Source organism: Physella acuta, unplaced genomic scaffold (assembly GCF_028476545.2).
Source record: "Physella acuta isolate Inbredline_101_S28 unplaced genomic scaffold, ASM2847654v3 ptg000453l, whole genome shotgun sequence".
NCBI lineage: Eukaryota > Metazoa > Mollusca > Gastropoda > Physidae > Physella > Physella acuta.
This window is the reverse complement of record NW_026731972.1, coordinates 338131-410219: the sequence shown is the minus strand read 5'-3', so window position 1 is coordinate 410219 and position 72089 is coordinate 338131. Positions and strand designations below refer to the sequence as shown.

General features: G+C 36.2%; 3 protein-coding genes across 7 annotated transcripts in view; 1 reads left to right on the top strand and 2 right to left on the bottom strand.

Annotated features, from left to right (window-relative positions):
- Nucleotides 1-4447, bottom strand: part of LOC131943318 (polypeptide N-acetylgalactosaminyltransferase 5) — a 15614-nt gene extending 11167 nt beyond the window's left edge. Inside the window, exons 1-2 of the mRNA XM_059303357.1 lie at nucleotides 4353-4447; nucleotides 2234-2447 (exon numbers count right to left, since the gene is read on the bottom strand). Coding sequence (XP_059159340.1) covers nucleotides 2234-2447; nucleotides 4353-4387 — 249 coding nt within the window. The 5' untranslated portion in view covers nucleotides 4388-4447. The remainder of the gene's footprint in view (nucleotides 1-2233; nucleotides 2448-4352) is intronic.
- Nucleotides 4448-14570: 10123 nt separating this feature from the next.
- LOC131943358 (organic cation transporter protein) lies at nucleotides 14571-21400 on the bottom strand. 2 transcript variants are annotated; one of them, XM_059303440.1, is made up of 10 exons: nucleotides 21348-21400; nucleotides 20059-20415; nucleotides 19444-19675; nucleotides 19165-19354; nucleotides 18898-19030; nucleotides 18691-18791; nucleotides 18100-18317; nucleotides 17742-17874; nucleotides 17572-17644; nucleotides 14571-17227 (listed from the first exon to the last, which is right to left on the bottom strand). In XM_059303440.1, the coding sequence occupies exons 2-10, from the start codon at nucleotides 20347-20349 to the stop codon at nucleotides 16919-16921; spliced, it is 1680 nt and encodes a 559-aa protein (XP_059159423.1). In that variant the 5' UTR covers nucleotides 20350-20415; nucleotides 21348-21400; the 3' UTR covers nucleotides 14571-16918. The 2 variants fall into 2 exon arrangements, with proteins under 2 accessions (XP_059159423.1, XP_059159424.1); XM_059303441.1 differs by having other exon boundaries at nucleotides 21279-21393.
- Nucleotides 21401-27602: 6202 nt separating this feature from the next.
- LOC131943347 (inositol polyphosphate-5-phosphatase A) lies at nucleotides 27603-49313 on the top strand. Of its 4 annotated transcripts, none has more exons than XM_059303421.1 (18): nucleotides 27603-28074; nucleotides 29750-29791; nucleotides 29957-30057; nucleotides 33737-33824; nucleotides 35244-35307; nucleotides 42760-42791; nucleotides 42950-43021; nucleotides 43206-43258; nucleotides 43399-43462; nucleotides 43718-43773; nucleotides 44283-44367; nucleotides 44536-44625; nucleotides 44764-44841; nucleotides 44940-45013; nucleotides 45364-45475; nucleotides 45563-45625; nucleotides 46334-46370; nucleotides 48215-49313. In XM_059303421.1, the coding sequence occupies exons 1-18, from the start codon at nucleotides 27724-27726 to the stop codon at nucleotides 48370-48372; spliced, it is 1620 nt and encodes a 539-aa protein (XP_059159404.1). In that variant the 5' UTR covers nucleotides 27603-27723; the 3' UTR covers nucleotides 48373-49313. The 4 variants fall into 4 exon arrangements, with proteins under 4 accessions (XP_059159404.1, XP_059159402.1, XP_059159403.1 ...); XM_059303419.1 differs by having other exon boundaries at nucleotides 46334-47199; nucleotides 48215-48331; XM_059303420.1 differs by lacking the exon at nucleotides 48215-49313 and adding an exon at nucleotides 47584-47910 and having other exon boundaries at nucleotides 46334-47199.
- Nucleotides 49314-72089: the final 22776 nt, after the last annotated feature.

Below are 72089 nucleotides of genomic sequence, written 5' to 3'. Positions count from 1 at the left end.
TTAACACTTCGATACTTTATACCTAAGAAACCATATCAGCAACAGCCTTCCGCCGTTACTCCAAAATCTAAACGATTCATCAAAACTTACCAAACAAGTACAATACTTTGAACACCCCGCCATTACAAAACTCTATACAACAGGACAGATTTCTAATTCAAAGACAGAGAAAACGAGACTTACAAGCCCTATTAAAATAAGATAACCGTTTGAAATGTTCGAAATTTAAATTACGAACTTATTTAATCGTTTTCTACATCAATTATGTTACACCAAATCAAAAAGACAAAGTGACTGGTAAAAGCGCCCCGACAGACAGACAGACAGACAGACAGACAGACAGACAGACAGACAGACAGACAGACAGACAGACAGACAGACAGACAGACAGACAGACAGACAGACAGACAGACAGACAGACAGACAGACAGACAGACAGACAGACAGACAGACAGACAGACAGACAGACAGACAGACAGACAGACAGACAGACAGACAGACAGACAGACAGACAGACAGACAGACAGACAGACAGACAGACAGACAGACAGACAGACAGACAGACAGACAGACAGACAGACAGACAGACAGACAGACAGACAGACAGACAGACAGACAGACAGACTGACAGACACACAAACACAGACACACAAACACAGACACTGACACACACAGGCGCACACATACACACTCACACAGTTATATTTCTTACTATAAAAGTTCCGCTCAATCCCCCACCCCACCCCACTCCACACAACATCACCCCACGATACTATTAGTTAATTACAAATAGCCCAGGGACCAAAGACAACGTCGGGGATGAATGGCTTCAGTGGGAAACATTACACCTGACTTGGTTGGTGATACTATTTATAGATTGTGAGGGTGTGACCCGGGCAGTTTTAGGAGATAGAATCTGCTGTCGAAAGCTATTTATAGCCTTGGGATTAGCTCATGTGACTCGATCCCAAGAATAGTATCGTTGGGCAGGGGAGGATGGGATTATTGGGGTCATTGTGCTCGTGTGACCCATAGACTCCTCGGCCAACTCTTGATATTTACTGCTAGTGAGCGTCGTCCAGAATTGGCGTCACTCACGTGGTGGAGGGGGGGGGGTGATTTTTTTTACAATAAGTTACTATGGAGAAGATGTAAAATCTGCCAATTATCGATAAAATTATGCTTGTCTTAGGTTGTTTTTAGCGCAATTTCCATTCTGGAGAATTGCGTTTATTAACCCGTCATTTCTGGATGTATGAATGTATGAATGAATGGATGGATCGATGGATGTATGTGTGTCCGCAGCTTTAAGTCGTATCTCCTCTTCAACGAAGCAATATCGATGACTAGTTCCAAAAGCAATTATGTTAAGCAAGTTACGAGGATGAACATAGGCCATACAAATTCCGGGTTTCTTTCATGGATTTCCCGGAAAAGCCAAAAAACCTATTTAAAAAAGCAGTTTTTGGCCCATATCTCGGCAACCAGACCACTTAGCGATTTGAAATATGTACCAATCGATTCCTGCCATAATTTAGAACAATATTGCCGAAGAAAGTTTTCAAAAATATCCTTTCGTTCGGTCACAACAAAAATTTTGAATTAATTAAAATTTGGACCGAATTAGTAGGCATTTTATGCAACCACACCACACGCGTCATCACGTTCAATAGCTGCGCCATCACGTTCAATGGCTGCGACGTCACGTTCGGTAGCTGGGCGCGCAATGGTTTTTAGTCATGTTACTCTATTGTAAATAAAACATGTAAAATACTGAAAAAAAATTAATAAAAAACGTTTTAATAACTAACCAATGGTTTTACTAACCCTGCTCTTGATTTACGCTACGACAGAGCTATTTTTAGATAACACAAGGAAATTGCGCTAAAATTGTCACTAGACTTTTTTTAATTACTTGTTTTTACGATGCTAAACGATAAGCTGGTGGCGGAGGGGGGGGGGGTGGGTAAAAATAGATTAAAATTGCTTGTCCTCTAAATTGTATTTTAAAGACACTTCAAGAATATTCTAATTCAAAAATTTCTTTAAAATTATAAATATGTTGTTTTAGATTTATTTTTTAAATTAGAGAAGTATAAACATGTTGTTTTAACTTTTGCACGATTGGCTAAAAAATAAGGGAAGTCAATCCTTTGTCTTGTGTAGGCTATGACCCTCATCAATTTGAGCCCGAATGTTTATTTACAGTGCAGATGGACACCTTTATTCTTACCTTCATTAAGTTTCTGTCTGCTGCCAGTTGGGACATCAGGTGCGCCCCAGACATGTTGACCCTGTCATTGAACTCCCGAGCCCTCACATCTCCCGTGACCTCTGACCCGAATGACGTCAGGTTGCCCGCGTACAGTGACAACACAATAGCGAAACTCCAAAGGGCAGTCACTACCATCAACATCCGGAACACCTTGCTATGGGGCCGCATCTCTCTAAAATAACAATTTAAAACAACATTTTGATTAGGTTAAATTGATAAATGCCCAAAAGATTCGGCCAAGATTCTAAAATTAATTTTAGTTTTGGCGCGTATGTGTGAATATGCTTTTAATCATTTACAAGCCACACACGTTTATTTAAAAAAAAAAAACACACCAAAATATGAGGTTTTCTCGAGAATTAGGGAGGTCGTCCATAAATGACGTCACACTCGTAGGGGGAGGGGGGGGGGGGGTCCGTAATTTTGTGACGGTGTGTGATGAGGGGGAGGGGGGGGGGTCAGATAGTGTGACGTCACTTTTTTGCATTATAAAAAAAGCAATGTTAGAAAACGAGTTTTAGCTCTTATTTCGCGTTTTAGAAAACGGTTTTAATAAATTGTAATAGGAATTAATCAAAAGACTCTTTGTTGAAATAGTTCTGACAAGATTTCGGAAAAAATATCGATGTTTTAAGAAAAATTCAACAGCAGTTTTGAGGGGGGTTGTAGGCTGAGGTGTGACGTCATTTTGGGGTGGGGGGTCTGGCTTTTTGTGACGACGTGTGACGGAGGGGAGGTAAAAATCGTCCAAAAAAAGCGTGACGTCATTTATGGATGACCCCTTAGCCAAAGTAGCCTATGTTACTGCCAAAGTAAGAATAATTTTTCAAGCTTAAAGAATCGAATTGTTTGTAATGTTATTAGAGTTCTGGTTTTACATTGCCTACACTCGTTAACTTGTGGAAAGAATCTCTTGAAAAGAGATGGAGGTAACACTGGTTTCATTATTTACACAGACCTGCTACAAGTTTATGTAGCCTAAAACTGGTTTCATTATTTACACAGACCTGCTACAAGTTTATGTAGCCTAAAACTGGTTTCATTATTTACACAGACCTGCTACAAGTTTATGTAGCCTAAAACTGGTTTCATTATTTACACAGACCTGCTACAAGTTTATGTAGCCTAAAACTGGTTTCATTATTTACACAGACCTGCTACAAGTTTATGTAGCCTAAAACTGGTTTCATTATTTACACAGACCTGCTAGAAGTTTATGCAGCCGAGCACTGGCTTCATTATTTACACAGACCTGCTATTTTTTTTTAGATAACGGATTTAACAAGTCATACACGCTTGAGATTAATTAGAAATGTTTGTTTAATTTCGTTGTAAGAAAGAAATCTTTGCTTTGTTCATTATAAACGTAAGTTCTTTGATTTGGCAAATAAAATATAATTAGATAAAAGTATCATGTGCTGTAGGGTATCTGGTCGAACTGTCACGCATACGTTTAGATTTGCTTGCGTGCAAACACACACGCGAAGTATGAACAGTCAGCTGTATAGAATTCGCAGGTTTTTTTAATCAACTTTTAAACCATTTTCGGTAATCGGAAAAGGAACTTTACTCTATTTCCGGGTGAATACGATAACCGGAGTACTGTTTCAGTTAGGTAGAAAACAAATTTCATATATAAGTATGCGATCTTCTACTTGGATTATTTTCAATTTTTAAAATTACTTCCGATTTACGGTAGTAATAGTTTACTCTATTTTCGGTCTCTAATATACCGATAACTTGAGCACCGCTTCGTACATGGATATAATATATAATATATTGTGAGTGATTTCAGGTGACCGGAAGTGGTATTGTAAGCAAATTTCCGACTTCTAAAGACCCTATACGAATTTGATAATTTTTTTTCGTACTTTTCAAAGCAGCATTTTGTAATAAATTTTCGCCTCTATATGTAGCGATTTGTTTCATCACAAACGTGTATGTTCCTATAGACAAATGGCATCCCAGCTTTTGTGTCTTATGTTTATAAAAGAGTTTACGAGAACGTTCAGGGGAGATCACTCCCGCTTTATTTTAATTAAAATTTTTAAAAAGATTAGAAAAATATTTCTTTTACCTTAGCCACTCACGGTGTAGAGCGACAGGGCACATCCTAGACCAACTGTGTTCCAACGATGTTACAATTGTATTCCACAGGTACAGAACGTAAAACCCAATTTGTGAGCTCAATATAAAAAAATATGGGACAGCCCCGCGGCTTTATATAGCATTAAACCAGGTCTAGTAAACCTACGAGGTTTTTTACGTTTACAGAGTCACGTGCCACTTTGGATTGATGTTATATGTGTCAATAGGCCAGTTTGTTTAAGGCCAAAAAATAATTCGAACAATTTTTATAAAAATAAATTAAACGAAAACGAATGTTCTAAGTATAAATTGTGTGTAGCCAGTTCAAGCGTTGAGAGAGTAGTTGGGAGAGGCGATGTATTGGCGACATCTTGTGGGAGGCGATGAATTGGCGACATCTTGTGGGAGGCAGTGGCGTAGGCTGGGGGGTTAGGGGGGTGGGTTATAACCCCCCCCCCCCATAGACCCCTCTGTATATATATACAAAGTTTGAGGGGGGGTGGGTATAAAACGAAAGTATGAGGGGGGTGCACATCGAAAGTTTGAGGGGGGGGGGGTGGTGATTATCGAAAGTTTGAGAGGGGGGTGCAAATCGAAAGTTTGAGGGGCGGGGGTGCAAATCGAAAGTTTGTCCCCGGGTTATATACTGCTGGAAAAAATTTGAATCCCCCCCCCCCCCATGAGACGATCCTGGCTACGCTACTGGTGAGAGGCGATGTATTGGCGACGTGAAGGCCGTCTGGACGGCTGGGTGTGTACAGAGGGATGAGTGCTAAGCCGACCTTAGCGGGAGTTGGGCCAACACTGGATTTTAGAGTATGGGGCCAACACTGGATTTTAGAGAATGGGGCCAAGATGATATTTCAGAGAATGGGGGCCAACATTGAATTTCATATATGGTTGTAACTACAATTAGTGGTTTGAAACCCCTAATGACTGACCCCTCTGTGATGACGCTATTTCAGGGTAGATGGTAGAAACAGACTATTGCTTAGTTAGTTTAACAGACCAATGGATATGCTGGAGCTGACCGGTCACATGGGACGGTCAGCTGACCACTGAAGCGTTGGTCAGTTGTTAGATCAGCAGTTGGTGATAGGTAACAGTAAGGAACGGCCAGAGAAATATAGAGTTAGGCAGAGTGTTAGAGGTAGATAGGATTAGTTATGGGAGTGCGTAGTTAATAGTATTAGTAGACAGCATATAGTATAGACTAGTTAGGTAGAAGTAGATAATTGATTTGTGTAAATAAAGAATCATAGAACATGTTAAATCGGACTTGTGTGTTTTGGCTCTTCTCTTCACCCCCACCCTCACATTTGGTGGCGCTGCTTTTCCCCACCCTCACACCCTCTCATAGCATGAGCCCTAAATGCTGGACCTCTGAAGACTGGACCCCTACGATGGCCTAACCACTCTAATGGCCAAAGCTTCGTGATAACGCGAGCTCTGTGATGGCCCCACCTCTGTGATGGCCCCACCTCTGTGATGGCCCGACCTCTATGATGGCCCGACCTCTATGATGGCCCGACCTCTGTGATGGCCCGACCTCTGTCATACACGAGATTAAAATAATTTCAACCAACCAACCTCAGTCGATGCCTCACTACCCATAAATTTGTAGCACAGGCCGCACTTTCAGGCGAGCAGTGGAGCAATATAAAGAGGGAGATAGAGGCCAGATCAATTGGTGTTATATCATCAACAGCTGACATTCTATATCATTAGCTGACAGATTATATCAACAGCTGACAGATTATACCAACAGCTGACAGATTATACCAACAGCTGACAGATTATATCAACAGGAAACCGATTATATCAACAGCTGACAGATTATATCAATAGCTGACAGATTATATCAGAAGCTGACAGATTGCACTTATATATTGACCCCCACATCAGGGTCATCAGAAATCGACCCCCACAAAGGGTCATTAGATATTGACCCCCACTACTGTGTCACCAGATATTGACCCCCCCCCCCCCACCCAACAAGGTTGCCATATAAAACTTTCTCATATCCTTCAACCAATTGTTGAATTGCCAAGTTGCTGTTACTCCTTTATCCAAATGTGTTGAAATTCTGAAATTTTCATTGTTCAAGCTTCCCTCCCCCATCTGAGTAATATACATCAAGTTTTACGGTAATATCATACATCAAATTTTGCAAAAATATCATGCATCAATTTTAGCTGACAAATGCTAATAATCGTGTGTGTGTTTGAGCTTATGTGTGTATGTGTGTGTATGAGAAATGGGGGTCGCTTTATTGTGTTTCAGCACATTATGACGGTAAATAAATCATCGCCTTGGAGGGGGGGGGGGGGGGGGGAAATGAGGGCATGGGGAGTGGGGCGGGGAGACGAGACATGGGGAGTGGGGCAGAGGTGGAGTAAGGTAAACGATGACTGTCGCCCATTATCTTTTAATCAAGTTCGGGAAAAACTAATAAATTTTAAGTTGAAATCATTGCATTGAACACGTTTCAGTTTTAACCAATATATTGTGTTCAAACTGGCAAGATCGCAGCCTATGTGATGATCATCCACCTATCTTTTTGTATTCTTTTTTTTTTGTTCTGCTTTGTTCAAGTAAAAATTAATTTAGTAATTTAAAGCTATGTTTTGTCAAAATTCTAAAGAAGCTCTTTTTTTTAGCTAGGCAGATCTGTGCGCTTTCAGTTTAAAAAAAAATTAAAATAAATTTTCTATTGCAACGAAATAACATTTTAAAGCATTTTCGACTTTATTTAAAACTGACTACTGTTACATTTTTTATTAAGATAAATAATATTTTAAACTAGTTTATCGTGTGGTAGATCTTTCGATCCAAAAGGAAAGTCTCAAGTTCAGATCCCGGGTTCCAACTTGTATAACTTCCCTGAGTCCACCCAGCTTTGATGAGTACCTGACTCTTTAAAAAAAACTGATGCGGTAGGCATAGTGCAGACAAAATGACCCCCCTGAGGCCGAGTTCATTGAAACAGATAAACTACTTCATCTGCCCAAAATGTCTTGTGCACGAACAAGAAAAAAAATTAATGATTCTGATATTATTCCTATTGTTCCTTACCGTAACGTCCTTAGTGTTCGATTATAATCCAAATGTCCCACTATTAAACGCGGCTTGTATTTATTCTCCCCAACTATCTCCAAAATCTTAGGTCCGAGCCAACGTTTCAAAACTGACAGGCTGAGGTGCAGTGATGTGGCTCAAGGCTCTTCGCGGAGCCGCTAATTGTTTGATAAAACAATGACGTCAGTGACGTGACGTCGCAACAGTCACTTCCGCCTCTACAGGATTTCTGAAACAATATTTACCGTCACACCAGGTGGGCAAAAAATTTCGTGGGCCTGTCGCTTCCAACTAACGTCACGTGATTTTGGTTAGAGATAAACGTTCGTTCCCGTTCTCTCTACGCGTCATTAGAACAGAATGGATGTATTAGCAATCTTTGAGACACAAGAACGATAACTCTACACGTCCATAAGAACCGAATGGATGTATTAGCAATCTTTGAGACACAAGAACGATAACTCTACACGTCCATAAGAACGAATGGATGTATTAGCAATCTTTGAGACACAAGAACGATAACTCTACACGTCCATAAGAACGAATGGATGTATTAGTAATCTTTGATACACAAGAACGATAACTCTACACTTCCATAAGAACGAATGGATGTATTAGCAATCTTTGAGACACAAGAACGATAACTCTACACGTCCATAAGAACGAATGGATGTATTAGCAATCTTTGAGACACAAGAACGATAACTCTACACGAATAATGAGTTGTAAATGAATCAAAACACAATTTATATCTTCCTGGTCTTGATGTGTATGTAGCATTTTATTTTATTTATTAAAAAAACAAACAAAGGTCGTTAAATATTTATCTTCTATGGTGATTTTGTTTAATGTTATCTTTACAAAACATAAGGGGACAGAATATTTCATGAGCCGAGATTCGATGTTAACCGGTCTATGAAAATATAGTGTATTTAGCGCGGCGGTGTTAGAACATCAAAGATTAATCGATGCTGTGAGGCTCATTAATTATACGGCTGTGTTAAGTCTAACGGTAAGAATAATAAAGATAGATTTAAGATACAAGACAAATGAGGTAGGGGGAACATGTTCATATATATATATATATATATATATATATATATATATATATATATATATATATATATATATATATATATATGTGTGTGTGTGTGTGTGTGTGTGTGCGTGCGTGCAAGGAATATTAGCTTAAGCTTATAAATAATCTCAAGCGTTATGTTCAAGTGCTATAGAGCCGCACTTTAAATGAACATTTTTTGTATTAGTGACATTTTTTACAGTACATTTCAAAAAGTATTTAGCCATTAGTCCCCTTTATCTGCGGTTTTCGTTTGATTCGAAACTTCGGCTGTCAATCCTAAGCTAAATCTTGCAAGTTAATCAGCTGAAACTCCATAGCCAAGGGAGACAACAAGTGTTCCATTTAACGCTCTACTGCTACATATTAACATTTCATGTGAACGTTAGGTTAAAATTAAGCCATAGTTTATGATCTACGTTTAAGGCAGTAACAGGGTTGTGTGTATGTCTAATTATATGTAGCAGGGTAAAACGTCAATATTAAAGCATTACAAAATGGTGACTAGATCAGTCCTTTTGTGGATAAAAAAAATAAGGATGGCTGCATTTGACGGAAGTAAGGATGGAAGAGATATCGACCTTAAGATATCATCAAAATCATCATCATCAACAGTATCATCATCATCATCATCATCGTCATCATCATCATCATCATAATCATCATCATCATCATCATCATCATAATCATTATCATTATCATTATCATCATCATCATCATCATCATCATCATCATCATCATCATCATCATCATCGTCGTCGTCGTCATCATCATCATCATCGTCGTCTTCACGACTGCCCGTCACCCTAACCAAAGATCTCCAGAGTCCTCTGTCCTGTTCTGTTTTCTCAACCAGATTCCAGATAAAGCCTTTCTCCTTCCATGTCAGAATTTTCTAAATGTTCATTTTGGCTTTTCTGTAACGTGCTTTGTTTGAGAGGTCCGGTTGTTGATCCAGAGACTAACCTTATGGACATCACCCAGAGGCGTAGCAACCCTACCCGACGCCCGGGGAAAAACTTTTCGATTTGCAACCCCCCTCAAACTTTTGATTTGCACCTCCCCCTCAAAATTTCGATTTGCACCTCACCCTCAAGATTTCGATTTGCACACCCCCCCCCCTCAAACTTTTCGATTTGCACCCGCACCTTCCAAGATTTCGATGTGCACCCCCCCCCCCCGCTCAAACTTTCGATTTGCACCAACCTCAACCTTTCAATTTATTTTTCCAACCCATTTTGGCGCCCCCTAAGGTCGGCGCCCGGGGACATATGTCCCCCCGCCCCCGTCCCCCCTCGCTACGCTACTGACATCACCTAAGTTGTCTCAGGACAGCAGCTGATTTTAGTCTACCTCGGGTATTTGATTTCCCCGGTACCTTCCATATAGTGGGCATTTCACTATCCGCCACCCGAGGAGACGCCCAATGGCAGATCGGCTCCTACACACAAGTAACTGCTATAGTCTGACATTATCTCTAGCCCCCCCCCCCTCCTAATCCGACGACCATGTAAATAATTGACATCTTGCAATTTCAAAAAGAGGTTTAAAATATAGGATGGTGATGTAGCTAGATACAAGTTATCCATGTGAACGTGACCGCTCTCTTAATGTGGTTGGGGGTCATCCATTTATGACGTCCACGCGCAGGGGAGGGGGTGGGGTCCGAAAAAAACGACTTTTGTAGACGCATGTAGACTGGGAAGGGGGGGGGGGGGTCGGTTCGAAGTACTAACGTTTTAATACAAACATAAAACTCGTATCATGCATGTAAAAAGTGAAATCAAGACGACAAAATGGACGTCATAAATAGAAGACCCAATGTACTTGTCTGTCCAGAAATTGACACCAAGTTGTGGATTTTTTTTTGGGGGGGGGGGGGGGGGGTAATGAACGACAATGTGACGTAGAATTGGCTTGTATTATCTCATTTATGTGTTTTAGTTCTCGCAAATTGATAGTATAATACTGTCAAGTACAGCATGACATCTTCCTATCTAGTGTCACTGACATCTACCCATTGGCAGTAGGACATTCACCCATCTAGTGTCACTGACATCTACCCATTGGCAGTAGGACATTCACCCATCTAGTGTCACTGACATCTACACATTGGCAGTAGGACATTCACCCATCTAGTGTCACTGACATCTACACATAGGCAGTAGGACATTCACCCATCTAGTGTCATCTAGCACATTTTAAGTCTAGAGAAGGTCAGGTGTTACATTTTTAAACCATTTAGTCGTAGTGACTTCCCTTAGATTGACATCAGGAAATGTCACTCTCTTCACTTGACGAGTTACTTCCCCCAACAATATAGGCGTTGATTGTAACACTAACTGTAGAAGTAACCGGGCATTTGACCTGTGGCTTAAAAGGGATTTTAGATTATAATCGAGACAGGTAGTACAGGTGTGATGAATCTCTCAACTGTGTATGATTGAGCGAACTGGTTGTGGTTATTAGGAGGCTGAGATTCAAACACTGGGAGGTGCGACAAGAAAAATTATGTATACAATACTGAGTTAAGTTATTTTTTTCCTGCAATAAAACTTCGTGTGACTGCAGTTAACTTGACTTAATTATCTTATTTTCCTTGTATATTTAAACTGATTAATTAGTTTAAATACACTAAGAGTGTATTGGTAAAATGAAAAGATGGTATTGGTAAAAAAAACAAAAACACAAAACATAGCCTGTCTATGAGAAGTTTAATATGAACTTTTCCAAAGCTAAAATAAAGTTTGATTCTATCGTCTTACTGCACAGATATCTAAAACCCAGGCGCCTTTACTGTTGTTCGTGTGCAGAGGCGTAGCGACCCCTCCCGGCGCCCGGGGACAAACTTTCAATTTGGCGCCCCCCCCCTATATTTTTTTTATATTTGTAATTCAAAGTTAGCAGATACAAATTAGCTTATTTTGGCGCCACTAGGGTCGGCGCCCGGGGACATATGTACCCCCCTGCCCCCCGGTCGCTACGCCACTGTTCGTGTGTGATTCTAAAGGCTGTTGGATAAGTGTTGTCTACGGTATTTCTTCTGATATATATTATGGAGGAGACTCCCCCAGTGTTTTTTCCAGACTTTTTTCTCCGGGGGGGGGGGGGGGGGGGGGGGGCTTGAACTTTTCGGGGGGGGGGGGGGGGTAGAATTTTTTCGGGGGGAAAACAAAGCGATGCCTGGAAGAAACTCTGACTCCCCCCCCCCCCCAACCACCACTTGGCGCTCATCCAGCCCACCCACAAGAGCAAATATTTAAAGACAAAATATATTTTTTAACCATTGTTCGTTCGCACACCTACCACCAAGGTTTAAAGCCCCCCCCCCCCCCGGTAAACCCAGGATCAACAAACTGACAATTTTTTCATAAAATGGCAACATTTACATTTAGTTTTTTTTTTTTTTTTTTTTTTTTTTTTTTTTTGATTTTTTTTTTTACAAATATCAAAACTAAAATATAACTTTCATTGTGTCTCTTTTTATATTGTTAGCGGAAATTATTACTATTTTATCTAAGGTAAGCATAAATGTTGCATAAATGTTGCAAACCTCTATTGCACTCTTGGCGCAACGACAGGCTGACCACATTTTGGTTGCCAGTCACGGCAGTAAAAAATTGACTTCACTTCAAAGATTTACCCCGACTGTCACCGTAAAACAAATAAACAGCGTAAAACACGTAAAAAAAAAATCCACAGTGATTTATATATTTTGGGAGTAGATCTTATTTAAAAAAAACTTTTAAAATGTAAATTACATGGAATAATATAATGTAAGCCTAATATTCCTAATTTTGACACAGAAACGTAAATTTTAGGTAGGCTAAAGGTTAAATAGTAAGTAAAAAAGTATTTTGTACCAGCATTGTAGACTATGAGCAAAAATATAATTTATTACTTAGTTTAAATTTGAAAATACACACATTTTAACCAAGTTGAAGGTTAAAAGTAAAGGCATACAATTTATAGCTATAATAAATATAAAGAAGTTTAATTTATAAGTAAGGTTAAAAACAAATAAATATAAGTTATAACTAAAGCTCTTACCACTTATTGTTGTAGCCTGTATTACGTAATGTGTGGCCAAAAGCAAGCTCTAATTTATATGGTGATCTGTATCGACCGGTTTCATAAGATTTACATAAGTTTTAGATTAGAAAAAGGCGGAGAAACTAATCAAAGACATTAAACGATATTAGGCAGTCTCTTTAGGATTAGTAATCTCTGTAAACTCTCCGAATTTTTTGTGGGATTACAACCTGACTCGCCCACTTTTTAGTGGGATTATCGTCTGCATTAATTCACGTCTGATAGCTTGGTGATTTTATCAGCAGGGCTAAGAGTTCACACATTTCCCAATGTCACAAGCATTGTACAAGTGTAGGAACAGACCGGGGGGGGGTATTACGTGGAGTGTCTAGCAGATATAGTTATCACTCAGGGAGACATCTAGGGTTTCTTTCATTATTTTTTTTCCGGAGAAAGTGGGTATTTGAAACTTACGTAATTATCGGGTGGGGGTGGACACTTAAGTATATATTTTCAATATAAATAATTTTTTTTTCTATTTTGTCGGAGGGAGGTGGGAGATAAAGACTGATAATTATGAATTTAAAAAAAGGTTGTGTTGATATCTCTGCAACAGTTCGGCATGTTCATCATGTGATGTGGCCTAACACAACTATCTGATCAAACTGTTGTGAGAGTTGTACATTGAAACACTAAAATCTTAATACAAAAGCTAGAGTTGAAGAGAATGGTTTATTTTCGGTGATAAAAATTGTGTCTCTGATCAAACCTATACGTCTAAAATATAATGTAACTTTCCTTTTGCTTTACCCCCGGTTATTTTTACCAATTAGCCATGAACTTTAGTTTGCTAATTTGTCCCCCCCCCCTCCCTTCCCCGCTGTAGCAGGCCCACATAATTATGTCAATAGTTAATCTATCTCTTATGTAAATAGCTGAAGCAGAGTTAAAAGTCAATAAATCTGTTAGCGAATCCTGACGCAATAACCTGACTATCTGTGGGCTGATCTTATACTTTAACTAAATGTATTTTTCTTTGAGACTACGTGACAGATGGACGCGATCACGTCTGAAGATATATTCACTGCTGCACTGTTAAGATTTGATTAACCCTTTTATTCCTGGTTTAGAACTATGTACTGCTACGCATACTTGCTGACACGGCGAGAGTTCGTGCTTAAATGATGTCACAGTCAGGGTGTGTGTGAGGAGGGAGGGGGTAGCTCTCGCTTTAGCGACGATTTGAGGTATGGGGGAGGGGAACTGTTTTTACGACTCGATAACGCATAAAACGCCAAAACGTTTATATATTTGTATTTATAATTTTTGCCTGATTAAAATAAGTCCTCTATACTCCGGATGTGATGAAGGACTGAGGAGCAAAACGGTGAAAACTGTCAAAATTTCATGTTATTTTTGTGCACGATTACAATACTTTTTCTATACTTCGTATATACGAGAAAGTAAAAAATTGAAATTCTTGCGTTGTCGTCGAAGAACAATGTATCTATCTGGAAAATTTGAACGAAATCGCTGCATTAGAAGCGGTACAGAAATGACTTACATCATTTGCCACAACCGCTCCAGTGTGAACTAAAAAGCTTATAAAAATAGTGAGAGCCTTGTTAAAATTTTACTAGAATACTTATTTTAGGTGGGGTGGAAATTAGTGACGTAACTGAAGTGGAAGATTTTTTTGTGACACCTGCTGTTTGGGTGGGGTAAAATTGTGGCATTATTAATGGACAGCTACTACGAATGGTGGTATTTAGTTTTGGAAGGGGGTAACGTAAAGAGAGAGAAGCATGTGATTGTGAAGAATGGTGGAGTTACGAAAAGGGAAGCAACTAGCTTCTCAATGTGGCATGTAGCATGATTAACATGAGACCTAACGTATATGGTCGCCTCCCCTAGTTTCCAAAATTGGCATTTTAAAATTCTGTAGTATCATTTCTAACAACTTTCTTTTAGAAGTTGACTGATAATGGATTTTAAATATAAAATACATAACAAATCACATAACAAAAAGATTTTTTTATTGTAAACCAATCATGTCCTGAAAAATTGTTAGATGATGCAGTGTATAACATAGGTAAAACAGAAAGTCAAAGCTCTGAACTAGGTCATATAAAAACTGTTGATTTCAACAACTTTGGCAGCAGGCCTGAAGAAATCTTACGATTTACAAGCAACTTTTGATTTAAAATTATAACTTATTGTTAAAATAAATAAAACTGTGGAAGATAAATGTAGATTTTTAATCATCATATTAATCAAAAATAAGTTTAGACAGGTTGATGAAGCACATGCTAAAAGAAACAAATCTTCCTGTTTAAAATTGAAGTTCATGCAGTGATCAAATCTGAAATCTAAAACTACAAACAGCACACAGTTGGCTAGGGATAAAACTTTAGCTAGACAAAACATGCAGTATGTGATGTACTTTGTTTATCAGGTAAAATCATTATGTATAGGTGAGTTAATTAGTTCACATAAATTAATATTTTGACATGTGTATTGATTCACTTAAAATTATAATATATTAATGTTGTTAGTTGAATCAGGTAAAATTATAATTTACTACTTTGTTGCTGACATCTGGTAAAATTTATATTGTATTGTTATATAAAGAAGTTTAAAACTTGAAACCTTCAGATACTATGAGGTTATTGATTAAGTGAATCATTTTTTTTCATATTCAATAACAATGTGTAACTGGGATTTTACACAAGTAAAAAAATGCTTGGATGAAATAATAAACATTAAATAAAGACCAATCAAATATTTCCATCAACCTTGACCCAAAAAAGCACCAAAAAGTAACTTTCACAATTATTTCATACAGTTAATATAGATGTTTACAAAATACCAATCAAACAGTAAAAAAAATATCCTGGAAATAAATTTAAGGAATGTAATCAGATCATGGGCGCCTTATCTCAAAAAACCTTAACAATGGACTGGCCTTTGAAACTTTATAATTGACCTTTGAAATATACTTAGAGTATTATAATTGACCTTTCGGTCTTTTCATTTCTTACAAATTCAATTTTGTAGAAATTAAACATGAATCTTTAAAAAAAGGATAGATACAATTCATTTTTGTCACTATAATTTGTCATGTTACTGTTCTCTATCTAAGCAAAAGATGATGTTAAAACATAGTGGAGTAAAAAGGAAAAGAGTAAAACAAGAATTATAAAATTCTCACAAGCAAAGAAAAATTACAGGAATAAAAGATTTAAAAGTGTCTGTGTTACACAGTAATAAAATCTGTCATGTGACAATGTTTAAAAAATATACTTAAAATTTATTGAGACACATTTACTCTTTATTTATTCATTATCTGGGAAGAAAATCAGGCAAAAATAATAATTTAAATTTCACAATTCCACAAACCACTTTACTAAATGTTGAAACAAATTGTTTATAGATCATGATGAAAAACATTTCTTTAAAATATAAGAAGAATAAATAAAAAAATAAAAAGTTTGCATTAGTTTTTAAATAACAGCAACATTTTGTTTTTTATGGGTTCATAACAGTAATTGTAAAATTTTTTAAACATTAATGCCAATAAATGTATAAGTTGAGTTAGAAATGAAAATTCTATACATAAATATATAAAAATAACTTTTATAAAAATAATTCTTTTACAATGTAAAATGTCCACAATCAATTGAAAATCCAATTTAATGACTTAACAGTTTTAAACTTTGATATGCAGCTTGTATGTTAATCAAGAAACCGACCAACTGAATACACATGAATATATAGAATATTTTTCTTGTTTACATATTTCTTTAGTTTTAACAATAATTTCAAAATTTATTTAGGTATTTATACAAATATTTTCAAAATAAGGACATGATAAAAAAAGTTTGTTGGCTCAAACATTTCCAAAATCTGATTGTAATGCTTTCAAAATGTTCAATGTATTTGATTATATTGATGTAAAAGCATTAAATGACATAACACAAGATACAATGCTAGTGGCAACATGATACCAGATGAAAAATTCCTGAGATTAAAATTTGAAAAAGGAAATACGTCATCTGTTATTTTATCATTTTAAAATAAATATCAACTTGTCAATGAATTACTATGTCATGTCTTTGGTATATAATTTGTATATATCTAATGTAGACATAAATTAAAAGTATGTATATTGTACTCAAATAATTCTTTTTATTGTGAGATTATAATTTTGCTTCTATTTTTTTAAAGATTAAAATTTGAAAATAAATTAGATCTGATTTATCTATAAATTCTAAAAAAGAAGCTTTTTTAAATGTAAATTAGTTTAAAAGTTTAATAAATACTCAAGTTTAGAATTCTTGTAAAAACAAGTTGAAAAAGTAAGATCTTTACAACAAAGGGTTAACACCACCATTCTCCAAGCTGTTTTGATGGCTCTCAGCTTCTGCTGGGGTTATGTCCCTTTGAGTCTGACTATCCTTATAGTTTGACATGTCTCCATTCCCAGAGAGATTACTCTCCATGTTATCTTTTACCAGCAACTCAACTTGCACAGAGCTGGATGCTATCTCTGACTGTCTGTGTAGCCTGTCAGGTAACGGCGCTCCCATTGTTTCCTTCAGTAGCAGCATCAGAAAGCTACAAGCTACAGACAGGATACCAAATATGGTGAATGGAATTTGCATTGAGGACTGGCCCTGGTAGAAAAAAAAATGAAAAATTTCAACCACAACAATTATAAATATAATCAGTAATATAATCATATTTCTGCTTTGTAGTTTTTGTTAATTGCATATACTTGTAATAAGTGAACATTCAGAAGGACTTCTAATAAGTACTATGTCTTCCATATTGATAAATTTACTGTTAAATTGAATTGTTTAAAATACTTCTAAGTAACTTTAGTAACTTTGTAAATAAAGTTCACTGTAAATTAATTTCTATTGAATTATAAGTTAAAATTACCAATTCACCAAAGCAAGGACTTTAGAAATGTACCCCAACAAAGTTATCTAAGAATTTTAATAATGTAAAAACTAACCAAAAACCCGAACTGTGGTGCCACTATGCCTCCAATTCTTGCTGCCATCGAACACGCACCAATGCCAATATTTCTGTTTAAACGACACATTTAAAGTTTTAAAATTATAAAATCAAGTAAAAAAAAATCATTCAATTTTTTACATTAAAATAAATAAAGAAAACACTTACCTAATAACAGTGGGAAAAGTTTCAGCAGAAAAAATCTGAACAGCTGCCCAACCTCCAGATATGCAAGACTTTCCAATCATAGCCATGGTTATGGTCAGTGCTTTCCTCTTTTCTAAGTCATCCTCTGATGACACTGAAAGTTATTTAGAATAAATGATAAATTAGAATTAGAACTTAAATTCGGAAAGAATAGATAAACAACTTAAGTACTTTTAGTATGCATATTGCAGGGATTATTTTAAACAATGAATAAAAGAAATGGATATAATTTATACGCTTCTACTACTTTCAAACAAAAGAACACATTCTTACAAGAGAGTAAATTTATCATGTATAACAGGTAATACAAATAACTTACCAAATGCATCAATGAGCAGGATGGAAAAGCATGCCAATCCAGAAATAAACATTAGATAAAACACTGTTTTACGTCGTCCAAAATAGTTGTTGCTAACTAATACAAATATCAAAGCTGGGATCTCCACCAATCCAGAAATAAATACATTTAAATAGCGGTTCCCAACTAAGTTTTTACTGTTGAAATTGTGTCCATAGTATACTGAGCTTGATACAAACCTGCAAATAAAGATAAAATCTTCACAGAGTGGTTAAGACAACAACGCAGCAAAAAGATCGGCATGTGTCCCAAAATTAATACTACTTAAAAAAGTGTATATTTAAAGTTAATGCAGATTTTCTCAAGATGTATTTAATAAGACAAAAACTAAATTTTGATGATTTTTTAATGTTTTTTAAATGAGTTATTCTTAACTAAAAACTGAATTTAATCCTTAGAGCTGTATGAAATATTTTTTAATTACCCCAAGGATGTCAGGCTCCACAAAAGCTGTGGTGAACTGATAATAAACCTACACCTACACACATTGCCTCCATTTACAAGTTCTTAATTGCATTTTAGAATAGAAAAAAAGGGAATTTGAACCATTACCATCCAAACATGCAAATGAGACTCCCTTTTGTTAAATGAAATGAGCTACATAGGTGCCAGTAAGAATAAGTTCTCTCCTCATTTTTTCTGATTTGCTCTCTCTGAAGAAGAAAAATTTGAAAGACTTTTTGTATTGTCTTTAATAAATAAACCAAAATTATTTTATATTAACATGACTGTAAGAATAATGAAACGTAATATACAAACCTTTACAAAATTTTGCAAGCAACTTAAATCAGGTACAGGCCTTTTGTTAAAGTTTGCAGCTTTGACAATGATTTCTTCGGCTTCTTTCAAATAGCCTCTACTCAATAACCATCTGGGACTTTCATCAATAAACCTTACATAAATTTACAAATATATTGTTATAATAAGTTATGACTGCTATGAAAGCATTTTAAAACAAATATTTACTTTGAAAAAAAACTGCAATTAAAATTTTCTTTATTTTGAATTATTTTTTTTTTTACTTACCACCACAGTAGAAGCAAAATGACACTACTGCACGACATAGCAATGTCTAAAGTCCTCCAGTCCCTCAATAAATAAGCCCAGGGTGCCAGGGTCATAAGTCCCACAGCCCAAAAACCAATACAACCACAAAAAGTTCTCCAGGCTGGTGTAACAAATTCTAATGGCAACACAAAATTAACAACAAGGCACCCTGGAAAAATATAAACATCATTATATCTCACCTCAAAAGTAACGATTACAAGTAGGTCTGTAAAAAAAAACAAAAAAAACAGGATTTACCTCCTATAAGTCCACCAACAAGAAATCTTAATGTTGCATAGATTTCCCATCTTGGAGCAAATCCGGTACAAAACCATAATACAATAAGCAGGCCATATTCAATAAACAAAATTTTTTTTCTACCAAAAATATCAGCCAGCTGTCCAGTAATGAGAGCTCCAAATAACACACCAGTCATTTGTAATGAAGTTATGAGATCACTGATGTACTCCTTATCACATACAAGACCCCACTGTGAACAAAGGTTTGATAATCATTAGGTGTCTAAATAACTATATAAAATAGCTTCATATTGAACTAAAAAAACATTCCAAAAGAATTACATGTTTTTTGCACTATGATTAAAGTGAATTTGACGATTAAAAATGATAATAAATGAGTCAAATTAATCAATACATATTTAAATTTTTAGGTGAAGTAACTAAGTAAGAATTAATAATACATTAATTTTCGTGCAATTAAAAAAGACAGAAAAGCTATTACTTAAACTAAGAAATACATTTTTAATAGACAATGATAAAGTAATGATTAATTAATTAATTAATTATTTATCAACTTTTATGGCTTGAAAATTTACTCATTTAAAAAAAAACTTGCACAATAATGTTTGCATACCTCTGAGACAATAGAAGTATAATCAGGAAGAAAAGAAATATTAGGTACAGTCTGACAATAAACATTTTTTCCACAGCCTAATTGTTTAGATTGATTTTTGTTTAATCCCCAGAAAGTCGTATTTAACTCTTGTGATGTGTCACAGAAAACCCCTGGATTTGAAGCAGTAAATATTGGTGCCAGCATGGCCCAGGCCAGAGGCGTCTCAAACAGTGATACCAACACAAATGTTCTAATTTGGTATGGCCCAAAAGGACGAATCTGTTCAAGCACATTCTCATACTCAGACATGGTAGCTACTGTTTATGTTCTGGTTCAAAATTGGAAGATCAGAAATATGTCCTAACAAAACATGACCTGTGAAAAAAAAAGTTTTGCATTTTAAATTCAGCTACAGAAATATAATAGCTCAAACAACAAATTATTTTTTAAAATGGCTGAATACGTGAATATGATAAAAAAAATTAAAAATTACAAAACAATCATATGGGCCTAGAGTTGGTTTGGTAGAATTAATTTATGAGCTCCAGTATATCAGCATGCCATCACAGAACTTATTAATACTTTTTTTGCTGGTATTATTATTTAATATTAACTATTAACACAAGTCACAAGGCAATATTAATACAGTAAATGGGCATGCTAGATAGAAAAAGACAAAGTAAGGAGATATAGGCCTATTTACTAGGCCTATTTAAATTTATTATTATTTTTAGGCCTTAGTAGGGCCTTAGGCTAAGGAAGATCTAATGGATTTTTTTTTTTTAAAAGTCTGTCTAGTCTAAATCTAATAGTAAATTTAGCAGGCCTAGTTTCAACTAATTTGTAAATTTGTATTATTTGACTATAATACTAGTACTAGGTCTACCTCTGAAAAAGTGAAAATAGAAAAGTGTAAGAACTGGTTTAACTTACTAGATCTAGATTCTAGTAGATCTAGATCTAGTACTTAACACTAACACTAGGCCCTACACAATATATTAATAAATTATATGACATAACACATGATAACAGCCTAAGGCCTAACAGGGATAACAAACATGTGATACAGTAGACAAGTAAAAGACAGTAAAATTGAGTAAAAGTAAAAAAAAAACTTTGAAAAAAGAGTAGACTAACAATAACACTACTATTTTTTAGTAACTAACAGTAACACTAACAGTACAGTGTTAGCTACTTCAACTTGAAACTAGATACCGATAAAAACGTTATATGCGTACTATAAATAAGACTACTTAAATAAGCTGCGCTATTTGTTAGGATAGCTTCGCGAGTACAAAGATCATTACTAGCATATCCTTCAGATTCACAGACACCCACACTCCACGATGTCTGGTAACCAAATGTAAACAGCACTGAAAAGTAAAAGAGAGTTATAACCCTTTAAACGGAAATTCATCTTTTTGGTAGGTCACTATTTATAGAAAATTGTTCGGTGCTTCTCAAATATTTATCCCCTCCTTACAACTTTAAGACTAAACTGCTATTTAATCAGAAACCGATGTTAACGATTTAAAACAATTAAATTATTTATACTAATTTCAATATCTTTTTATATATTTTAATATCTTGTTTTAAATGCTTTTGCACTTTCATGCATAATTGTTTTCGTTTAAATAGTACAATAATTTTAACGATTAACAGTAATACCAGAAGGCTTATAATCGTTTAACAGAAAGAATTACGAACGGCAATAAACTAAAATGAGACATCGGTTTAATATTAACATTGTAAAATTCCCAGTACTATTGGCTTAAAAAAATAATGACAGATAATATATCAATATATTTGTTGTGGAAATAGGACAAAGGCGAGTAGTATTTCCCGTATAACGGAAAAAGTACTAGAAAGCAAAGCATATTTTAATCCCTGTTGGGCCTATATTTTGAAGCTTTAGGCTTTAATATGCTAATAAAATTATTAGCCACACAAAATACTCAAGTTGGGCGATAAATAGTGAGTTTGTTAATGTTCAAGTTAGGGGTCATCCATAAATGACGTCATGCTTTTTGGGACGATTTTTACCTCCCCCTCCCCTCCGTCACACGTCGTCGCAAAAAAGCCAGACACCCCCTAAAATGACGTCACACCTCAGTCTACAACCCCCCCCCCCTCAAAATTGCTGTTGCATTTTTCTTAAAACAACGGTATTTTTTCCAAAATCTTACAATTTATTAAAACCGTGTTCTAAAACGCGAAATAACGTCTAAAACTCGTTTTCTAGCATCGCTTTTTTATAATGCAAAAAACTGTCGTCACACCATTTTACCCCCCCCCCCCCATCACACACCGTCACAAAATTACGGATCCCCCCCCCCTCCCCCTACGAGTGTGACGTCATTTATGGACGACCACCTAGTAAAATTAATTGAAAATACAAGTATTCAATCAAAAATACATTTACGATATCGCTCAAAGAATATTCCTTGCTTTTGACGTGTAAAATCAAGTAAGCGGAAATCCTTCGCCTTCACGAATCAAACTATTTTATACTAATATCCAATAATAATTTTTTGGGTCTCCCATAAATAATTACATTTTATGAAAACATAAAGCTAAATAACGGAAAAAAATTAGTGTCAAATTACTTTTTCAAATTGTAAAACTGTAACGTTGCTCATCTGTCTGACCCACTCCCACACAGAAAAGTCACTTCGTTTTATTTATAAAGTATAGACGTTCTGTTTTATAGTTTGAGAAGCCTCGTTTGCCACACAGTAAATAGGCCTACGAAATTTTCTAAAAATAGATTTTTTCTAACGGTAAGAGTAAATATCGACATGTGTTAATAATTATGTTATTTCAGAACTACTAAGAAAAGTACGCAAAATGTTTATGCTGTATATATAGATCTACTTGTGTTTTATAGTTACATTTACAATGCTCCCTCCCCTCACCCATCATTGTCAATCGTCCTAAAAAAAGTCAGACCTGTTTGGTCAAGATTAAGTGCCGTATTTATTTCATATTTAATCGTATTTATTTCAATATACAAAAATAAAAGTCTTAAAACATTGTTAAAACTCTACCGGGGCTTTCTAGACTACCGCGCTCCACCTAGTTAGAAATCTATATACCCCCCCCCCCCCCATCAGGAATATGACGCATTGTATGGACTACAATAATTAGTATCCAACATAAAGCTGAATAAATTCTTCAGTATTTTACCTCGCAGTGCAGTTCTGCTTGATGACAGCAACAGTTGAAAAACTCCATTTTTGTAGTGGAAGTTTTGTATTAAATGTAGAACTGTGTTGTGTCGTTGATAATAGGGTAGGATCGGCTGATTATGTTGTCAGGTTATCCGGAGATCTGCTGCATCTGTTACTGACATAGGCGCACGCAATATTGGCTAGGTCAAGTGGACGCATAGAAACATTACCCCACCCCCACCATATCTAAAAAATGTGTATTACGAAGTGTTAGTCTTGATAAAAATACAAAAGTACATATAAACATGAGGCTAACAAACAATTAAGACTAAGCACCCATTGTATGTGTCATGGTGAGTTACAAATGGAAGTGAGGGCGTAGTGTTTGGAGGGGGGGGGGGGTCAAAAGTGTAATTATAAATTTATTAAATTGTGATTTAAAAACAAACATTTAGATACTACGAGACAAAAGACATTCTTTGAATGATGAACAATATTGAGAGTAAAATTTCTTTTGGGGATGGGGACGGAGACGGGGGGGGGGGGGGGGATGAGGTACACAAGCTTGTATCTACAATGACGTCAAATTTATCGATTTTTAAATTCCCTGTCGGCCATACGTTGTGTGACTCCCTGTTGGGTCATACGCTGTGAGACGAAGTTACTTAGACGAGCTCAATTTGTTGTCACAAGTTATAAGCCTTAATGAGTGCATTGCTGTGCCGGCTGCTGCACATACATTATCCTACTGTAGTCATGTAATGCACTTAACAATTCAATGTGACAAAAAAATAGCTGTTGGGGTAGTAAACAAATATAATTTTAAAGTCCAGCAAAAAGAATGTGAAAGTAGACTAGACGTTACAGAGGCGTATCGACCCTTACGGCGCCCGGGGATAAACAAGCTTTCAATTTGGCGCCCCCTCTGGAGCAAATTTTCAATTTGAACCCTCACCTCCCTCAAACTTACGATTTGCACCCCCCCCCCCCTCAAACTATAAATGTAGCTAAAAAACATTTTAATTTGTTTTTACTACCCATTTTGGCGCCCCCTAAGGTCGGCGCCCGGGGACATATGTACTCCCCTGCCCCCCCCCCATCGCTACGCCCCTGAGACGTTAGTCTAATAGATTTGACATGACAACTTTGACGTCAGTAGAAGCAGCCTGGCTGGTGGGCTGTGGTGGTAAATAAGTTAAATCCATTAAGTTGACGACTCATTGTAATTTGAGCTCATGTATTGTTTGTGATCTTCTACTTGTATAATGTATATAATGCTCACAATTAAATTACGTCAAAGTTATGTCCATATTCGGACACCATCGCATATATTCAAACTCCAGATCTCATTAACTGTGTTGCTTTTATAGCTACTATCGACCCGCATTATTACTATCGCATTGGTAAAAATTTACTTAGGCATTTACTGTGCTGCTGGCTAAAATCACGATCGAGAACAACCAAACTGATGGTAAAAACTTAGGGTTACCATGGATTTATCATGAACGATGTTTAATAATTATTGATACAAACTAGTGTTCCATCGAAAAATCAATCGTTTGTCAAGCTAACATTCCTTCAAAATAATAATTCTTTCAACATAAAAACGATATTTTCTCCCACATCTTGGGCCAACAGCCTGACTACAGTTATTTCCCTTTCTTCCTATCAACCACAAACATGATCTACCAAATAATTTACATTAAAAAAAAATAATAAACAAAAAAAAACCAATGATTTTTCTTGTCACAATAGAGACTTGAACTTAAGTTAAACTATTTGCTATCAGTAAATTATGATGGTTTAAAAAACTTGTAACTTTGACTAATATGATGGGGTATATATACAAATTATCATATGTAAATTATTTTTTATAATTCAACGCTAATGTAGGCCTCAACTCATCTGAATTAGACAACCAGTGTCAACATGTTGGATGAGGTGTCGGGAGAACTCAGTCTCACAGTACAGTTATGATCGATCTCTATACCATTAGGATAATAGGGTAATTTACTCGGTGATTTGGCAAACAACATTACATCAAGATTAAGTCATTTGTAAAAAAAAACATTTATGATGTAAATGTTTTATCTTGAACTGTCTTCAAACTACTTCTTTTCCCAGTCCTGGCTAAAATTTAGGTCGGATCCCACGACCTTCCACCCTAGGCAAACTAAAAAATAAGCGTGATCTCTGATTGAATATTTAAAAAAAAAATACATTTAAAAAAAATATTACATTACAATTATTTCATTTGTTATAGTGAGAAAACATGCAGTCAGAGTTTCTTTCAGATTTTTTCTCCGGGGGGGGGGGGGGCGGCAGTGTTTCTTCCAGGTATCTCTTAAAGGGGGGGGGGCTCAGTCTACCGCTCAACCCCCCTCCCCCCGAACGAAATGGAATTTATATAGAAAATATATTACTTTTAACAGTGTACACCCCCCCCCCCGAAACTTTACCCCCCCCCCCCGAAAATTTCAATTGCCCCCCTCCCCCCCCCGAGAAAAAAGTCTGGAAGAAATACTGGGGGGGGGGGTAACATACAACTTTCGGGCAAGGCGGGGGCCGACAAAAATTTTCAGGGTTGGGGGGGGGGGGGGTGGCAATGGTAGCTTTATCCATCTTCTAAATAAATTCAGTACTTAAAGTTTGTATTAATGTTCACTTGTTTTTACAGGGAGGTAACTGAGTATGACGAGACTAAAATTATTACTCTAAATTACTCTAAATTACTTCCCCTGTGTTTGATTCCTGTGTCTTCTCTGTCAAAACAAACGTTACGTACTAGATCAAGAGTCTAGACACAAATGACATAACAAAATCATGTGACGTAAAGAAAAGTGTCAGTTGCTAACATAAACTATTCAATGAGCATGTTACAATTATTAACATTCCTCATATCACATCAAAAGCTTAAAAACAAATTAAAAATAAAATATAATTCTAAATTTTGAATTTTTAGATCACACTATAAGTGTAATAAAAATTTAGGTTATATAAAAGTTAGCCTGCCTAACCATTAAGTCATAGCCCGCAGAAAACAGCTACCTAGGTAATTTGATCTGAAGTTAATTTCTTCAACTGTTCTAAATGGTAACCCATCTTCCAAGTCAAGTATCCAGGTCTTTCTTAATCCACTTTATAATGTGAAAGCTGGTTGAGGCTACTACAAACATAACTAATTACTTTATAAAACATTGCTGATACAGTAAACAATTAAGTGGCTGTTGCCAAGCTGAGTTGGCTATGGGGTCGTCCATAAATGACGTTACACTCGTAAGGGGAGAGGGGTCCGTAATTTTGTGACGGTGTGTGATAAGGGGGAGGGGGGGGGGGTTCAGATGGTGCGACGTCACACTTTTGCATTATAAAAAAGCAAAGTTAGAAAACGAATTTTTGACGTTATTTCGCGTTTTAGAAAACTGTTTTAATAAATTGTAATAGGAATTAATTAAAACACTCTATTTTGACAGAGTTCAGAGAAGAATTTAGAAAAATATCGATGTTTAAAAACAAATTCAACCGCAATTTTGAGGGGGGGGGGTTGTAAGCTGAGGTGTGACGTCATTTTGAGGGGGGGGGGGGTCTGGCTTTTTGTGACGACGTGTGACGGAGGGGAGGGGGGGGGAGGTAAAAAATGTCGAAAAAAGCGTGACGTCATTTATGGATGACCCCTTTACATTAAAAAAGATTATAGATCTTGGGAAATTTTCTATAAATGTGGAGTGTTCAACGACAAAAAATGTTGGAGAGTACAAACAATACAAAGAAACCCAATAACTGTCATTAAATAAATGGAGATATAAACTTAAAGTGTAGTGAATAATAACTTTACATTATCATTATATTAATTGTAATTTTTAAATGGAAGGAGCATGTTGATAAAATCCACTCTAAAGGTATCAATGAAAATCTAACCTCAGCTAATTTTCTTCTAAGTTTCTTTCAGACATCTTTTTTGAGGGAGGGGTAGCAGAATGTCCACTGTGTCATGGACGGAATAGAAAAAAAATTAATAACTTTTTAAAAGATTAAAAATTTTTCTAGATATAGACCTACTTTAAAACAGTGTGCCCACTCCACCACCCTCCACACCACCGAAAATTTAAGTAGGCCTACCACCCTTGAGAAAAAAGTCTAAAAGAAACACAGGCAAATTTGTTCAGTTTTTTCCCACTAAAAATGTAACGGTCTACTTTAAATTGCCATCATTTAATTGTAAAATATTTCACACTTTAACAAGACCCGTTGAATTCGATGCGACCAACAGAGAAAACATCAAGGGAGTTAACAATTATTAACCCACAGGATTAGTCCAATAATAGTAAGTTCCCTTGAATGAGTGGCGCTGATTTTCATGACGTCATAATCTTCATTAAAGGGAGCTAACTCAGTGCTAAAGCAGCAGAAAACATTTATGTAGATTTTAAAACCTGCAGGTTAAAACGATAACATAACAAAATCATCTTATTCTTATGTGTAGTGTTTGTGTTGCATATTCATTTTGCATTGGATGAACAAGTGCATTCGATATGGATTTAAACTTGGATGCTCGTATAAATTGCAAAGTAACCTATTTATGTACAGGTTAAATACAAAATTGACGCATTCTTCCTTCTCTTCAAAAAATTATTTGTACAGTTGTAACAGTAGATTTACTTCGTCGCCGTCAAATTCGAAGCATAGCTTCATTTCTGTGTCATATTCTTTTAAAAGTAGATCCAGATCTAGATCTAGATCTAGTTGCAGTTTCACTTGGGCTAAACGCAGTTTATCAACAATAACAGACACACATTTTAACATGGAAGGGGATTGTACGAAAGTGATGCTTGTTACAGCGAATGTTGGCTCGATTTTTGAGGAGGTATGATTTTTTTTAAGTTTAAAAATAAATTAGATTTTAGATTCCATATCTAAGATTCTACCTATTCTAGAGGTTTATAGATCTAACGTAAAATTATTTCGGGGAATTTTATACCAGTGTCCAATAATAGAATCTTCTTAATCTTTAAAAAAAAAGGGTGAAGTGTAAGGCACTGTTCTGTAAGCAGATCTAGATTCTAGTTAACTAAATTAGTAAATACACACATTGCTGGCTAATGTCAATGCTAACTCTGTCCCTAACCCCAACCCTAGTCCTACCATACTCCTAACCCTAATTTCTAACCATAAAATTATTCGAGATTACAATAGTACTAACAACCCAACACACCTATTTTTTTTTTATGGAAGAGTCTATTATCGGACATTGGTATCTAAAATCATCTGGTAGCCTAAAATTCTACATTCCATAAAGCCTATTTTTCTACATTCTATAAAGCCTATTTTATATGCTGTAATTGATAAACAGGCAATAATTTGTTGTTTTGAAATGACAAGCAAAAAAATTCCTAGTCTGGTATGAATTGCTTAAAAAAATAATTCTTTGAAATGTAGCAAAACATCCTTTCAATCTACGCCAAAACAAACATTTACAGAAATTGGTCTAGCGGTAGAAAGCTGGATTGCTAACCTGTAAGTCTCTAGTTCGCATTCGGGTTCAGGTTAGTAGACCGTCCCTGAGTTCACCCAACTCTGATGGGTACCTAACTCATGTTAGGGAAAGTAAAGGCGGCTGGGCATAGTACTATCTCTTCATATGCCGAGGTAACAGAAACAAGTGAACTCTACTTCCCGTGCCCTATAGACCTTTAGATTTGAAAAGGAAACTTTACCTTTACTTTTTTTTAAACCATTTAACAATTGTATTTCTAAATTGCAGATGGCCATTTATTAAAATATCAAACTGTCATATTCATTAAAATATTTAATAAAAAGTTTTGAATATTGGCACATTTTATTATTTTGATTACTTATATGGCAGATTTTCAATATTTATTTTTTCAATGTATTAAAACTTTTAAAAAGTTTTCTTAAGTTAAAAATTTAAAACTGCTATTTCTACAATTTTACAACTTAAAACACGTACATGTCTAAGAATACATTTTTTGTTTTTTCTGTTGCCTTTTTTGTTCGGTATTATTTTTTCTAATCATGTCCTGACCCCCTGTTTATTTTAGTTACATATTTAGTATCATTTAGTATGTTGTCTTTTGTTGCTATAGTGAAGTGTAATAAACAAAGATACAAAATTTGAAATCAGCATCACATATTACCAATAACATCTTGTCCAAATAACCCATATCTTCACCCCCATCTAAATAATAAACTTTTCTAAAGCTTAATGTAGTCTTATTTTAATTTTATTTTACATGAAGATTCTTCAAAAATGGTAAATGTGGTCTGTAAATTCTTAAACTTTGCCTTATTTGTATTAAATACCCTTCTAAACTGGTTAACTCTGGAACAAAGCAGAACATACTTGAAATGTAAAGTTATCAAATAGAATTATTTCTTAACTCCTTGTTCTTATATCTATTCAACCAACACTTTTAGAATCTTTATCTTTAATGCCAGTATACAGTGACATTTTTACCTGTAAATTAAACTACCCTGAAGGAATGCTATTAACAAGGACATTCATTGTTTTTCTCTTACAGCCTGACACTATGTTTCCATCATGGCTGAAAGCCTTTTTTCAGGTAACTTATATTATTTTATGCTTACTGTATTTTTCATTAAAAAAAAAAGAGTGAATTTGTAACACATATTTTTTTCCAATAGATTACAAATTTGAGAATTTATAAGTATGTTTTTTTATTGTTTTAATTTTAATATAATCACACAAATAATTTAATTGTTTTCAGTGTTTACAAACACACAAACCAGGGCTTATTGCCTTACATTGTCAGGAAGTTGGTGGGAAAAATTATGAGGCTTCCATGCAACATGTTAACCATTTTATAAAGTAAGTACACCATTACGTTGTGTTATAATTCTTTTATGTAATTAATACATCCCAAGTATATATGTTCACTGACATGTTTTATGACAGTTGATTATGATTTAATTCATGTTTGTCAGCAATGTTTTCAAGAAGATTTCAGTTTGAATGTTCTTAATGTATCAGACAAAAGTCTGGCTAACATCACTGGTTTTTAAATCAGTGATTTGCGACCTTTTCTCACCCACCCATAGCACAAATACACACAGCTTTCAAATATTAATTAAGATATTTGTAGAATTCATGGCTCCCTTTCCATAATACTCAGTAGTACACTTTTTAGAATTCTTATCTTTCTCCTTTTTGTGCTCAAGACACACAGGGCAGACTTAAGTAGAGTTCATCTGTTTCAGTGACTTCTGATGATGAAGCTGCATTGTGGTCAGCACTATGCCCAGCTGCCTTTATTTTCTCTAACATGAGTTAGATACCCATCAGAGACCTATAGCATTTACAACTTATCTGCCCTTAAAACCCTGCATACTTTTAATGCTACTATTAGTAAACTGTATTATAATTAGTGTAGTATGGTGTGTGTTGTTCTGGTAATGATGCAGTGAAATTGCAATCAATTACCTCTGCTAACCTTTTCCAGTGTGTTGTGCAGGCTCACACCACAACAAGCAAATGTCTGTTCAGTCTAAACTTATGTTTTCATAAATGAAACCAAACCTTAGTACTTCCTATAATTTCTGTAGCTAGAACAATAGTAGACTTTTTCCAGCTTTATCCTAAAAATGTTTTTATATGCTTCTTTGTTCAGTAAATTAAAGTGTTGTTAAACAATTGCAAATATACATTTCTTTAATACTTGACACTAATGTTAATAGATAAACTCCTTTTCATTGTTTATCATTTGGCTAATCTAGTTTTAATGTAATTAGGTGAAAAAATTAAAAATTACAAAAAGAAACTCACTCTATTTGTTGTTGTTGTTTTTCTTTAGAACATCTGAGAGCCTCATTTAATAATTAAATTATGTAATCATGAAATCGTCTAATCATGAAATAAACCCGTTTTTAACCAACAAACCTGTAAATAAAATCTGAAAGCTGCTCAAAATAGTTTTGAACCCTATTTTTTCTTCTTTGGGGCGGTTCATTAATGACGTCACACTTCTAGTGGGAGGGGGTTGGAATTTTGTTATGATGGGATGAGTTAGGAGTCCGAAAATGTGACTCTTTCTAATACTTTTTAAAAAGAAATATGAAAAGAAGAATTTTAGCCATTATTTCGCATTTTTTGAAAGATGTTATTGTAAACTGTATTAGAAATAGATTAATATATGCCTACTCTATGTTGGCCGAGCTCAGTCAATATTTTAGAAAAAAATCGATGTATTAAAAATATTAAACTGCCATTTCGGGGGGGGGGGGGGGGGAGGGGTTGTATGCTGAGATGTGACGTCACTTCTGGCTTTTTGTCACGGTGGGGAAGGGGAGAGGTAAAAAAAAAGCGTGACGTCATTTATGGATGACCCCTTTGTTCTGTTGAGTTGCTAGTAAGAAATAATTAAAAGACATTAAAAAACTTGAGGCAGAGTTAAGACTAAACAGCACTCGTGTAACAACCATATCGCAACTCTGTGCTGATAATTATGTACATTTTTAAGTAGTTTTTTCTTTCATCATTTTTACTGCAAAAATTACCAAGTGAACATAAAATTGTTATAATCAAAGATATGCCTTAATTACTTCCTTTGAGTAAAAAAGATGAAAGTTTCTTTGTGTTAACCCTTTTACCCTCCTAAATAGGCCTTTTAGAAAAAACGTCTGGTTCATTCAGCTGTTTATTAGAATAGAAGCTTCCTCAGTCAGTTTTTTTCTAGTATGTCTAGTTTGGTTGTTTTACCGTCTCTCAGTGTAAGCAGTTTAGACCTGGGTAGCAGCCAAAGACAATCATTGTTTAATTTAAGTCACATGGGTTACTCTGTTAAGTGGCGCTAACCTAACCGCAAGGAATGCTACCCAAAACATGTGTACACTGTGCTAAAAAAAAACAATTGGATTGACCCAGGGGCTCATTTGCCTTTCTAATCGTTGGCATCGATGTGATCATTTTATACCCTTCTATAAATAGCTATCTGGTAAACAAAGACCGGTGTTGGTATTTACAGTAGACATAACAGTGGTAGTGATATCGATATTCCAATTACATGCGTGTGTTTACTGGATCAATTCAAGATTACAAACATCCATTTTCTGCAGTAAATCCGTGACCCTGTTTTCATTTCCGTCTCATCAATTATTGTAATCGTAGATACAATCTTAGATTGCCGCGAGTCTATTCGACCCGTCCAATAAAAATAAAGGGATTTCGTCGAGATAAAGCAGAGGACGCTTTAGATAAACTTAGAAAATTGAATCGGTTATTTTTTTTATTCAGTGGATTTAAAGCAAGTTCAAAATATTAGACGTTTAGAAAATTTCCCCTTTATTTCTACGTCTGAAAATAAAAATTGACACGTGCTATTAACTAAGTAAGCAAGCCGTAAAAAAGCCTGATAAAGTTAACAAGTCATTGGTGTATTATAGAATAGGAAACATTTGGCGGCACCATCCGGCTTATAGATCTATGCTATCCGAGGACGAAGGTTAGGGTTGGAAAACTCGATTATATCTCTCGGATACGAAAATTTTTCCTAACTCGACTAAGCACAATTCATTTGCGTTTTCTGTTATCAAACAACGGTTCTACTAGATCTAGCTTTAGAAAATGCATATCACCGCATAAAAAAATCTAAAACCTGGCGACGACGTAAGGGCAGAGGCGTAGCGAGGGTGGGGGGGGGGGAGGGGCGGGGGGTGCGGACCGCACCGGGTGACACCATTTAGGGGGGTGACACCAAGGCAAAAAATAGTAAAATATATAGAGAAAAACTTGGGGGGGGGGGGGGGTGCAAATCGAAAGTTTGAGGAGGGGGGTGCAAATCGAAAATTTGAAAGTTTGTCCCGGGAAGGGTCGCTACGCCTCTAGGGGTGGGGTGACACCCGACCTCGCTACGCCACTGCGTAAGGGGGCATTCCATTCGAGATGATTGGTAGCGAAGGGAAGTACTAATTAACCTCCACATCTAATCTGTTAAACCATCAACAAAAAACCCCGTGGATCTCTCTAGTTCTTGGTATGACAAACGATCTATCAAGTATGATGTTTCTCTTTAAGTTGTTTATAATATCCTAAGTTCTGGCACCATACTGCTTCCTTACTTTTATTACATTAACATGGCGATATGCTATATGTCGGAGTGGAATGGAGGGAGGGGGGGGGTGTGTTCAAGAAGTGTAACGTAACATTTTATTTCTAATTTCAAAAGTATAAAAATGATCAAAAACTTCCAAATCGTTAGTTTTTGTGTGTGTTCATGGAGTGTTAGACGACCCTTACTGGCTAAAAACCGTATGTATGGTCGTGATGAAAGTAATTGTACTGCCATGTTTTCTCCCGTCTCTTTGCTCTATTTTACGCTTGTCCATACATCGACTTTCATTGTTAACAGTTACCGTAAACTTTACACTACTGCTACCTTACGAGTTGCACCTTGAGTTTGTGTAAAATGGTTTTATGCGCGTATACAGAAGCATCAGAGCACCAGAGATATGCTGAGTAAAGCCACTGTCACCTTATTTTCTTGCTCCCCTAGGACGTTGTTAGCTTGTGAAGAGCTCCACAAGTACGACAAAGCACGAATATTTTTGGATGAAGATTACACAGCTTCAGACAAGTTTACTGCAAGTATTCTTTCAATACCATAACATAAGAAACCAAACTGAGACTGTGGGCTAGGTATTACAGTACAAGAACGTTAGAGGGGTGGCTCGATATTGGACCAACCTCGTTAAAAAATAGTAATGAGTGTTTATTAATGCGTATGTCCCCTATACGTACTGTCACGCAGCTGTTTCATGTTAACTGTGTTATAGTGAGTACATTGTAAAACAAGAAAACAATGGTTCAGTGTTGAGATGGAATTTTTGTCAACAATGTAGCCTACATGATCAATATACGACTGACGCAATGAGATTAGTGGGTGTGGTCTAGTTGGGGCCAGCTTATGGAAATAACAAACCTCTGCCATGTCAGGGTATCCTACAGGTACAGCCACGTGATACTACGGGAGTGTAGGTACAGGTACACACAACGTGTCATGTTACACCCGTAGGTAATTTGACACACTGCTACTTGTACACATAGCGTTTTATAGGTACTGGTGCACAAAACTTAATATAACGTATAATCTTTACAGCTTTTGTCCAATCAATAACACGTTTACTTATATGCTTGGCTTAGTAATTGTTCATATTAAACTTTGCGCTAACAGCTTTTAGTTCAATAATTTACAGCAGTTTAATCGATTGGACTTTATTAAAGCCGACCGATGTTATTACCTATTTTTTTAATGCCATACAACAGGCATTAGCGAAACCAAGTTTTACTACATACTAAAATACTAGGTTACATGCAGAATAAACCATTGAAGAATATTTTGAAGTTTTCTAAATAGCTAACAACGAAACTGTGAAGTTGAATGGCGTTTGGTTAGAATATCTTGAAAGAAGTCCAATACAGGGGGCCTACAGTAGGCCTGTATGTGCCGCCTAAATAATATCAAGTCCAATTATTTAAGTTTGAGGTTTGTTGTGTCGCAATAAAGTACGTTAACATTGAATATCCCTGAACTATATTTTATTGAATTGTCTATATAAAAAAATAGTTGTACTTTAAATTGGATTAAATTTGACTTAGATCATCTACCGAGGACCCATCTGTATTTTGAACTTTAAGAAATTGCTCAAATGACAAATATAATGTTTGCCCTGCCGGTTTCCCCAACATCAAACTATGGAAAGACATCTAACTTTTGTAAATGACTAGGGCATGTATGCTAGGTGTCTCTGCCAGGCATATTAGTGTTTTACTAGCGGTGTTAGGGTAAATAAAAGTATTTCGTTTAACATCATTTCATTAGAGCAACCTATCTGGATCCTATGTGTATCAAATCAAGTTGCTACCACTACAAAGTAAGGGTGCGGGTGTGATCGCCTAATTTATAAACATGTCCTAAAAATTCCGTCTTTTCTTGATATTGCTATTGACATCAGTCCCCAAGCATGATATGCTATAGTTAACCATGAACATAATCTTTTCAGGCTTTAGGAAACATGTATTTTATTCACGAAGAAGTGTCCGACGTTTTGATATGGGACTTCGTCGGTGAGTATTTGTGTTGTATTTGTAGTACTGTCCAACTGATTGTGTTGTAAACAGTACCACAGTTTTGTCGTGAGATGGAACAGATGAAACGTTTGTTTGACTGTGTCGTGCTATGATTGCAAGGTGCACTCTGGTTATCTTACCTCTGTCATGTCCTACTGGGTAAAGTGGATGCTTTAAAAGCCTCTAGTTCTTTGAGCATCCTAATATATTTCAACATGTACTGAGACGTAAACTATGTTTCATCATGTAATTAGAAGTAAAACCTACTACAGATTAGTGTATTTGTTAGCTGATTTTTTTTTGCCTCTAAGAATTCAAATTTTAGTCTTGCCTTTCTCATTTGCAATTACTCTGTAAGCTTGAGTTTAAACTGTTTAGCGGCTACTGAAATAAACAGTCTGATGTATTGATTATATTTGACACGCTCACACCTGGTTTACTCAAGTCTTTTAAACACATTAAAAAGGGGAGGCATGCGCTCTGGTTTTACCTGTGTTAAACAGGTAACCAGTGAGGTGCAAAAAAAAGTTGTTCTGGTAAACTCATTGTCTCATCTGGCTTGAGTTATCGTGACCATTCATCGTACTTTCTACAAGTCATTTACGCTGTACTGACAATGTTTTCATCTCCCTAATCTTCAAACGCTATAAAGTAAAACATCTTCGTTGAAAACTATTTTATTTTAAAAGATAATTCAGGAATAGCTCACTGAGCTATCTATAGGCTGACTATTTAATATAAATCTTCCACGTTATGTTGACAAACATGTTCCCTTAAATAACAGGCGACCTAAGCAATAGCAAACGTGTGGATGGAACAATCGAAAGAACTCCAGGTCCTAGCCAGCCAGACCATGTTTACAGTACAGCATCCAATCTCTTCCTGTCTATCGCTCTCTGCTTTATCACACGAGCATCTGTAAATCGTCTGTCTAATGAATAGTCTGGCCATAAAACTGCTTGCTCATACCTGTACTCATTCATTGGAGAATAACGTGCATATCTTGGGCGCATGCGGTGGTTATGTTGTGTATAAGCGGATAATTAGATATGCGCACCCTTTGATTTGTTCGAGTTTTACTAGAAAAACTCTTTATGGTTTTTGTTTACCCTCTCTCTGTGCTATGGTTACATTATTTTTTGGTTGGTTTTAAAGGGAAAACAGTTTTAGCTTAACGTTTAGGAAAACGAAATCCCACCCGCAGCAAAAAAAAAAAGATTAAAATTTAAGCTTACTTTAAACTGTTTTATTTTGTTCTTTAAAAAAAAACACATCTTTAGCCACGCTCGACGCATTTTACATTCACTGTGAGTGGGGGAAAGTATTCGCTATCCTCCCATGCAGGTGAAAGTCGGCACTATCATCCAGTTAAGCACTTGTCGACGCCACCAGAGTATAACTTAGCATTGTACCCAGCAAACCCATTTCCCCCTTGTTCTATTTTAAGTGTGGGCTTCTTAAAAACTATTTCGTCTTAATCATTTAGAAGTATAAGCAATAAATGCCATAATTTTCATTTTGTGCTTTTTTCTATCAGCCTTTTTAATTACCTACAAGTCACAGCAGTATATAAAACGTGTTATCTTAAACTGGAATTTTTGTTTAACGTTGTGGTAGTGGCCAACATTTGGTTGTTGTTGTGGCCGGTAATGTATGGTTTGTTGTGGTGATGAGTGAGTCCACACTACCATATGACATCTTCGGCTCCTGTGTTTTGTAAATGCTCTGTTTCTGTTTTTGTTTTTACTGTACTTCCATTAGAAGAAAAATGTACTAAAACATTTTTTACAAAAATACATTTATCTTTGTCGCTTATCGGTAACCGCAATGTAGCAGCTTAAAACAAAATGAAGTATAATTTTATTAACATGCGGTATCTGGTGGAAAGTATTTTCACCATTTTGGTGAATTTCCCCTAGCACGATAATATCTTGTAGTAACTATAGAGTGGAAACATATTCGACTTCGTGTGCTGATGTATTCACCAAGCTACTTAAAACAACTTATCTTTGATAATGAATAAAAGAAAAACAGTCGTTGTCTTTGATGCCATGTCAACTCTAGGTTTTGAAATGTTCAGCTGATTACATGACAAGAATTATTAAGTAGATTAAATATGCTGCGATGACAAGGTGTCACGTCATTTGCAGTATTTTGTCTGGTGCGTGCGTGACGCAAAGAAATGACGTCACGATGACTATTGATTTTGCTCCTGACGGCTGCTGAAATGTTGTCAGTGCGATGGATTAGCCTTCATTCCTTCACTAACGAGACACTTGTGCCACTGTTTACTAACAGGTGCTAAACAACTTAGGAGTCTTTCTTTCTTTTCTTGTTTAAAGGATATATATATATATATATATATATATATATATATATATATATATATATATATATACTCCTGGTTTGAGGGTATTTACTGACCTTGTGATGGTACAGTTGTTGTGTGACAGGATTTTTCTCTCTCATTATTTATCTTTATTGCTTGACCTCATCCACTTCTCGTCAAGTGTCTCGAGCTTTAGCAAAAGCTAACCCCAACACGTTTCCCCAACGTTGCCATTGTTTTGTCTTAATACTTATCCTCAAACTGGCAATAATCAACCCTTACCCCCCATCTGTGCCATTAGACACAAACTTGTCCCCAACTTATCGACAAACTACCGTTCTAACCATACATTTAGCACGTAGCCTACATTTAGGCTGTCGGGCAGACACTTCCATAGGAATACAATCATGTAATAAAATACTTAAAAAAAACTTTTTAAAAAACCACGTTTTTCTTGTAGACTAAAAAGTAGAAAATAAATTTTTCTTTTGTGCTTCCTCGAGCTGTGCAGATTCTTGTGATGACTGACAAAAAACGTGGGTACGTTCACCATCAAATTTCCCGACCCATCTGCCGACCCACGTTTTTTGTCAGTCATCACAAGAATCTGCACAGCTCGAGGAAGCACAAAAGAAAAATTTATATTCTACTTTTTAGTCTACAAGAAAAACGTGGTTTTTTAAAAAGTTTTTTTTAAGTATTTTATTTTCTCCTTTTTAGTCCGTTGCTACACATGAAAAACGTGGTTTTTAAAAAAGTTTTTTATATAGTTTATTTTCTACTTTATCTAATGACTTGATTAAGTATGACTTGACTAAGTGTTTATAAATACACGGACTAAAAATCTTGAGCGACCAGGATTCGAACCTGGGTTGTCGCGGCCACAGCGCGAAGTACTAACCACTATACGATCACGGCCAGCGCGCTCACATCGATTGGGGCCGAAGTAACTGTGTCAATAGGCCTCCAGTCTTGTCGGTATCTTTAGAAATCATGTCCTCAATTTTATGGTCCTTGGGGCGTAATTAAATTAAGCTAATTACGGTCTCTAATTGCTAGTTTTTATGATTGCATCTGAAATTGTTAGGCGAAAGTAGCCTGTATGCCAAATTTCAGATCTCTAGAGCAATCAGAAGTGGGCTAATTTTCGATGTCAATTTTAACAACAAACAAATCCATCCACAAACGCGAAGCTGAGTTAAGAAAAACGTTTTAAAATAAACGCGAAGCTGAGTTAAGAAAAACGTGTTAAAAAAAACATTGCCTTTGGTCGAAGTCGCATCAAGTATAGAATGTCTGAACTTTGGCAACACTAAGCGAAATAACTTGCTTATAACATTAGCAGCTTTACCTGTTGAAGATTAATTGTATTGTTGTAATACTATCGTAATACACATATTCAGCAATACGTATCTACACTTTTTATTGCTTTTGTATATATAAGGTCACCATCGTTTTTCTCTACATAAATGTATACGGTTGATTCTATCCACGGAACGGACACATTGCTAAATCACGACGTACGGCGAGGGTTAAGAGTGACATAAAACTTGATTAACTTTTTAAAGGAAAGAAAAATTCTGCAGCGCCAGTTCGCTTAATTTACTTTACGTTGGCGTTAAAAGTATTCAATCCTAGAGATCGATAACTCCACATTTTCAAAAAAAAAAATTCTTCCTATTAAGACCTTTTTATTTTCTATTTTAAAGAATTCTTAGCATCCGATCAATAATGTAAAAATAGTTTGGCTAAGATTTGACTAGCAAGAACAGCCGTTGTTATAGCATATTCCAGCATCTGGATCACTGGTCGCATGTAGTTAGGGCTAGAAGGCCGCTAGATGATTAATTATCTTCGTTTGGCATCAATAAATCTTTCTCACGCTGGGCACAGCTTTGTTGTGTGCCTTGTGTCGGGATCAATAAATCAAACGGCAAGCACGGGGAAAGTCTTCTGCTGCCTGTGCTAGTCAGTAGATGCAGATTTATGTCGTTTACGTGCCGTTTAGCCTACCTATATTTCACCCACTGTTTGTAATGGCGCATGTTTCCTTGAATAAATAAAAAAAAAACATACTTTATCAGCGGCGTAGGCAGGGGTGTTTTCATTTACCCCGTATATGTATATGCCACTTATTGTGATAACGTAAAATAGTGGTAATAGCTATTCACTATTTTGATATCGACATGAGCGTGACATCACCAATAGCGTGAGAAAGTTGGCAGTTTAGGGGTTTTTCGGGGTTTCTTACCCAGTAATTACCCCTGTCTATGCAACTGTACAGGTTTCATTTTGAAAACCCAGCGAGAAAACTCATTGAGAGATAGTGTTGTGTTTATTGAAATCTCAGAGAAACACAGTTCTTGAGTTAATGTTGAAGTAACTACACAATAAAATACTTAAAAAAACTTTTTAAAAAACCACGTTTTTCTTGTGGACTAAAAAGTAGAAAATAACTATTTACATACATTTGATGACAAAAAACGTGGGTACGTTCACCATCAAATTTCCCGACCCATCTGCCCGACCCACGTTTTTTGTCATCAAATGTATGTAAATAGTTATTTTCTACTTTTTAGTCCACAAGAAAAACGTGGTTTTTTAAAAAGTTTTTTTAAGTATTTTATTTTCTCCTTTTTAGTCCGTTGCTACACATGAAAAACGTGGTTTTTAAAAAGTTTTTTATATAGTTTATTTTCTACTTTATCTAATCACTTGATTAAGTATGACTTGACTAAGTGTTTTTAAATACACGGACTAAAAAAATCTTGAGCGACCGATACGCTTTAAACAGAGAAAGGGTGTAATTTACGTTGCTGGCGTGGAGATCTACTCACGAATCACGTGATCAAATCTCCCATAAACAAACAAATAAACGCGAAGCTGAGTTAAGGAAAAACGTGTTTATGTGTATTTTAGCATGCCCAGCGTACCAACCGTGTCACCGTTAACAATATGTTACCGTGTCCGTTCTCCTTTTTAGTCCGTTGCTACACATAAAAAACGTGGTTTTTTAAAAAGTTTTTTTTAAGTATTTTATTTTCTCCTTTTTAGTCCGTTGCTACACATGAAAAACGTGGTTTTTAAAAAAGTGTTTATAAATACACGGACTAAAAATCTTGAGCGACCAGGATTTGAACCTGGGTTGTCGCGGCCACAACGCGAAGTACTAACCACTATACGATCACGGCCAGCGCGCTCACATCGATTGGGGCCGAAGTAACTGTGTCGATAGGCCTCCAGTCTTGTCGGTATCTTTAGAAATCATGTCCTCAATTTTATGGTCCTTGGGGCGTAATTAAATTAAGCTAATTACGGTCACTAATTGCTAGTTTTTATGATTGCATCTGAAATTGTTAGGCGAAAGTAGCATGCATGCCAAATTTCAGGTCTCTAGAGCAATCAGAAGTGGGCTAATTTTCGATGTCAATTTTAACAACAAACATCCAAACAACCAAACAAACAAACAAACGCGAAGCTGAGTTAAGAAAAACGTTTTAAAAACTGAGATCAGTTGGCTGCTGTTTTTCCGAACTACGAACACAGCTTAGTTTTTTTTTTCTTTCGCTAGCTGCTTCAAGCAAAGTCTTCATTTCTTATACGTACATGTAGACACTGTATCAAACCATTTTTAATAAATTATCCACAATGTAAATAACAGTGCAGGCTTAGATGTCAGCCTTCGTACATTTCGAACATGCGCAGTAACTACGTGTGAAGAAAACACGGCAGTGGTATCGTTAAGTCATTTTGACGGTGCGTGCTGCTACCTTGCTCCAAATATTCGGTTTCACTCTTACACTACACGTTTCCTTCTCGTGGAGGCACTCACTTGCCGCGACTGTTACGTCTATAATGAGCACATAAACACGTGTTGTTTTTTCAGTACTACCCTCCCCCACCCACCAACCGCACTTTTGCACTGTGAATAACTAAACATTTTTACGGCACGTGCCAAACATTTTACTGCGATACGATCTATCACAGGTGGACTTTCACTGAGGGTATTCGATTTCTTCTAATTAGAAGATATATTTTTTCACCCCTTTCTCGGTCATTCCAGGTCACATCTATGTTAGCGTTGTTAACTACACAATTAAGTCTTAATTTTATTAATTTTGTTACAGTGATCTAAAGAAGTTTTTACTCAGCATAATTGGTTTTCATCAGCAGTAGCGTCAGCCTGTTAGTTGTTGTGTTACAATTTCGTTTAGTCTACACACTGTCTATTTTATGAAGTCTAAAACATAAGTATTTGTGAGTTTTCTTATAATTCTCCAACTAAATTGTGGAAACTGTGAATCTGTCTCAGTAATGAAGAAGTAAATTTTGTCCTAGTTTATGGCACCCTATTAGTGTCAGCATCCTAATTATGATTAGCAGATTGTTTCTGTTAGCTCCTTGAAGCTGCAGCTCTCTCCATGCTACATTACCCAACTTGACTGCAGTCATCCCTGCTTTCTACCTGTTTTCATTCCAGCTTTTTTAAATTTACTTTTTTACTCACTTAAAAAATAAACTGTTTAAAAAAAAGTTAATAATTACCTAACTGGTTTTTAGAAACATTCTTTGCATTTAGAATATTTTTTTTTTGCTGCTAGACTTAAGAACTGTTAGCATTATATCTTCTCATACATTAACTAGTGTTATATCAGTCAGCAGCAACATAAATAATATAATGTATATATCATGTCAGCATGTTGAATGCTCAGTTTCCATAGAGGGGTACATCTTATGTTTGTTACCACACTGCCATCTTGTGGTTTCTAAAATAAGTGATGGGAATTTCTTCATTTAAAAAGAAAATCACAAGTTTCATCTTAATTAAGAACAGTTTTATATTGAGTAACCAGAATATGTGTGGGGGCTAGTGGTGGCAAAGTCTTCATCTAACCACTCAAAATGTGGCAAAAATAATAGAGAAGATCAGAAGCATTGATAGATAACATCGTCAATTTTTACTACTATTTATACATAATAGAATTATGTATTGGAAAAGTATACAGGGAAAGGAAAGAAGATAATAAGTGGAATTAATTAAATTTTAATTCCCTATTTATTTTTTAGTTCTAAAATAAAAGTTTTTGCCATTAATTGGAAATTATTTTTATTTTCTTTAGACTGCAAGTTCATTGAAGTTGAAGGACGTGAGGTGACTAACTTTTTTCTACTTTTTGGTGGCAGATGTTTTAAAAAAATTTCACTATTTGTATTTTAAAACTGCATTATGTAAAAAAGTTTCCCATAGTTTTGTCTAGTTGAATTTTATCTTTATTTAAAAAAAAAATTCTTGTGATCTTTTGTCAACAGGTTCTGTCAGGAAATATTGAAAATGTACCCATCAAAGAAAAAGCAAAGTTTCCACAACACTTCTTTCCAGAGGTAATTTTTGAGACGTTTTAATGATTATTTTTTATTGTTATCAAACATTATAAGCTGCTATCACTTTATTGTCTTTAAAAACTTATGCTGCTTTAAAATAAAAATGAACAAAAATGTTTTACAAAATTTTAAAAATTTATTTGGCAACTATTTGTAAAAAAATGTACCTGATATATTTTTACAGTTCAAATGGTCCCGCAAAGGGTTTCTTAGGACAAGATGGAGCATAAATAATTGGTTAGTATTTATAGTATCTTTGTTTTAATCTAAATTAAACTGTTGCTTTTTGGTTATTTAAAGTTTTCATTTTGAAAAAAATGAATGCGCAAGTCTGAGTTTTTCTCTACTGATTTAGATATTTTTTTCTCTGTGTGTAGTATATTTGATTTGGTCAACATTCATCTCTTCCATGATGCTTCTAATATATTGGCAATGGAGTCTGTAAGTTTTAATTTATAACGTTTCATATACTTTGATTTTGTTTATTATTCTTACAAACTTATTTAGGTAAATAAAAGAAGTTTAACTGATTCTAATTTGGGCCAAAAAAATTTTTTATGTTTTTTAAGTAGAATGTAGAACACTTGTTTAATATTTTATAACTCTCTTAATGAGGATTTGTAATGGTTTAGCTTAAGTAAGATGTTATGATTTATTGACTGAGAGTTGAATGAAATGTTTTCATCTTTCTTTTAGAGTCCATCTGTTTACTCAGCCAACAGACAAAGGGCACTACTCCACACATTGCAAAGGTGAACAATTGTATTTATTGTCTGGTCCATGGTCTAAAATTCTCTATGGTAATTGACTTGTATTGGAGTGTTAGATAGCACATTTGTTTAATATGAGCTTGGACCCGTAGAAGGTCCCTAGAGCACATAACTCTGATTGGTACCTTACTCAGGACAGGTAACTTGAATAAACAGCTGGGCATGTGTTGACCACACAGTCTTATTATATGTGATGTTATAGTAACAGATGGAGTCTATTTTATGTGCCCTATTTACAGTCAGATTTGGAAAATTTCAATTTCTTTTTACAGACTTTTTGCAAAATTAGTTACTAAAAAAATTTTGTTTGTGGAGAAAATACCAACTGGCAAATAATTGATAACACCTCTGTACTTTGGAAACTAAATTAACATCCAAATATATTTAAATCATTTGGTTACTATAGAGATAATATAAATTATTTTTAGCAAAATACCCAATGTTTTGGTAAAATCTTCAGACCAATTCATATTGTTTGTATGTTTTGGCAGGTTTGAGAATGATAAATATAGCAAAGTACCACTCTTCATATTTGGTGATTTTAATTTCCGACTAGACTCCAATTTGTTAATACAGGTTAGTCACATAAATACTTTCACAATAAGAGCCCAAAGAATGTTAAATGTTTCATTTTATATTAACAACAAAACAGTTTTTCTGGCTTCTATTGTGATTAAATATGCTTAATATGCATGTTTTTATCTATCATTTAATTGAAGCATATTAATGAGTTTATTTGTATAGGAACTGACATCAAAGCTTACTGCCCATCAATTCAGAGGGAAAAAAGACAATGTTAACAAAATTGAATACACAGAAGATGGCAATGGAAAAGTATGCTCTTATATGTTACTTAATAGTCAGTTTTTGGTGTATATATGCATTATTATTATTGGGTTGTTTTGACATTTTATTGACTTTTTTTTATAATTTATGAGCTACAAAACTGCTGTTATCTTATTAAAAAACCAGGTGGTACTTACAGTAGGAAGTAAAAGTTTTGATTACTATGATAAACACACAGATCTCTTCTCCACCATGAACAAGAGGGTGAGTACTTTCATTAGCACAACATAGTAGAGTGTAGCTTGTGTTGACATTTGTTGTTTAGCTTGAATATCTTAAACAGTTGTACACTTTTTTGTCAGTTGCACCAGTATGACACAGAGCTTTCTTCATTTAGAGATCGTTTAAGTGAGTTTGAAATCACATTTCCTCCTAGGTGAGTTAGTCAGCACATAGGAATGATAATTGTCAGAAATGTAACTTGTCCTCAGTTTTAAGGAAATATTTTACCTTGAGGAAAATCTTTCACTAAAAATTTTAAAGCATAGAATTAAAAAAAACACTTGCATTTCAGTTTTTATTTACTTTAATATTTCCTCAAAATGTACAATTTCCACCTGGAAAAATCTGAAAATAAAATTGATATAAGACTATGCATCCAACATTCCTGCACCGAAGAAAATTTGTTTAGTTGGTCAGTTACATCTCTGAATAGCTAATGTTACTTCATATCCCACTTACAACTGTTGACAACTTTATAAGCCTATTGCTTTATCCTTTGTATAGTTACCCTTTTTGTGAAGATGTGGCAGATGGGATATCTTACATGAAAACTAGAGTCCCATCATGGTGTGACAGAGTCCTGCTCACCCACCTTGCTAGAGATGTACTCATACAGGTAGCTCTTCAACACTTACAAAACTAGGTCTAAGTAGAGACAAAACTGTAGTCTTACAGTTGATTATGTTTATTTCATACATTTTAGGACCCCTCTCATCCAGTTATTTATGACCTGATGGGCAAGGATGTTTGTATGGGTGATCACAAGGTGAGTTTGAAACACCAATCTTTCAATACATATGTAACTAAAACAATGTTTACTACTTGGCTGGAGGTTGGGTAAGCTCATTACTACATAGAAAGGGTTAGTAAAAAATTACTAGAAAACTTTAATAATTAAATAAAAATGCATGATTTTTAAATATAAATAAAATAAAAAAAATTTCATTCAGAGAATTATTAAAAGTTTCTCCTTTGCATGTAAACCCATCTGAAGGAAGATCAATGGCGCCTTTATTTTTAACTTTCTTATCTTGTCATTACAGTTATCTTCTTTTTTATTCACTTTATAATTTTCAATTCTCACCTTATCTCAATTTTCAACTCAAATCTAGGCATTAAACTGGATTAATCATTTTTTTACCAAATTTTCAAAATATTTTTAAAAATTAATAAAAATAAATTAGATTCTACAGCTGTAATGTTAAGGACAGCACTCTGTATGATTTTAGGGCTGTAAGAAGAGCCAAGTTATAAGGGAACCATGAGGATATGTTGAGCTAAATGTGACCATTGTATAACATTTTCAGAAAACAACAAAACTTGAAAAATGGTTGGCCAATTTTTTTTAGAAGTATCTGGATAGGTTAAGAATTTTTTTTTTAATATTTAGAAATACTCCGTGACCTTGCCTTAAGGTAGAATCTTTTGTTTTACTTTCATCTAAAAAAGATTCTTTGATTTCTATTTTTTTCAGCCAGTCTATCTGTTTATACACATGAAGCCAGGCAAAGGTAACCATGAGCAGCAGGTGGAAATATCACCTAATTCTCCCCAATCTAAACCTCAGAATTTGTCTCGATACCGCACTCTGTCTATCAATGGGGAGCTTGTTGAGGAAAATGAATTTGACACTCTAAATATTCATGACTATGCTACATTTGAGCAAGAAAATAATCTTATCCCTGAGTTTAGAGATAGCATAAAGAACAAAGTTCCGCTTGAAGCAAACACCGACAGGCTTAGTTCACCTTCTCACCCACCAATAACTAGAAAGAAATCTTTCCAAGATGTTGCTAAGCAAGTTTGTACGATAGAGAAGGTTCTGAAGCAGTGGCCACGTCGGCCTAGAAGCCGACACCATAGCTCATCCTCTGAGGACTACAAGTCAGATGAAGCTGCCAGTTTAGCTAGTAATGTAGACCAGAACTTGGATAGCTTATCTAAATCTGATGAGAGTGGGTCTCATGTTTCTGAGGCCAATAATAACCAGAGTACATCATCATACAGGGTGGGAGATAACAATGTTGAAGCTAGTGGGGGGATAACCAGCAGTGACATTAAGGTAGAGATAAGTAAGAGAGATTTAAAAGCTGAATCAGAGAGCAGGCAGGCTTGTGGAGATGATGGTGATATTTCCAAAAATGTTGTGTTGCTTGCTCAGCATGCCGGTGATGTGCATGTGGACAGTCCAGCTATACCATGCAGTAACCAATCTAGCGGGAAAGAACAGCAGAGTAAAATAACTGAAGATAGAGCACAGGCCTCTGGCTTTCCTGCTGGATGTTGTAGCTGTGTTGTGCTGTAGTTTTGGTTCTTCATCTCTTGGTGTTGTTTTCATGTGTAAGTGTACACTGATTTCAGTCTTAAAGATAAAAACTTTTACCAAAAAATTATATTTTTGAGCTATTTATCTGGAAGCTTACAGCCTAAAATTGAATTTTTTGACATCATAAAATAAAAAAAAAACCGAGTAATACAAAACAAAAATTTAAAAAATATAACTTTGGATTTACACAAAACTGGAGACTTGTCATAAACATTCAAAACAAAATTTGTCACCAGAAACCTAACAGTCCAAGGACAGTAAATTTTACAGTATAAAATATATCTGAATTTATTCAATCATTTTTTACAGTATAAAATATATCCAGGATTTATTCAAACATTTTCAATGCTTATTTCTACAGCTTTCTTTAATTTGTTAAAAATGTTTTCTAAAACCAGAAACAGGAATGTCATTCAAGTAATTCCATGTCCGGCACTGCTTTAAGAGTGCACTCTAATTTTTACACATTGTAGTCGGTGTAAGATCAGTGGGGTCTTTTTATAATTTCAAGTTTGTTTTTTCAACATTTTTTGAAAAGTTTATTTTTTGTTATTTGCTTGATGGAAGCCATTTTGTGTGTGACTTTAAGCCATTGGCTAGCAACTACCTTTTTAGTTGTATCTTTTCGTTTACAAGCTTGCACGTTGATACCTTTTTTATGTAGAGTAATTTATTTATTTTTTGGTGTTCATTTCTGTTTTTTTAATTTAGTTTTAAATTTGTTATGCGTGTGAAAATTTTTTTTCTAGTTTTAGATCAACTTTATCTAGAATTTAATGAGCTAACCAAGTAAAATTTGAAAATACATTTCACCTATTGTTACAACAAAATTATTTATTAGGAAAAGAGTTTAAAAATGAATTTAAAACTTTAACATACTGTTTTTTCTAATAGTTCTATTATATAGCTAAATGTTTAAATAATTCTTAATGAATAAAGCCATGTAGCATCTACTTTTAATAATGAATAAAACCTTGATGCTCTGTTATTATTTTGAGATGGTTTTAAAACCTTTGTATTTACCCTCAGCTCCCACACCTAAAGCTGAACTATCTGCTCTTCCTGGAACAAGTGACATCATCATTCCCAGCACGCAAGTCAAGATCTCTGAGGTGGACACAACACGCTACATACACATACGACAAGGTGAAAGCTCCACGCGAGTCTTTAGGGAAACATCTGTATGACGTAAACACTTGATTTTTATCTTGTACATTTATTTATTTGCCACCTTAAATAATCAAACATTATTTTTTGTGTGATTAGAAACTATTTAAATGAAAAGAACTTACAGAAATCCAAGCCTCTCTTAGAAATAAAATGTTTCATTAATATAAACCATTACTCATACATTATTGTTTTAAAAAATGTATTTTGATAGACAAAAATTTTTTTAGAAGGTAGAATGTTCTTTTAAAAAAAAATCATAAATATAATAACATCAAAGTAAAAGATTTTTAATTGAACCATGCTGGTGTACATGTATAAAATATTTTCTAACACTCAGTTTGAACCCCATTTGTTTTAACTGGTTTGTGAAAGAAAGCAAATATGTTGTTGGTGTGATGTTTGTTTTTTACTTTGATCATTTTGAATGTTAAAAGCTGCCATATTTTTTTCTCAAGAACTTTTACATCTATTTGATAAATCTCATGCCTATTTATCATATAGGACAGGTTCCTACATATTATCTAACCTTGGTCCATCTTTTGAGAGAGTAATACCTAGCCTTGTGTAACTTTTTACTTGAAAGTTAAAGTCACCTTTAACAAGTTAAATAAACTCTAAAATTAAAATGCACCAGACATTGCTTGTACTCAAGCCACTGGTATACAGCATCAAACTACTACACTCAGCAAGTCCCATTGTGTACTAATTGGTCTGATCCGTCTGTATTACCATGGCAACAATATTAAATACTAGCCCAGTGTCTAAGATATTCAACATACATTAACCTGAGTAAATTGCTAGCAATAATAAACAGTAATAAAGTTCATAATAAGAAGACAAATGCAAATATTGCATACTTTGAATCAGAGGTGTAGCAGGGGGTGTGGGCCGCACCGGGTGACACCATTTAGGGGGGTAACACCAAGGCAAAAAATAGCAAAACATATAGAGACAAATGATAACTCCACTTAATTAAGTGATTAATTCGAGTGTTAAATAGTGTTTAAAGAGGTGCAAATCGAAAGTTTGAGGGGGGAGGGTGCAAATCAAAATTTTGGAGGGGGGGGGGGGGCGCAATACGAAAATTGAAAGTTTGTCCCCGGGAAGGGTCGCTACGCCTCTAAGGGGTGGCATCATTAAGTGATGCACCGGGTGACACCCGACCTCGCTACGCCACTACTTTGAATGCTCATCAAAACATTGCTCGACATGGTATTTGGCTTAAAGTTTAGTATCTCTCATGACCTTGTTTATCACCCTTTAATAACTCGACCCTCTTACACAAATTTTGGTACTTTGTGAAATGTATCTGTTGTGTAAGTATTTCTGTATGAACTTCTGTTTCCCAACAGTCAAGAAATAAAATGGAGCAACAATTAAACTCACTCATGGTGCTTGTTACCAGCATTAAAGCTCACCATTTTACCTTGTGACAAATACTCTGAAGCCATCCATTAACTAGACATGTCCTGTTTTTTGCTTTTTTTTCCACCAATTTTTCAAGTTAGCTAAAATAATGGTGACAGTGCAAATGAATTTAAGAAATTAACCTAGAAATCTTATTAAGAGAAGAAAATATTTTGTTTGGGATTCTCGTACCGTTCTTTGATTATCCGATTTCAACATTCAAAAATTAAATTAAAATATTAATTAAAAATTAAATTAGATTGTTAGCTACTTGAGTTTTGCATTTGTACAATTTTAAATATACTTGTATTCATTAAAAAAATATGGTGTAAAATATTTAACTCTACTTGTGTAAAGTTGTCCTCTAGTATATAGTCAGCATAGTATTGCTCACAAAAAAATTGTAAATATATTTAGAATGTATATGTTTGTAATGTTGTAAATCATCAGAAAACTAGTAAATATAGAATGTGCAATATTTTATCCATTGCTAATGTTTAAACATAAGATATTAACAAATATATCTATACTAATCATCTCACACTACTTGTATCCAAAATGCACTTAATTCTTATATATCTTTCACAGTTTATATCAATACCTTCATATAATTCTTACTAAAAATGTGTTTTTGTATTTGTAAATTTTTATCCAAACAAATTAATTTGGTTGTGTGTATTCACTTCAAGTTGTCTCCCCTTATCAAAAATTATTTTTCTTGTGTTATTGTGCAGGGAGCACTTATTGTTATTTTTGTTTTAATCTTAAATATCACTGCTTTTAATTGATCTTACCAACTTGTATATAGTAGAATATATGGCCTAGCTTAAATTAAGTTTACATAGATTTCCTAGTCTCTGCCAGGTATTTAAAGCAATCTTAATACCATTCTTGTATTAATTTTTTTTACAGAGTGTGCTTTAAAACTTCTTAATTTCTTACAAAAAATGATTTTTATAGCTTTATTTAATGTAACTGTTCCATATGAAATATAGTTCTCATAGCTTTGTTTACTAGGAAGTATGGGTTGTTTAATTACAAATTTTTGAACAAGTATGAGTCTTAAAGCTTTGGATAGATATAAAAAATTTGAAAGTATGGGTTTTAAAGCTTTGGTTTAGTAAAAAGAATTCCAAAGAATTTTTTTGTTTTGTAGGCTGGTTTACTGTAAAAATAAATAAAGAAAATGTGATTTTTAAATATTTTGTATTTTCAAAAATTCTTAAGTAGAAATGAGTTTTATAATTTGTTTACTGTTTAAGGAATCTCATGTGTACCTCATACTTTGATTGTAACATTTCACACTATCATTTTGTCATTGTTTTTGCTCAAGTGTGATCATACAGTCATAAACAAAACGGCATTAGATCGTGGGTGAAGAGCGGTGTAGTGGGCACAGCACTTAATTAATCATACCGTCAAAAATGGTAACACAATTATTTTTAAGAAATGTAACATCTGTTTTGATGATTTTAACTATAGTATTTAGAGACATTATTTTATCCTATAATATGAGCATTTTTTACATGGATTTATTTCTTAGTGCATTTAACATTTGGTCAGTAGAGAATTTATTTTAAATACAGTGCTATAAAAGTCTCAATTATCACAGGTTAGACACCCATCAGGTAAAATGTAGGCAGCTGTGTGATTTGGAAATCATTTGTATTGAATGTGTTGAATGTTATTTATACTTTCTCTCCTAACATTTGGCATAATAATTTTTTAATGTATCAAATGTGCACAGCAATGATTTCAATGTTTTTATTTCTTTGTGTTATGCAACTCTATTTAGTCATAATACTGTTGATCAGCAGCAATGTTTAAAGGTTGTATTGTCTGTGACAAAGGTTAACTTCTCTGCACCAAAAAGGCTAGAGTTTGATTTGATTTGACTGCAGTCAAAGAATTGTTTTAAGGGTATTTTTGAGACAGTTGTAGGGTTTTTTTTAAACAGCAATTAGGAACCATTTAAGTCAAAGCATTAAAAAGAGGTTATTTACATAGAATCTGTGATATATAAATACTCCGTGGTTTCCATAAAGGTTGTCTTACTTAGAATCTTTCTAGTCTTTTTTCTAAATTTTTAACTATTAAAGGTTTGAAATTTTAGTTTAAAATATTTTGTTCATATATAAAGCAACATGTCTTTTAGAAATAATCTCTGGTCATAATGAACTTGGTTAATTCATCAGTTTTACTATTTATCTGTACGTGTATATGTTAGATAGGCAATCAGCATTTTTGGTTTATACATATTTACATTTTGATTGTCTTTCATGACAAAAAAAAAAGCATAATACTTGTTCAAGTTTACAGCAAGTTCTACTCCTTTAGTTTTTTAATTAGTTGTATAACATGGTGTTCATTATTCAAAAAATTTGCTCATATTCATAATTATTTGAAGTTTTTCAATATTTCAACATCAGAAATCAAGAATGTTTTCTACATTTTTAAAATTTATACTTTTGAAACTATTTAAAGATTGATATTGAAAAGGTTTAGCAGGTTATGTGGTGATGATAGGCTTGTTCCCATAATTCTAGTTAATCAAAAGGACTATCCAAGTTATCCACTACTCTAACTCATGAACATCTGACAGTATTGTATTGCCACTGTATCTCTCATCTAACATTTTCTCATTGTCATTTTTTTAGTCAATAAAACATTTAGTCCTGTGTGCCTTGATTTTAGTTTTTCTTTTTGTTTTGTTTTGTTGTAAGTTTATGTTTTCTGTGTTTTAAAATTAATCTCAGGCAGTTGTTTGAATTTACTAAAACTTTATAAAAAAATTCTTATCAGGTTTTTTTGTTATCATACCTACAGTTATTACAGATGTATGTTTTCCTAGCTTGCATGTATTTTGTAAACAGTCCTGTTTTCTGCATATTTCCATTGTGTTTGTGACCAAAGTTACCTTTAGGAAGAAATGTAGTAAGCAATGTGTATTTAGTGAGCGTGGTGTTCTGTAAGTACAAGGATGTATGTATTTTACACAACTACTGTGTGGTTTCACAACCACACAGCTTAGAGGGTACATTGTTAGTAACAGTCAAGCTGTTGAATGTCCAGGAAATAGATCAGCCTTGCTTCAACATTTGTTTATGGGATTAATTCCCCTGACTATAGAACTCTCACTATGTCCAAACCCTAAACTTACACTATTACTTTTCATACTTAATAGTGTTCTTTTTAAAAAAAAAAAACACGATATTTTAGTTGTCACAAGTATTTTTACTGGTCTATACCTAAACTGCTAAGTATATTACTTAAAAAAAGATAAATATTCAAGTTTTAAACGATTGCTTAAAGGTAGGCAATCGCAATAGTCTTAAAAGAGATACGTAAATACACGGTTATCTTTCTTAGTATAGTGGTCTTGAGTTTTTGTGTCTTTATTCTATAAATAAAAGATCTAGATCTACTTGGATTTATATTTTTATTTATTTTACTACACAATCGTCATCTAATAATGGCTATTCGCTTTAACTTTAATAGCTATTCTAGTTCTTCCATTTTTATAACTTAAGTTGTCGTAAAATAGCCAATATTTTAAGAGCACACATTTTTTTACAACAGTTCTTTCCTCAGATTAATCGGGTAACGTTTAGCTTGATTAAACAAAAAAAAAAAAAAAAACAAGCCAGAATAACTTCTCCCAAACGGTGTTTACTTTGTCAGAAGTGAATAAAAATTTTGAAGTGTCTTAGGCGTTTAAAATCGTTTGCAGAAAAATAAAAGCTTCGTTAAGAGCTTTCTTCAAAGGCCATTTTCGGGCGCTGGCCGCTGGGTGGCAGCACTGTCAGGGGTTAGTTAAAGCCAAGGGGGAATTTGATTGCCGTCCGTCGGCAGGTCGCGCGCATTGTGTCGCTGAGATTAGACCATAAACAACCGGGCTGTCAGCGGGAATTCCCGGACTGTTGATACAGGCCGCGCATTTTTGTTTCACCTCACGGAGAAAAGCCATTTGTCTGCTGCTTAGAGAGTAGGGGAGATATTTGTATTCTTTTTATTGCTAAACTGCAATTAGGAACCATTTTCAACATCTGCAATCGGATTGGGTAGAAGCTCAAGCGATTTCAATTACCATATGGATTTTTTTTAGATTTTAACTTTAAGAAAATATTTTTGAATTTATAAATATATTCTATCAAATCACAACCAGATCTAGAGGCTAATTTATAAGAGAAAATGTCGAGTCAATTTTATACTAAATTGGTAATAATAGGCCCCTAACAATTTAAAAAAAAATTCTAACCCTAAACGTAAAACTGCCATTATCCTGTTTTCGTCCTCACAAGAAAGCTACGTCTACTGGTCTTTACAAAAATAAACCAAAGACAAAACGTCATTAAGCGTAATGAAAAAAAAGTTAAATTAACAAAACATTTTAAATGCATTTATATTTTAATCAAACAACTAGACAAACGTTGCGCACGTCTATGTTAATCCAATTAAATAAAATCTAAAATAATTATGACATTAAAAAAAAACAACAACCAAGTGACAATGTGGACTAAATCAGAAGGATATATTCAGCACATTTAAAAACTGTTTCATAAATAAGTTGACAAGAAATATGGTGAAATAAATGGTGGTCTAACTATACCGTGTGTTTAGTAATCACAAGATAAAAGACGGTGAAGACAAATTTTATACGCTAAAAGTAAAGAAAAAGGAAAGCATCCTCTTTAGAACCAGCGATCAATTGGGCAGATGAAGTAGAGTTCATGTTTCTTGACCTCGGCATATGATAAAGGCCCATATTAAAAACTATTGTGTTTTGTTACAGTAATTACATGAGTGTGTACGACTGCATGTAGATATAGCTCAATGTGTGTGGATTGTGTATGGATACATTAACTACATAAATACATGAGTGTGTACGACTGCATGTAGATATAGCTCAATGTGAATGGATTGTGTATGGATACATTAACTACATAAATACGAGTGTGTATGACTGCATGTAGATATAGCTCAATGTGTATGGATTGTGTATGAGTTGGGTACATTAACTACATAAATACATGAGTGTGTACGACTGCATGTAGATATAGCTCAATGTGAATGGATTGTGTATGGATACATTAACTACATAAATACATGAGTGTGTACGACTGCATGTAGATATAGCTCAATGTGTATGGATTGTGTATGGATACATTAACTACATAAATACATGAGTGTGTACGACTGCATGTAGATATAGCTCAATGTGAATGGATTGTGTATGGATACATTAACTACATAAATACATGAGTGTGTACGACTGCATGTAGATATAGCTCAATGTGTATGTATTATGTATGGGTTGGGTACATTAACTACATAAATACATGAGTGTGTATGACTGCATTTAGATATAGCTCAATGTGTATGGATTGTGTATGAGTACATTAACTACATAAATACATGAGTGTGTACGACTGCATGTAGATATAGCTCAATGTGTATGGATTGTGTATGGGTTACGGGTACATTAACTACATAAATACATGAGTGTGTATGACTGCATTTAGATATAGCTCAATGTGTATGGATTGTGTATGAGTACATTAACTACATAAATACATGAGTGTGTACGACTGCATGTAGATATAGCTCAATGTGTATGGATTGTGTATGGATACATTAACTACATAAATACATGAGTGTGTACGACTGCATGTAGATATAGCTCAATGTGTATGGATTGTGTATGGTTACATTAACTACATTTACTACAATATATAAAAACTCTACTTCATATGCCCTTTATATATATAAACACACACGCATGCACGCACACACACACACACACACACACACACACACACACACACACACACACACACACACACACACACACACACACACACACACACACACACACACACACACACACACACACACACACACACACACACACACACACACACACACACACACACACACACACACACACACACACACATATATATATATATTCTATCAATAAATAAACATGACTTTCTTTGGTTATCTAACATGTATAAATATATTGGCTTATATATATATATATATATATATATATATATATATATATATATATATATATATATATATATATATAGATAGATAGATAGATAGATAGATATAAACGGTTGAATAAGTTGGTGGTTCCAATCCTGCCTGTCATAATGCCGTAATGGCTCCATCTATAAATAGATATGTTCAAGTGCCACATTTAACCTTCACCGACTTGACCCTGATCGCACATCTCAAACTGAGGTCACAGAAATAAATAGAAAAATACGATTTAAATATCAGTTTTTTCATTCAACGTATGAAGCATTGAACGTGTCACGTAGACTTTATAATTTAGTGCTGTTGTACGTCACCCATAATCTTAGAGTGACCCGCGGAATAAATGTTTACCTTTACGTGCATTTTGTTTTCTGTATAAGTGTTGTCATTTTGTAAGTGGGAATTATAAAAACTCAAAACTCCGATGACTAATTAGCTTATTTCTACGAATGAATAAATAAAGTGTAAGCATTTCTTCCTGTTGGCGTGAATGATTCGCGGGTGCTTTTCATTTCAGCTCTGTAATTGATTTTTGAAGGCTAATTTGACAAATTATATTCAGAGAAACTTTTCATACTGCATTCTATTTAGCATTTAAATTAATCGGCTTTTGAAAGAGATCCACACGTAATCAGACGACACCGTGAATGGTCCGCATTCCAGCGCCTAAACTGCTACCAAAACGAGGCTATTTCTTCGTGTGCCCGCGCTGCCACCTTTAACAACAAACTCGTAAAAATTATTAATTTCAGCACGTTTTTTTAATAGCTTCATACAGAGACGTATCCGTCCTTTTCTATTGACGGCAGTCCATTATTACCATCGAGACTTAAAAATCCTTGTATCATTTTTAATCGTCCCTAAACTCACTGTTGATCTAAAAATAAACCATAAAGGGAAATTACCGACACTGATTCCACCAAAGCAATCAGCAAGGGAGAGAATAATGCCGGGCCCGGTCGGTGGATTTGTGTGAGAATAGAAGCGGTATCAATCCAAATCATTCACGCGGTGTTTACGATGTAGATTGCTTTCTGACACACTGAAAGGGGCCGTATTGTGGACGCCCGGCCCTACCCACTGGTGGAGGCCGCCATTTGCCAGGGACTATGAAGTGAACATAATGTACCGGACGTGGGGCCCGCTTTCACATGTGGGCCCGTCCCACGGCGGTCCTAATGGGACCGTGTCTCTAGGGTCCTGATTCTGCGGTCCTACCACAATCGTTAGTTGTCCGGTTTGACTACGGTCCTGTTGTGTCCTGCCACATATAGTAATGTCCTACTGCAATCTTTAGTGTTCTTCTTACTTCTGTCCAGTGTTCCCTCTAAGGTGCGCGGTTGCGCGGCCGCGCAGTAGTTTTGAACCTGCATTTTGTAAAATACATATATCCTTGTATAAGACTTTTAGAACCCCGTGCACACAAAATACAAGTTACACACTAGCATTTTCCCCTTAGAGGGAATGTTGCTTCTGTCCTTAATTGTCCTGTTTTTCTACTGTCCCTAAGTATACATGATATACTACTATCCTAGTGTTTATGATTTGTCCTACTACTGTTGCGGTCCTGTCAAAATTTTGTCCTATCCTACTATGGTTCCGATTGGTCCTGTTGTAAGGTCCTAAACGGCCTAGTCCTACTTAAGCCTGCACGACCCTGCCCCTCAGAGCCAAACCATTATCCCCCCACACCCGCTCCCCCTACACACCCTGTTCAAAAAAAAAGTCAGATTATTCAAAAGCTGAAGCTGAAATTTATCGCCCTGTGAAAGCCGTACCGACTCAATGAAAACCGATTCCCTCACACGGCCGCGTTGATCGGCCATAAAATCACTAACTGGCGAACGGCTACAGCTGGGCCGGCTGTAAAACTCTGGAACAATCCCAGACAATGTTGGGCCATCCATGAAAAGGGGGAGAGGGGATCATTCGATATTTGCTAAGTTCTTTACTATTTAAACACAAACCTCCACAAGCAGCGGTCTAAAAAAATGGCTGACGAAAAGCGTATAAAGGGGAGCAACGCTTGAGGCGGTAAAGTTGTCGAATCGTCCATTATAAAGTTGTTCTTCTGCGAACGCGCCTGCCAAAGTTTATGACTGCCACACACATAGCCAGCCCGTTTTCTATGCAGCCCGTGTCGACTTTTTCAACTCAAACCACTATAAAAGTTGGATGTTGTGAAACGAACTATTCTCCAAGTTGATACAAAATGATTGTCTAAATAAACCGAGGGAGTTTTTTTTTTCACTCTTTCTAAACGCCAACAAAGTTCCATAACCCTCGTTTCCCGGTACGACACCCAAGTAATAGCACGTATATTGTATAGCAGGGGTTCCCCGGTTGTGTATGTTTCTATACAGCAACTTGTTCATCAGCTTTCTCGTACGTCCGCGCCTTTTGTCAGCTGGCGAGCGATTTCACGCCTGCCCCCACCTGGTTGACCGACCGTTCACGCCTGATTGACCCGGATGCGAGGCGTGACCAAGCATGTCACCATGCGGTAGAGAATCGTCTGCTCGATTAGGGGCGGGGATGTCTTGGCGGGGGTCATCATATGATCATTTGCCCCCCTCGTCAACTGTCCAGATGGAGTTTCGATGACCGGAACATTTCCGGTCGTTTGTTCCGGTGTCTCATTAGTGAGGAGGCGATGGTGCGTCGCAGTGTGACGTCACACGGGACACTTATATGGCACGTAATGAAGAGATTCCGAACACCACGGATCCTCTTCTCCGACCCCCAACCCCCGACCCTCTCTCTCGCCTTTCGCCCATTTCCTCACTCAACGTTCTCTCTAAGAAAAAGCTAGCGTGTATATTGTGGGCCCGGTGTTTTGAAAGTCTTATACAAGGATATTTGTTTTTTACAAAATGACTGCACAGGGGGTTCAAAACTACTGCGTGGCCACGCAACTGCGCAGTTAAAGAGGACATTGACCCTGACTACCATCCAACTTTGAGAGAACATTGACCCTCATCTTAAACCGACACCCTGGCCCTTTACCCCGACCGTCTACCCCTACCTTATCTCCCACTAAAGAATTGCTAACTTACATCTTCTCTCAAACCATTAAAGAATTGCTATCTTACAACGTCTTCGAATGAAGATGTAGACCAATCTTACTTCCACGGTGTGGTCACTTGTTGACCTCTGTGTTTGTGTGACATCATCACCCCGCAGTAAACACTGAATGCCCAGATTTTCCACCTGGTGTTGGATACAAATGGGCGCTATTTCCATTGGGTAGCAGGTTCCAAACATTTGTCACTTAAAAAATATGCTAAGACTATAATAATTATACATGAAGTAGAATATATAAATGAAAACTAATTTTTTGAGAAAATATCGCTTTTCTAAAGTGGTGCAGAATGGGAATTGGCCAGGTATGTTTTCTTGAATGCTTTTCTATCGACGAATGTTGTCTTTGAAGTTTGAAGGTGAGCGGTTGAATAATGAGATACCTTAAGAATTATTTATCGTATGGTGTTACAACAATTTTTAAGAAAAATCAGCAAGTCGAAAATTTGCATCCTACCACAAGCGACGTTAATTTAAACATCAACAATTTGACTTCTTGACTTCTGTGTTTAAATTCAAGTGTTTAAAAATTGTAATAGAGTAAAAAAAAATATTGTTACATTACAAAAATTAATAAATATTTAATATAATATTTTTAATACTTATGTTCCATTGAATAATAGATGTAATTGTTATTGCTATTTTTTTCCTATAAGTTATTTTTTGTTATTTTTTTCGGTGGCTTATTGGAACTTACTTAGCAGGCTACCACTCTTGGAAGTTTTATTTATTATAAATGGGAAGTAACTAGCACAATTTGTCTATTCAAAGTACAATATCTATTTTTCCATTGCAGGGAAAAAAAATTAGATGGTCTTCCAGTTTAGACATTGCCGCTATAGGGTGGTCTTCTATAAACTACGCCTATACCGTGTGTTTAAAATCACAAGATAATATACGGTGAAGATATATTATTAATACTAATAGTTTCGCTGTCTGTCAAGAACGCTCTGTCTGACAAGAACGCTCTAGAGAAAACACAAGCAAAATAAAAACATGCACAGTAATTCGAAAAACGAAATATGACGTCGACACATTTAGCGTAGAGTAGAACATAATCTCAAACCAGAGAGTGCACACAGTCATATGACGTCATTGATTGTCGCGTAAACATTGAAAACAAGGAAATGTTGTCTAATCTAAATGGTTTGCGTGAAGTTTCTTGCATACAATTCTTCGGGTAGGGGCGAAGCCCCACCCCCCGCGTAAGAACGTCTGAGCCCCCCCCCCCCCTCCCCAACTCAAAAGAAATTTCCTCATCGATACTCTATAATAAAATTACAGCCTAATTAATGTGTCTAATCTAAAAAGTGGTTTTCTTGCAATGGGAAGGTAGACATGTTTTTTTTTTGGGGGGGTTGGGGGGGGGGGGGGGAGGGGTGGAGGGGTGGGGGGGGGTGGTGTGTAGGGGTGGGGGGTGGTGTGTGGGGGGGTGGGTTGGTTTCAGTGTTTCTTTCAGACTTTTTCCTCCCCGGAGAGGGGTGGGGGTACTTGAAATTTTCGGGGGCGGGGGTAGAATATTCTGGGAGGGGGCGGACACTGGAAAAAGTATATAATTATATTTCGTTGAATGGGACGGTAGACATGTTTTTTTTTGGGGGGGGTGGGGGGGTGGGGGGGCGGTGTGTGGAGAGGGTGGTGTGTGGGGGTGAGGGGTGGGGGTGGTGTGTGGTGGGGGGGTGGGGGTGGTGTGTGGGGGGTGGGGGGTGGGGTGGGGGTGGTGTGTGGGGGGTGGGTTGGTTTTAGTTTAGAGAAAAGAGACAGCACTATCAGCCTAGCGCCCGTTGTACCCTTCCTCAACGGGCCATTTATCTAGTATACAATAAAAGTAAAGTTTTTAACACACTGCGATCGGAATTGTCATAAGGCATACACAATACCCCCCTCCCCCCCCACACACACTATCTCAATAAACCATATTTCTCACGTATCTTTAAAAAAAAAATAAAAAAAATAAAAGCATAGTAAATGGTTAAAAAAGTTTGAACCTAACTCCCCGTTGGTGTCTGACGTCATTTGAGGAAGATCCCCCCCCACACACACATACATACATACATACACACATTCTCACACATTAGCGTAGTAGCCTAAATTATACGACTGGTTGAACTAGCATTAAATATACATTTAATATTTGATTCAAATAGACGTTTAGGTGATCTAGCTCTCGGTGTCCTGTTGTGAGTGTTAATTTAACTAAAACTGCAGTCAGTAGCGTACGCAGGGGGGGGGGGGGGGAGCAGGGGGAGCGGCCGCTCCCCCTCTGGCCATTTTCAGCAGGGTGGCGCCTTTTTGGAAACTTTTTAAACTCAAAGTTTTAAACAATGATATTTGTTAAAAAAATATTTTTGGTCGGCACATCTATGTAAATCACAAGATTTCTTTTCATGCAGCAATTAAGCATTATTGTACTAGTCTAGTAGTGTCTACGTTTACAACACGTATTAACAGCTGCATCAGTTTGCCATTCTAAAAAATAACCATTACGATGCATTGCAATGTTTAAAAAACCTCTACGGGTAGTACCACTTGGCAAGAGGGGTGCTAAGTTTAAGGCAACTGTATAATCTATTTGCTTACGAATAATTGAATTAGAAAATGTTATACATAAAACTTCACACATAATTACTTTATATATACAGTTTGAATCGTGTGATTAACTTTTTTTAAAAATTACAATACAGAAACAAATACAACTGATGTGGCACCTCTATTTAAATTTACTGATGAGCAAACTGCGTAGTGGTGGGGAAATTTTGACAAGGTCAACAACGTCAACACTATGAAGTAGTAGTATTCTTACAGTTTGGGCGATAGTGATTACGATTACAAATTATATGAAACAGTTACAACCGCCCCTCCCCCATGGACCCCTCTGTAAAAAAATATTGTCATAATACCACTGCTACTTATTAAAATCTATTTCTGTAATATATGTTTGTGTAATATATATTTGTGTAATATATATGTATGTTTAGAACAGTCATCTAAAAACTGACTCTATGTTCACCCTGAGTTGGTTATCTCCCCCCCCCCCCCACACACACACCTCAACACCACAAGTGTGTAGAGCGACATTAATGTCACACCTAGGTATACACTGGGTTGGATAATTGACCTAAAGTGACCGGACAGTGGTGAATGAAGTTGAACCCGCACCCCCCCCCCCCCCAACCCACCCGAACTGATCTGTTAAGTACATGTAGAAAAACGCGTAGTGATGTACCAAAGTACCATGCCGCAAAAAAAAAATAGCTTTTTAAACGTAAAACTCTGTGAATATTGTTTTGGCAATTACCAGTAAAAAGGTGTGTGAGCAATACAGTGACCTAACCCATAGCTATCACTATGTTGAATAATGATCTTTAAAGAACACAGAGGAAGCAGTAGTTAATTAAAATATATGATCTGAAGTATAGACGGATATTTAGTTAAATGTAGGCTTTTATTACGAATGAATGTCTATTATATCGAAAAGCGTGGTTTTATACCAACTCTGATTTTAAAAACTTTCATTATGCTCTAATACTTTAGCATTTATGATGACGATATATTAAATTATGATTATAGACAAAAACATTTTGTAAACACGAATAGTGTTAAACAATTTGATTATATTCTATAGTAATTATTTATTTGTTTTGACATTTATAACTAAATGTGTAGATATATACATATTTGTATTAAGAGAGTGATTATTTCCCCTATTTCACTTGTCTTAAATATTTCCCAGGAATTATTATGTAAGAAATTATTTTACAAGAATTACAAAACAGATTGTGTTAAGTTCATTGTAGTGTGTGTAGATTTTTTTTGTTGTGTTTGTTCTAGATTGATACAATTTTTGTTTTGTCGGCCTACATTGTGTTTTTTTTTCTTATTTCTTCAGAGTGCTACTTTCAATTTATTTTACATCATAGCGAAGTAATGACATACAGCTAGTAATTATATATATATATATATATATATATATATATATATATATATATATATATATATATATATATATATATATATATATATATATATATATATATATATATATATATAATACACGTATATAGAACGCGTTAAAAAATCGGCGCCTTTTTTTGCTCTTTTCGCTACCCCTACAACGAAAACCTGGATACGCCTCTGACTGCAGTGTTCTATTATTAGAACTGTTGGCTTGGTCACGTGACTCGAGTTAGCTAGGATCGGATGTGCCAACTCAGTACTGTAAACTTTATGGTGATGTTTTAAACCCAATTCTAATTTGTTTACATTTCAATAAAAAAAAAGAGAAAAAAAAATGTAGAAAATATGACTTGTAAAACCAGGAAGTGTGGGGGTAGGTGTGGGGGTGTGGGGGGTGATTGACCAGGGTGGCCGCTGACCAGACAGGCTGGGAGGCCAGTAGTGACCACCGTGGCTGTGTTTACACACGTGATTATCAGCTCATCCGTCACGCGAGGCTGGTGACATCTATAAACACGGCCGTGTTAATGACCTCGTCTCGTCCACTCTCGTCCGTGCCCCGCCCTCCAGGTCCGTACAAAGGTCCCACAAAGGTCCCACAAAGGTCCTCACACGGTCCACGCCAGGTCCACAAACCCCTGCTAACTCGTGCAAACTTCAACGCCGGCGTGTTGACTTCTGGTATTAAAAAGTTATTTCCTCACACGGGACCCTGGGGTGGACAACTTTGGACCCAGGCGTGGGGGGTGTAGGGGTGGACATCGTTGGACCCAGGGGTGGGGGTGGGGGGTGGGTGGATATCGTTGGACCCAGGGGTGGGGGAAGGGTGGATATCGTTGGACCCAGGGGTGGGTGGATATCGTTGGACCCAGGGGTGGTGGGTGGAGGGGGTGGACATCGTTCGTCAGCTCCAGTCCTTCCAACTCCATAACGTTCTATTTATAATCATCCGCTTAGTCCACATCCACCGTTATATCTTTTCAATTAATCCACATCCACAGTTATGACATTCATTTACAACAAAGTGTTCTTAATCCTCTAATCTATTTTTTTTTTAAAGTCTGTTGAGTAATTGATATAACAATCATATATTTTTTTCAGTTAACGAAACCCAACCTAAAACTAGAACCTAAAACTAGTACCAAAAGAAAAACCTAAAACTAAAACCTAAAACTAGTACAAAAAAAAACCAACCGAAATCTATAACCTAAAACTAGTAACAAAAGAAAAAAAAAACTAAAACTATAACCTAAAACTAGTACCAAAAGAAAAACCTAAAACTAAAACCTAAAACTAGTACAAAAAAAACCAAACGAAATCTATAACCTAAAACTAGTAACAAAAGAAAAAAAAACAACTAAAACTATAACTTAAAACTAGTACAAAAAAAAAACAACAACAACCTAATACTATACCCTAAAACTAGAGCCTAAAACTAGTACCAAAAGAAATCTAAAAGTCCCAAGTTCGAACCCCCGGGCAGATAAAGCTTGATATCTGGGGACAGCAGCTCATCTAGGACTTCCAAAATCAAACAACTGCTGCCTTGTAGTTTGTTCTTTGATGGACAAAGGATATGGAAGCAAATCCAAAAAGAACATTGGAGTCAACAGCCCATATGGCGCATAACAAGTTGACACGTGATGATTGTGTTGGGAGAATCTTGTCCAGCATAACAATTAAGAACGAAGAAGAAGAAGAAGAAAAAAGATGTACCTAAACAAAAACTAAAGCTAGAAGATTTCGTTATTGTATCTCCTCTATCACATACCCACCATTGCAACTTCACTTAAAACAGCAATTAATTAGCACTTATCACTCTCATTGATTAACCCAATCCGCAGCTAACTAATGCCCACTCAATCACCAAGAATCCCTATATAATGAATCGTGTATTTGGTAAATCGTGAAATATTTGACCAAGCAAGCAACAGACGTCTTACGTAAAAAGACATTTTAAAAAGTTTTATTAAAATTTCTATTTAGTTAATCTTGACCAAGCTTAGTATTTTATAAAGATAATGTTTAAAAAATGGGGAAAAAAGAATTTTGGGTTAGCGGTTTGTCTTAAGGGTTCAAATTTTCGTCACATTGTGTGACGATGGTCGAAGGGGCAGGCGTCATAATACGCGAAAAAAATTACAGAGAAACTTTGAAAGGTTTAGAAAATTATATGATCTTCCCGTAAGATGTTTCATGTATTATTTAAGTCAAATGTTTCAACAAAACACTCCATTTTAATAAAATAAACGTACATAAACTTTAGCACTGGCCAGGTGTATGGGGCAACATATTTGTTCCGCACTAGAGGTTAGGTTTTTTAAAATGTATTACTAGACCAGACAGCTGTTACATGTGTAAGGTGGGTGTCGAGGAATTTGACGTTTGCTGTTTGCAACAAGGATGGAGTTATCCTTCTCGACGCGCTTCATCTCTGCCCACTTAACCAAATCCGCGAAGCATCGCTGGCTCTATCCGCGAAGCATCGCCGCCCGGGGAATATTCACACCTCCTCACCGACTCCAAACAAAACCACCTCCGCGTCGCGCGGCCTCTCTATACAACCGGGGGGTGGGGATGGCTTTATTCGATGCCACCAAAACAACCGAAACAACAATTTCCGTACGACATCAAACGTTGCTGGGGCGCGGTACACTGCGGGGTGCCATTTGGAGTCACAGACCGGAGCCGAAAACTCGTGCGATTCCAAAACACTTGTAAGCCGGATTCCGTTCAATGCACTCCGGGAACGGCTATGTTGGAACCGTGCTGTTCTTCATAAAATACTCGTAAGTTGAGTTCGTGTTCATCAATCTATTCAGTGGATACACCCAACTGTTGGTTTGTTTGCAAGGTTAGGTCTGATCAAAAGAGCATCTCAAGTGGGCGACGATTTCGATGGTGACCCCCGCTGGTATTTCTCGTAGAGGAGAAGGAAATAGGAATTTTTGATGAACAGTTGAATACAGTGACTAGTACATCAAATGTTTAAATACAGCGACTAGTACATCAGTTGAGGACAGTGACTAGTACATCAGTTGAGGACAGTGACTAGTACATCAGTTGAGGACAGCGACTAGTACATCAGTTGAGGACAGTGACTAGTACATCAGTTGAGTGAGGACAGCGACTAGTACATCAGTTGAAGACAGTGACTAGTACATCAGTTGAGGACAGTGACTAGTACATCAGTTGGGTGAGGACAGTGACTAGTACATCGGTTGAGGACAGTGACTAGTACATCAGTTGAGGACAGTGACTAGTACATCAGTTGAGTGAGGACAGCGACTAGTACATCAGTTGAGTGAGGACAGTGACTAGTACATCAGTTGAGTGAGGACAGTGACTAGTACATCAGTTGAGGACAGTGACTAGTACATCAGTTGAGGACAGTGACTAGTACATCAGTTGGGTGAGAACAGTGACTAGTACATCAGTTGAGGACAGTGACTAGTACATCAGTTGAGGACAGTGACTAGTACATCAGTTGAGGACAGTGACTAGTACATCAGTTGAAGACAGTGACTAGTACATCAGTTGAGGACAGCGACTAGTACATCAGTTGAGGACAGCGACTAGTACATCAGTTGAGTGAGGACAGTGACTAGTACATCAGTTGAGTGAGGACAGTGACTAGTACATCAGTTGAGGACAGTGACTAGTGCATCAGTTGAGGACAGTGACTAGTACATCAGTTGAGTGAGGACAGTGACTAGTACATCAGTTGAGGACAGTGACTAGTACATCAGTTGAGGACAGCGACTAGTACATCAGTTGAGTGAGGACAGCGACTAGTACATCAGTTGAGGACAGTGACTAGTACATCAGTTGAGGACAGCGACTAGTACATCAGTTGAGGACAGTGACTAGTACATCAGTTGAGGACAGTGACTAGTACATCAGTTGAGGACAGTGACTAGTACATCAGTTGAGGACAGTGACTAGTACATCAGTTGAGTGAGGACAGCGACTAGTACATCAGTTGAGTACAGTGACTAGTACATCAGTTGAGGACAGTGACTAGTACATCAGTTGAGGACAGTGACTAGTACATCAGTTGAGTGAGGACAGCGACTAGTACATCAGTTGAGGACAGCGACTAGTACATTAGTTGAGGACAGCGACTAGTACATCAGTTGAGGACAGTGACTAGTACATCAGTTGAGTGAGGACAGTGACTAGTACATCAGTTGAGGACAGTGACTAGTACATCAGTTGAGGACAGCGACTAGTACATCAGTTGAGTGAGGACAGCGACTAGTACATCAGTTGAGGACAGTGACTAGTACATCAGTTGAGGACAGCGACTAGTACATCAGTTGAGGACAGTGACTAGTACATCAGTTGAGGACAGTGACTAGTACATCAGTTGAGGACAGTGACTAGTACATCAGTTGAGGACAGTGACTAGTACATCAGTTGAGTGAGGACAGCGACTAGTACATCAGTTGAGTACAGTGACTAGTACATCAGTTGAGGACAGTGACTAGTACATCAGTTGAGGACAGTGACTAGTACATCAGTTGAGTGAGGACAGCGACTAGTACATCAGTTGAGGACAGCGACTAGTACATTAGTTGAGGACAGCGACTAGTACATCAGTTGAGGACAGTAACTAGTATATCAGTTGAGGACAGCGACTAGTACATCAGTTGAGTGAGGACAGCGACTAGTACATCAGTTGAGTGAGGACAGCGACTAGTACATCAGTTGAGGACAGTGACTAGTACATCAGTTGAGGACAGCGACTAGTACATCAGTTGAGGACAGTGACTAGTACATCAGTTGAGGACAGTGACTAGTACATCAGTTGAGGACAGCGACTAGTACATCAGTTGAGTGAGGACAGTGACTAGTACATCAGTTGAGGACAGTGACTAGTACATCAGTTGAGTGAGGACAGTGACTAGTACATCAGTTGGGTGAGGACAGTGACTAGTACATCAGTTGAGGACAGCGACTAGTACATCAGTTGAGGACAGTGACTAGTACATCAATTGAGGACAGCGACTAGTACATCAGTTGGGTGAGGACAGTGACTAGTACATCAGTTGAGGACAGCGACTAGTACATCAGTTGAGGACAGTGACTAGTACATCAGTTGAGTGAGGACAGTGACTAGTACATCAGTTGAGGACAATGACTAGTACATCAGTTGAGTGAGGACAGTGACTAGTACATCAGTTGGGTGAGGACAGCGACTAGTACATCAGTTGAGTGAGGACAGTGACTAGTACATCAGTTGGGTGAGGACAGCGACTAGTACATCAGTTGGGTGAGGACAGTGACTAGTACATCAGTTGAGTGAGGACTGTGACTAGTACATCAGTTGAGGACAGTGACTAGTACATCAGTTGAGGACAGTGACTAGTGCATTAGTTGGGTGAGGACAGTGACTAGTACATCAGTTCAAGACAATGACTAGTACATCAGTTGAGTGAGGACAGTGACTAGTACATCAGTTGAGGACAGTGACTAGTACATCAGTTGAGGACAGTGACTTATACATCAGTTGGGTGAGGACAGTGACTAGTACATCGGTTGAGGACAGCGACTAGTACATCAGTTGAGGACAGTGACTAGTACATCAGTTGAGTGAGGACAGTGACTAGTACATCAGTTGAGGACAGTGACTAGTACATCAGTTGAGGACAGTGACTAGTACATCAGTTGAGGACAGTGACTAGTACATCAGTTGAGGACAGTGACTAGTACATCAGTTGGGTGAGGACAGTGACTAGTACATCGGTTGAGGACAGTGACTAGTACATCAGTTGGGGACAGTGACTAGTACATCAGTTGACGACAGTGACTAGTACATCAGTTGAGTGAGGACAGTGACTAGTACATCAGTTGAGGACAGTGACTAGTACATCAGTTGAGGACAGTGACTAGTGCATTAGTTGGGTGAGGACAGTGACTAGTACATCAGTTCAAGACAATGACTAGTACATCAGTTGAGTGAGGACAGTGACTAGTACATCAGTTGAGGACAGTGACTAGTACATCAGTTGAGGACAGTGACTTATACATCAGTTGGGTGAGGACAGTGACTAGTACATCGGTTGAGGACAGCGACTAGTACATCAGTTGAGGACAGTGACTAGTACATCAGTTGAGTGAGGACAGTGACTAGTACATCAGTTGAGGACAGTGACTAGTACATCAGTTGAGGACAGTGACTAGTACATCAGTTGAGGACAGTGACTAGTACATCAGTTGAGGACAGTGACTAGTACATCAGTTGGGTGAGGACAGTGACTAGTACATCGGTTGAGGACAGTGACTAGTACATCAGTTGGGGACAGTGACTAGTACATCAGTTGACGACAGTGACTAGTACATCAGTTGAGTGAGGACAGTGACTAGTACATCAGTTGAGGACAGTGACTAGTACATCAGTTGAGGACAGTGACTAGTGCATTAGTTGGGTGAGGACAGTGACTAGTACATCAGTTCAAGACAATGACTAGTACATCAGTTGAGTGAGGACAGTGACTAGTACATCAGTTGAGGACAGTGACTAGTACATCAGTTGAGGACAGTGACTTATACATCAGTTGGGTGAGGACAGTGACTAGTACATCGGTTGAGGACAGCGACTAGTACATCAGTTGAGGACAGTGACTAGTACATCAGTTGAGTGAGGACAGTGACTAGTACATCAGTTGAGGACAGTGACTAGTACATCAGTTGAGGACAGTGACTAGTACATCAGTTGAGGACAGTGACTAGCACATCAGTTGAGGACAGTGACTAGTACATCAGTTGGGTGAGGACAGTGACTAGTACATCGGTTGAGGACAGTGACTAGTACATCAGTTGGGGACAGTGACTAGTACATCAGTTGACGACAGTGACTAGTACATCAGTTGAGTGAGGACAGTGACTAGTACATCAGTTGAGGACAGTGACTAGTACATCAGTTGAGGACAGTGACTAGTACATCAGTTGAGTGAGGACAGTGACTAGTACATCAGTTGAGTGAGGACAGTGACTAGTACATCAGTTGAGGACAGTGACTAGTACATCAGTTGAGGACAGTGACTAGTACATCAGTTGAGGACAGTGACTAGTACATCAGTTGGGTGAGGACAGCGACTAGTACATCAGTTGAGGACAGTGACTAGTACATCAGTTGAGTGAGGACAGTGACTAGTACATCAGTTGAGGACAGTGACTAGTACATCAGTTGAGTGAGGACAGTGACTAGTACATCAGTTGAGGACAGTGACTAGTACATCAGTTGAGGACAGTGACTAGTACATCAGTTGGGTGAGGACAGCGACTAGTACATCAGTTGAGGACAGTGACTAGTACATCAGTTGAGTGAGGACAGTGACTAGTACATCAGTTGAGGACAGTGACTAGTACATCAGTTGAGGACAGTGACTAGTACATTAGTTGGGTGAGGACAGTGACTAGTACATCAGTTGAGGACAGTGACTAGTACATCAGTTGAGGACAGTGACTAGTACATTAGTTGGGTGAGGACAGTGACTAGTACATCAGTTGAAGACAATGACTAGTACATCAGTTGAGTGAGGACAGTGACTAGTACATCAGTTGAGGACAGCGACTAGTACATCAGTTGAGGACAGCGACTAGTACTTCAAATATTTGAACACAGTGACTAGTACATCAAGAAAACAAAAATCCACCCATAAGAAAACATAACCCCAGGTATAATCAAACCCCGTTATAATCAACACAAACCCAATTATAAATCAACACAAACCCAATTATAAATCAACACAAACCCAATTATAAATCAATACAAACCCAATTATAAATCAACACAAACCCAATCATAAATCAACACAAATCCAATTATAAATCAACACAAACCCAATTATAAATCAACAAAAACTCATTCGTTATCAACGTATTGCTAGTTATAATAACATACACTACTAAACATTTTTAAACTTACATTTTGTAACATTTATTTTATTTACAAGATGCTTTCATAAAATGCGTATCTATTTCTTTTCACAACTAATCAAACTTTCTTTAAATCGTTCATTTATTTTGTGTACGTAAAAATACAATATTTGTTTCGTGCCTTGGATAATGTATGTTTTTATATACCATAGTGCATTAGTCACATCCGTTACTGAAGCAACATCAAACAGTAAGGACATCGAATATCTAGTGTGAATTTCTCCATCGTTCACGTCATCAGTTGGTTCATTACCGCAGAACACCATGGCGCCTAAAAAAAACGAATTCGACGAACTGGATGATATTGTGTTACGTGGTATGTTTTACGTGGGCCTGCCTGCTGCCATGTTTTCAATGGCGGGCTGTTACCTTATGAGACGGCGTGCGGCTGCCATGAAGGCCACCAAATTCGAACATGGTTTTCTGACTGTGCTACAGTACTATGGGTTCATGTCGGCTGGCTTGGGCCTTAGCATGCACTTATACACGCCCTACATGAACAAGCAGATTTTGGAGCAGATGCCTAACAGCGAGATCGCTAAATTCTTGCGAGATAAAGAGACTGGTAAATAATTCTTCGAGTTTGGGAAACATCAACAGAAAGAGGGAAACACCAACAGAAAGAGGGAAACACCAACAGAAAGAGGGAAACACCAACAGAAAGAGGGAAACACCAACAGAAAGAGGGAAACACCAACAGAAAGAGGGAAACACCAACAGAAAGAGGGAAACACCAACAGAAAGAGGGAAACACCAACAGAAAGAGGGAAACATCAACAGAAAGAGGGAAACATCAACAGAAAGAGGGAAACATCAACAGAAAGAGGGAAACATCAACAGAAAGAGGGAAACACCAACAGAAAGATATAAACACTAACTGAATGAAGGCTTCCTATTGATTCGCCAACTTCTAAACGTCTCTACTTTAAAACAAACTCATACCATCCAAAAACATATCAAGAAAAAACTGTAACTTATAATGAATTATCATCATCGTTTGTATTGTAAATCAAAAAGGACAATTTCAGAGTGTTTTCCTTATATGTAACTTGGAAAGAATACAAAATCAGTTCTATATTTTTAAAACTAGTTTTCCTATTTATATTTACTCTTTTGTTGCTTTTTGTGTTCATACATTCGATAATTCTAAAAAAAATAATTTTATGTTGTGTTTGACTGTTAGAAAAGTAATAAACAACTTGACAATAAATATATAAAGCTTCATCACCACTATAGCGAACTGCAGCAACTATTGACCATGCAATCCACATTTTCCGGTTTCAATAACAGAATTCAT

Excerpts from the sequence above, each read along its gene's own strand:
- LOC131943358 (XM_059303440.1), bottom strand. The coding sequence starts at position 20,349 with ATGTCTGAGTATGAGAATGTGCTTGAACAGATTCGTCCTTTTGGGCCA. Across the intron at positions 18,792-18,897 it reads GCTTGCAAAATTTTGTAAAG|AGAGAGCAAATCAGAAAAAA; the intron begins GTTTGTATATTA and ends TTTCTTCTTCAG. Across the intron at positions 17,645-17,741 it reads ACTTTTCCCACTGTTATTAG|AAATATTGGCATTGGTGCGT; the intron begins GTAAGTGTTTTC and ends TCGTTTAAACAG.
- LOC131943347 (XM_059303419.1), top strand. The coding sequence starts at position 27,724 with ATGAACAAGTGCATTCGATATGGATTTAAACTTGGATGCTCGTATAAA. Across the intron at positions 43,022-43,205 it reads CACAACACTTCTTTCCAGAG|TTCAAATGGTCCCGCAAAGG; the intron begins GTAATTTTTGAG and ends ATATTTTTACAG. Across the intron at positions 44,368-44,535 it reads ACTCCAATTTGTTAATACAG|GAACTGACATCAAAGCTTAC; the intron begins GTTAGTCACATA and ends TTATTTGTATAG.